This window comes from Lissotriton helveticus, chromosome 2_2, assembly GCF_964261635.1.
Source record: "Lissotriton helveticus chromosome 2_2, aLisHel1.1, whole genome shotgun sequence".
NCBI classification, from domain to species: domain Eukaryota; kingdom Metazoa; phylum Chordata; class Amphibia; order Caudata; family Salamandridae; genus Lissotriton; species Lissotriton helveticus.
The window spans coordinates 121,404,576-121,476,664 of NC_136060.1; positions in this window are offsets into that span (position 1 = coordinate 121,404,576).

The window sequence follows — 72,089 nt, forward strand, 5'->3', positions numbered from 1 at the left end:
CCCTAAACCTCCAAGACTTCCTCTCCACCCTGACCAACTCCATCCCTACCCAGGAAACAGACATCAATCTGATGGACAAAGCACACGCCGAGTGGCTCCGCTCTGCTAGCAACGAACACGCTCCCCTCACCACGTTCTCCCGCGCCCGTCGTATGGACGCCCACAGATGGTTTTCCGCTGACTTAAAAAAGCAGAAACTAGAACTCCGCCAACTAGAGAGGAAGTGGAGACATGGCTACCATGCCATAGACAGAGCATCATACAAGACAGCCCGCAAAAACTATAAGAATTCTATCTTATCTGCCAAAGCAACTTTTTTCTCAGACAAAATCTCCAACGCCAAAAACAAATCAAGGGAAATTTTCAGAGTCGTAAACGATCTATGCAACGACTCCAGAACCTCTCCCTCTCAACCTGCATCACAAATGATGTGCAATCGACTCAACGACTTCTTCAAGGAGAAGATTGACACCATAAAAAACAGCATCCAAACCAACCATGCTGTAGCAGACTACTCGGATATCAGTAGGAATCCTAATACCCTTCAGGATATCCCTCCCATTGACCCACCCAAATTACTGGAATTAATGAACCGAGTAAAATCGGGCTCACCTAATGATCCTTGCCCCCCGCATATACTGAAGGAAGTCTATGCCGCACTCCCTCTGGGCATACTCCCCATTTTGAACACCTCTTTATCACAAGGAATAGTACCTGACTCCTTTAAAAATGCCACTCTGGTTCCTCTAATCAAGAAACCAGGTGCCGATCCATCTAACCTTTCTAACTACCGCCCCATTTCCCTTCTCCCTTACGACGCAAAGCTGCTGGAAGCCTATGTAACCAGTTGCTTATCTAATTTCATCGAAACATCAGATTATCTGGATTCCGCCAGGCACACTCCACCGAAGCGGTGATCCTCGCCGTGCAGAACACTCTAAGGACCAACGCCGACATGGGAATTCATCAAGCCCTCGTACTTCTTGACCTATCGGCCGCGTTCGACACGGTGGACCATACTATTCTATTACACCGTGTCGAACAAGCCGGCCTCAGCGGCGCGGCTCTCGCTTGGATTAAGTCCTTCTTGACGGACAGATCCCAGGCTGTCAAATTGGAGAACTTCACAGCCCCCACACTCCCAACCACTTGTGGTGTCCCACAGGGCTCCTCACTGTCTCCCCTCCTTTTTAACTTATATCTTAAACCCCTACTGCACTCTCTGAAAAATAGAAAAGTCATTATTTACAACTACGCAGACGATCTGCAGCTGGTATTCCCCCTCAACTTCCCTGACTCTGTCGAGGAATTTCAAAAGACCATGCTGCACATCCAGAGCTGGATGGATCAGAATCATCTTAAGCTGAATCCAGGAAAGACTGAGTTGGTACTCCCTAGCAACAGTGCACTTAGTTGGGGCCCCCATTTCTGGCCATCCTCAATGGGCACTCCCCCATCCCCCTCCCAGTCAGCTAAAAGCCTTGGGGTCACTCTCAGCGCCGACCTCTCACTGAAAACTCAGGCCGGTACAGTGATCTCTTCCTGTTTTTTTCAGCTAAGAAAGATAAAAAAAATCGCCCACCTGCTGACCCATTCTGCTCTCATCCAGGTAGTACTCGCACTGGTCCTCTCGCGATTAGATTTCTCTAACTCTATCTACCTGGGCCTCCCCCTCACCATCGCTAAACGCCTGCAGATTGTTCAAAATCAAGCGGCCAGACTAATATTCAAGAGCAATCGCAGGAAGTCAGCCAAACCTTTGTTGGCCTCCCTGCATTGGCTTCCCATCACCCATCGGATCACCTTTAAGACAGGCTGCATAATTTTCAAGGCTCTGCACGGAAAAAGCCCTAGGTTCATCAACCAACTCATAAACAAACATAAGCCGACCCGCGATCTTCGTTCTGCCCACCTGTCCCTCCTCACGGGGCCGTCATTTAAAAAAAAACGACTTGGCGGATCCTGCTTCGCATACCTCGCCCCAAAAACCTGGAACTCACTGCCCTTATCTATACGTAACTGCACCAAGCTGACAGAGTTCAGAAGAGCATTGAAGACCTGGCTATTCATACAAGCGTACGGTTAGAGCACTATTCCATCTGCCCTTTTACTTACCATCTACCATCTGGTTCCTTCAGCGCCATGAAACCCCTGGGTGACCGTGCGCTCAACAAATTCCGTATAAGATAAGATAAGATAAGATACGCAGCTGGTTATCTCCCTATCGCATGCGCCCTGTCTTGCTGCGGATGGCTTCCGATCGTGCATGAAAGAGCTTGCCGATTGGATGGCCATTAATTGTTTGAAACTTAATGGCAGCAAGACAGAGGTGTTGGTGGTATGGAGAGCCCAGTCTGCTTGGTCGTCGGCTTGGTGGCCACCCTGTTTAGGACAGACTCCTACCCCCTGCCAGGAGGCTAAAAACTTAGGAGTATGGTTTGATGCGTGCCTTACTTTTGGGCCCCAGATCAACCGGGTGGTCGGAGTGTGCTTTGGGGTCCTAAAAAACTGAGGAAAGTCTTGGACTTACTGCCGAGGGAAGCCCGTCAAACCCTGGTACATGCTTTGGTGACCAGTAGGCTAGACTACGCGAACCTGCTGTACCTGGGGGCACCGGAGAAAAGCATGGCCCGCCTTCAAGTGCTGCAAAATGCGGCAGCGCGCCTGATCCTTAGACTGCCTAAAAGGGCATCCTCGAGGATGGCCCTGCAGAAATTGCACTGGCTCCCTGTGAGGAGCAGAGTCGAGTACAAGGCACTCTGCACCTGTCACAGGATCTTGAATGGGAGGGCACCTCGTCCACTACAGAGACTGATTGATGCCTATGAACCTGCCCGAGCGCTCAGATCTGCGGGGGGGGATGGTTGAGGATCCCCAAGGTGAAGAAAGTGCGCATGGGAGGGAGATCCTTTAGATATTTAGCGGTAAACTACTGGAACAAACTCCCAGCGGATTTGCGTCTGGAACCTGAAGAAATGAGGTTTCGAGCAAAATTAAAAACCCACCTCTATGTTAGATAAATGCCTGCCTGGCAGCTGTTCTTCCCTGTTTGCCGCCTCTCCCACTTTTCAGCGCGGGGACACGCCGGTGAGCGTAACTCAGCGCTTTATAAATGCCCCTATTATTATTATTATTATTTTTGTTAAAGGCCCTCACCTTCAGATTGGGCCTTTAATGCTGGAGAGGGCTATTAATAGCTGGTATAGTCTGCTACAGTGGGCTATAAGGGTATAGAATACTTGGTTGAAGTAGTTTTTTTAGATGAGTTATAGGTTTAGTACAATGACCAAATTCATCTTGCAAGTCGAAAGGAACAGTGAATAGAGTAGACTGTGGACAGATGAAATCCCAATTTGAATTGTTGTGATTTATTTAATGTAGAGTTTTATGTAATTTATGTTGTTGTATTTTGTAAAGAGGGGGTGAGAAAAAGTATTGGTGGTTGTGTGTGTGAGTACTGCCTTCAATTAACAATGCAGACAATAGTGTTCACAATTCAGATTGAGTCGCTATTGTAGATGATGCTGTCCTGTAAGAGACGAGATTGCTGTAGTTTGCTCTGTCTGCACCACTTATACGCATCATTGCAGGCTCTGCACACGTTTGTTTGCTTCGTGTATTGCAAACTATAGAGCTCAAGTTAATGCCACGTAGCTGTGGGCCCTTGCTGATCGCTCTCTCTGGCCTGTACTGCAAAATTCAGTATTCACTTTTGCAATTGAGTTGGTATTGTAGATGATGCAGTCCCGTAGGAAAAAATCATTGCTCCAATGTGATCTGTCTGCACCACTCATACGCATCATTGCAGGCTTTGCACACTTTTTTTTGCTTTGTGTATTGCAAACTCTAGAGCTCAACTCAATGCCATGTGGCTGTGGGCCCTTGCCGACTTCTCTATGTGGCCTACACTGCAGACAGCAGTGTTCACAATTGAGATTGAGTCTATATTGTAAATGAGGTAGTCCTGTAGGAAAAGACATTGCTCCAGTGCGTGCTGTCTGCACCACTCATACGTATCATTGCAGGCTCTGCACACGTTTTTTCGTTTGCGTATTGCAAACTGTAGAGCTCAAGTCAATGCCACGTGGCTGTGGGCCCTTGCTGAACGCTCTCTCTGGCCAGTACTGCATAATTCAGTAAGTATTCACATTTGCAATTGAGTCGGCATTGTGGATGATGCAGTCCTGTAGGAAAAAACCTTGCTCTGGTGTGCTCTGTCTGCACCACTCATACGCATCATTGCAGGCTTTGCACACTTTTTTTTGCTTTGTGTATTGCAAACTGGAGAGCTCAAGTCAATGCCATGTGGCTGTGGGCCCTTGACGACTTCTCTCTGTGGCCTATACTGCAGACAGCAGTGTTCACAATTGAGATTGAGTCTGTATTGTAGTTGAAGTAGTCCTGTAGGAAAAGACTTTGCTCCAGTGCGTACTGTCTGCACCACTCATATGCATCATTGCAGGCTCTGCACACATTTATTTTGCTTTGTGTATTGGAAACTGGAGAGCTCAAGTCAATGCCATGTGGCTGTGGGCTTTGCTAACTGCACTCTCTGGCCTACACTGCACATAGGCGTGTTCATAATTGAGATCGAGTTGCTATTGTAGATGAGGTAGTCCTGTAGGAAAAGACATTGCTGCTGTGCGTACTGTCTGCACCACTCATACGTATCATTGCAGGCTCTGCAAATATTTTTTGGTTTGCGTATTGCAAACTGTAGAGCTCAAGTCAATGCCACGTGGCTGTGGGCCCTTGCTGAACGCTCTCTCTGGCCTGTACTGCAGAATTCAGTATTCACATTTGGAATTGAGTCGGCATTGTAGATGGTGCAGTCCTGTAGGAAAAAACATTGCTCTAGTGTGCTCTGTCTGCACCACTCATACGCATCATTGCAGGCTTTGCATACTTTTTTTTTGCTTCGCATATTGCAAACTGTAGTGCTGAAGTCAATGCCATGTGGCTGTGGGACCTTGCCGGCTGCTCTCTGTGGCCTACAGTGCAGACAGCAGTGTTCACAATTGAGATTGAGTCCTTATTGTAGATGAGGTAGTCCTGTAGGAAAGACATTGCTCCAGTGCGTACTGTCTGCACCACTCATATGCATCATTGCAGGCTCTGCACACATTTCTTTTGCTTCGCGTATTGGAAACTGTAGAGCTTAAGTCAATGCCATGTGGCTGTGGGGCCTTGCCGACTGCTCTCTCTGGCCTACACTGCAGATAGCAGTGTTCATAATTGAGATTGAGTTGCTATTATAGATGAGGTAGTCCTGTAGGAAAAGACATTGCTGCAGTGCGTACTGTCTGCACCACTCATACACATATTTGCAGGCTCTGCACACGTTTTCTTTGCTTTGCGTATTGCAAACTGTAGAGCTCAAGTCAATGCCACGTGGCTGAGTGCCCTTGCTGAACGCTCTCTCTGGCCTGTACTGCAGACTTCAGTTTTCACATTTGACATTGAGTCGGTATTGTAGACGATGCAGTCCTGTAGGAAAAGACATTGCTCCAGTGCACTCTGTCTGCGGCACTCATATGCATCATTGCAGGCTCTGCATACTTTGTTTTCCTTCGTGTATTGCAAACTGTAGAGCTCAAGTCAATGCCATGTGGCTGTGGGCTCTTGCTGACAGCTCTCTCAGACCTACACTGCAGATAGCAGTCTTCACAATTGAGATTGAGTTGATATTGTAGATGAAGTAGTCTTGTAGGAAAAGACATTGCTCCAGTGCGTACTGTCGGCATCACTTATATGTATAATTGCAGGCTCTGCAGACGTTTCTTTTTGTTTTGCGTATTGCAAACTGTAGAGCTCAAGTCAATGCCACGTCGCTGTGGGCCCTTGCTGAACGCACTTTCTGGCCTATACTGCAGACTTCAGTGTTCACATTTGACATTGAGTCGGTATTGTAGATGATGCTGTCCTGTAGGAAAAGACATTGCTCCAGTGCGCTCTGTGTGCACCACTCATACGCATCATTGCAGGCTCTGCATGCATTTTTTTGCTACGAGTCTTGCAAACTGTAGAGCTCAAGTCAATGCCACGTGGCTGTGGGCACTTTGCTGATCGCTCACTCTGGCCTACACTGCAGATAGCAGTGTTCACAAGTGAGATCGAGTCGTTATTGTAGGTAAGGTAGTCCTGTAGGAAAAAACATTGCTCTAGTGCGCACCGTCTGCACCATGCATATGTATCATTGCAGGCTCCGCACACCCTATTTTGTTGCTTCGCTTACGGCACACTGGGCAGCTCAAGTCACCTTATTTGGTGTAGGTCAGTGCTGACCGCTCTCTGAGGCCAACACTGCAGACAGCAGTGTTCACAATTAAAATTGAGTTGCTATTGCAGATGATGCAGTGTTGATGGCAACAGATATTGCTCCTAGTATGGCCTGTCTACAGCACGCATTATTGCTTGCTGCGCACATGCTGAATGCTTTTGATGTGGCTATGTGAGTGCACTGGAACTGATGGAGAGTTTATGATATAATCGTTTTGTGTATTATTTTAGATCTATTAATTGTGTGTCAGTATACTACAAGTTGTGGTTCTTTTATGATAGAATTATTTCTATATTAGTTCACATGGACTGTCCTTACCATACTGCAGCACAAATTATTGATTCTTTTAATATTGAATCTCTGTGTGTGATGCAATGATTACTGTTGTAGTTGATGCTATCAGCAACTATTCCCTGGGGGCTGTTTTACACTCACCCCACACGCATCCAGCACAGACGTTACTGGATATGTGGCCCTGGTAATAAAAAGGATTCGAGCGCACGTGCCTGTACCCACTTGCACTATCTATCTGTGTACGTTTGTTCATTATCTATGCATGATACTGTCTCTGGGCCATACTATATTACGTTTTTCTGTGGACAGTGTATGCAACCATGTTACCTCTGGTATTGGAGAACATTTTGGTAATGTAACTTTTAGGTGTATGGCTATCATAGGTGGGAGGCTACTTTACAGAGCATGAATATTGATGAAAATGATGGTTGCATGTTGTGTGTAGTGTAAAATATGTGTATATTGCAAAAAGTTTAGAACAAAGCTCTCTAAGCAGAAGAGGTGTGTTTCATAAAATGCAGTACGGATATTGACTACAATGGATGCCGTTTTCAAACTGTTACAATGGAAATGTTATGAACTAATGAAATGGTTTTTTATGGTCACATGGCAATTGCGCAGCTAGTGCGCAATGAGATCTCACCCGATGTGATTTTGAGAAAATATATTTACTATAATATAAGTTTATTACAGTTAGAAATATATAACTGTTTAAAATATTTGTAATAATAGCTTGCTCTCATATACACTTTAAAGTCATTTAGATATAGTTTTGAGATGGAAAAAATGAGGGAATGGCGTATGCGGCGTGATATCGTACGCTTATGATGTAACACAGGGTGTGGCAGTGTGCATTTTCTCGCATTTATTTTTGGAATCTTGTATAGCGCGCGGTTACCCTTAGGCATCCCGGCGCTTGTTCATAACTCAGGGAGATAGCACACAAAGGATGACACAGACAGAAACAAACAAAGAAAGATAGAGCAGGAGCCTATAATGAGATACATCATACCGGAAATAGGTGAGTTTTAAGCAGTTTTCGAAACCGGAGGGTACCTGATTCTGTTCGTAGGTTCAGGGGAAGTTCATTCCAGCACTTAGCAACGTTCACCGAAAATCTTCTCCCCCCCATTCTGGCTCTTTTCACTCTCGGCACTTGTAGCAAAGCTTTATGGTCAGAGCGTAAAGCTCTAGTCGCTTTGTAGGGCATCACCATATTACCCAGAATGGGAGGGCCCTTCCCATGCAGGATTTTATGTGCCGTACAAAGAGATTTGAATGTTATCCTCTCCCTTATCGGGAGCCAATGTAATGCTTTCAGAGCCGGTTTTGCAGATTGTCTCCTGGGGATATTCATCAGCAGCCTGGCTGCTGCATTCTGCGCTTGTTGTAATTTATTAAGCGTGGCTTCCGGTGCGCCCAGGAAGAGTGCATTACCGTAGTCCAACCTAGAGACAATCAGCCCCTGAATAAGAAGTTTCCTGGACAGTGGGGGAAGGAGGGGTAAGATCTTCCGAGCAGATCGGAGTAGTGCAAAACAGACTCCCGCTGTTTTCTTTGCGTGGGTCTTGAACGATAGTTCTTGTTCAAGCCACACGCCCAGGCTTTTGATCTCCTTTTTTGGGCTGGGAGGATCGCCCAAGCAACTCGGCCAGCTGCCCATCGGCAAGGAAGGTCCCGTTTGTCCCAACAGCATCAGCTCTGTCTTAGAGCCGTTCAATTTTAATGCTGAGTTGACCATCCAGGTGTGCACCCTGGACAGACAAGAGTGCAACACCTCTGAGCAATCCACCAATTGGGAAAGGGCTACTACCAACTGGGTATCATCAGCATAGCTGATGATTTTAATGCCCAGCGGGGCCACCACCTCCTCCAGTGGGGCCATGTAGATGTTAAACAATGTGGGGCTCAGGGAGGAGCCCTGAGGCACACCACACTGAAGGGGGATGGAGGCGGATTGTGCATTCCCTTCCCATACTTGATAGGTTCGTTGACACAAAAACGAACTGAGCCACTTTAAGGCCATTCCAGTTAGGCCAGCCTCTGACAGTCATTGGAGCAGCACCTGGTGGTTGACGGTGTCAAAAGCTGCACTAAGGTCCAGGAGGATCACTGCCACTGATCCTCCTGAATCCAAAATGCTCCTAGTCTCTTCAACAACTGCCAGAAGGGCAGTGTCTGTGCCTTGGCCCGGCCTGAAACCCGTTTGGGAAATCCGCAACAGATTATTGGATTCCAGGAATAGTGAGAGTCGTTTATTCACCAGTCTCTCCGCAATCTTACCAACCCCCGGCAGCAGGGAGATCGGTCTAAAATTGGCCAGGTCTGATGGATCGAGACCAGGTTTTTTCAACAGGGCCTTTACGACCGCCTTTTTCCAGCTCACGGGAACTACTCCCTGCGCTAGGGAGGCATTGATAAGATCCGTCACTGGTGTAACGATAGTAGCCGCTATCTGCTTCAAGTATCTCATCGGGACGGGGTCCCTGGGTGAGCCACTTTTTATGGACCCTAGAGCCAAACTGACTTCCTCGATGGACACTGGGCCAAAAACATCCAGCTTTTTCTGTACCTCCCCTCCATATTCGCCTGTATGAACAACCAAAACAGGCTGAGGTAAGGAACTTATGATATTTTCCACTTTCATGTGGAAATAGTTGGCCAATTCCTCACATTTCTTCAGGGGATTCTCATGGCTCAGTGATGGTTCTGGGATTTTCAAGAGGTCTCTAAAAATCTTAAAGGACTCTCGCGAGGAGCTGGCTGCATTGCCAATTCTCTCGTCATAATACTTGGCTTTTGCATCCCGTAGGGCGCCTTTATACCCTCTGATAGCAGCACGGTATTCAATCCGGTGTGCCTCTCCCCAGTCCCTCCTCCAAATCCTCTCTAGCTTTTTACAATCTTTCCTGAGGACTCTTAATGCCTGGGTGTACCAAGGGGCAGAGCCCGCTCTCTTCTCCCTCTTTGGCATTCTCTTTTTTGGGAGAATACCATCCAAGGAGCTAATTAGCCACTTGTTCAAGTTCTCATCGGCGATTACGGGGTCCTCCACCGGGCGCGGGCACGTGGCATTTAAATAAGTAGTCCAGCGCTCCAGTGGTAACCTGGACCAGGCTCTGTCAACCGAAAAAACTTTGGGAATCACCCCCTCCTTTGCTTCGTACTGCCAGTTAAAAGGGACCAAAAAATGATCCGACCATGGTAGAGCCAAAGGGGTCAGGGACTCAGTCCGGTCCATATTAGAGAAGACCGGATCCAATAAATGGCCCTTACAGTGCGTAGCCCCAGAATTGATTAGATTAAAATCCAAAGCTTTCAGGTCGCCCTGCAGGTTACCAGCAAGTGTATCCTCAGGGTCGTCGAAATGCAGGTTAAAATCTCCTAGTAGGAGGAAATTAGTTGTCGATGACGCCAAGGACGTAACTGTTTCCACCAATGAGCAGGGAAAACTACCTGCGCCTCCCGGTGGACGATATACCAAAAGACCTGACATGGAGGACGTGGCTGATATACATAGTGAGAAGTAACCGCTCTCACACTCACGTACCCCCCCATCCTGGGCTCTACAGACCAGTGTGTCCCTGTAGATTATCCCAATACCACCTCCTCTCCCCACCGGTCTATCTAGATGATAAATAAGATAGCCAGGGGGGAGTGCCTGCACCATATCTGGGCCAGAAGTGGATGTGATCCAGGTTTCAGTTAAAAACAAGACATCCAAGCCATGTTCAAGTATAAGGCAATTAATTTCAATTGAGTGGCTGGGCAGGGATCTACAATTCAGCAAAGCTGAATGTAGAACCTTGTTTCTCCCAACTCCCTGCTCCTTCATACTGTACTTACATGCTACATAAGGAGACTCACTTATGTGGGTAACCTTACAGGGTTTATCCACCGGGCGTAGTGATAGCAAGTCATGTCTAGTATATGTGATCCTGACCCTGCGACGCAGAGCCAGCGTGTCTGGCCCTACGCCCGTCTGGGCCCGGACGGGCACAGACGGGCTGAACTCTGGCGTAACTCCGGCGGACTGACGGCGGACCCGCTGCGCGTGCCCGCTGCGCGTTAGCATGGCCGCCCTTTGTAGGAGGTCTAGCGTCCTTGTGACGACTAGACCGTGCAAGGGGAGGCGTCCCACTCACCCCCAAGATGGCCACCAAAGTCGACCTCACGAGGACCACGAAGGAAGAGCAAGGACCCGCCAAGGGCGGTGGTTATTACCATTTAAAGTGCAAGTAGATGGATTTTAAAATCAGGGGATACAGTAAAACACAAATAGATATAAAATTGACCAAAAACGGGCGCTTTTAAAATTAGTCGCGATTCTCGCTTAAGAATTGCACAAATGTGCTGCACACTTCATTCGCAGCAGCGCGTCCTCTCTGCAGCCACTGCCCCCTCCAAATGAACAAGAACGATTGCCTAATTTGCCCACCTTTTGAAGGAGGTCTAGCGTCCTTGTGACGACTAGACCGTGCAAGGGGAGGCATCCCACTCACCCCCAAGATGGCCGCCAAAGTCGACCTCACGAGGACCACGAAGGAAGAGCAAGGACCCGCCAAGGGCGGTGGTTATTACCATTTAAAGTGCAAGTAGATGGATTTTAAAATCAGGGGATACAGTAAAACACAAAAATAGAAATAAAATTGACCAAAAACGGGCGCTTTTAAAATTAGTCGCGATTCTCGCTTAAGAATTGCACAAACGTACATGACGTAACACGCCGCTTGATAGTGTGTACCGGTCGCATCCCACTGTAGCAGCTGGCGCGACCTCATACGTACATGCTTTTGGACAAAGTGTCACAAACCTGTGTGATATGAAATGTGCATAATTTAAATGAGGTGGATAGGATTTGCGTGCTGATCGAGCTTGGTAGACTACCGGTACGGGACTGTAGTTTTCTTTTTTGGGGCAAATATAAAACATTACATAATTTTTTAAGTTAAAAAAAGGATAATAGAGTTGCAAAATACTAAAAAACAATTAGAAAAAATATAGGTTTTATAAATATTAAAATATGAAATTAACATTTAAAAAACCTTTGAAATTCACTGAAAACCCATAGGTTTTACAGACGTTATAGTTAGGAATTGGCATTTAAAAACTTTAGAAATTCACTGAAAAAACCATAGGTTTCAGGGACGTTATAGTTAGTTGGACATTTGACTCATATAAAACCAGAGAAATTCGCCAGTTATAGTTAGTTGAGCTAACTATAACTTGCACGCCCGCAATGCACTGCTGATAACGTCACATATTACATCACTCATGACATGGTCAGTGACATCACTGATGACATCACTGATGACATCTCAAATGACATCTCTGATGACATCATCCATGTGATAATCTGATGCACATACTGATGCCCAAATATAAACTATGATCCACACACTCTAAAATACAGACTACTATTTTTGAAACCATACACACAAGAATACTAGAATCTACATAGCACCTACTATTTCCTAGGTCTATACACACATCCAGTGTCTTACACATAGTTATTCATCAATACATTACTATATTATATACTGATACACCTATACATACAGTCACACTCTACCACTCATACATAGAGTTCGTCACACACCTAGTCAGTCATGCAAAGAATGAATTACATACTCAGTTACTCATGTGTACAGTTATATACACCAACTGAGTTATTTATACACACACCACATCACTTATTTATGCAGATACTAAGGCATACTTATTGTCTTATACAATCACTGATACAAGCAGACAGTGATTTATACACCCACTCTTCAAATAGCTTACTCTCATGTATACTCATTTCTATACTCCAACACTGACATATACTGCCTTAAAACATATGTATTTACTCACACATATACCACTGAGACATTCCTTCACTCACGAACACACCCACACACACTAAGTCATCATATAGCCCTTTACAGGTGCACTTTTCAATCCATACAACTAGTGAATCAACCACTCAGACATCTATGCACAGAGTGACACACCCCACACCGACCCACACAGACACTCAGGCACTCATTCTGATACTCAGACAAGAAATCAATAACCCATATAGAGACCTATGTGGCTACTCACCAACCCCTGTAGCCGCTTACACACCAACTGAGAGACTAATACAGACTTTCACACAGTTAAGTCACTAACCCATGCGTTCAGTAAGACACGTTCAATCACTCACTTATACAGTCAGTCACACAACTACTACATAATCCCTTCAGGCAGTTGTAAATCCACTCATTCTTCAATACACCTTGGTATAGATATATATGCAAAATATTTAAACTTTACCGAAATACACATTTACTGGATGATGTAATCAGTGATGTCATTTGAGATGTTATCAGTGATGTCATCAGTGATGTCATTTGAGATTTCATCAGTGATGTCATCATTGATGTCACTGACCATGTCATCAGTGATGTAATATGTGACATCATCAACAGGTCATTGCGGGCGAGCGAGTTATAGTTAGCTCAACTAATTATAACTGGCGAATTTCCCTGGTTTTATGAGTTAAATGTCCAACTAACTATAACGTCCCTGAAACCTATGGTTTTTTCAGTGAATTTCTAAGGTTTTTTAACTGCTAATTTCTAACTATAACGTCTGTAAAACCTATGTTTTTTTCAGTGAATACATATATGTTTGCCTGCCTGCGTGACAGCAGGCAGCGAAACTGATGAAAAGTCTGCTTCAAGCAGGCGGGAGCATTTTTAATGCTCCAACCCTGCTGGGAGCCTACTTACTGTTTGTTCTCGCTTGGCAGGAGCTTTAAATTGCTCCTGCCAATAGAGAAACAACAGAGGTTAACCTGCCCACAATAGTGTCGGTAAGGAAACCGCTATGTCTCAAGGGGGGCATCTTGGGGTAGAGTAAGACCCAGCCCTGGGGGGTGGAGGTTCCCATACTTTGAAAGTGCATGGCCTGGTCCTGGGGAGGTGGTGGTCCCTAAAGGCGAATATGGCCTGGGAGAGAGACCTCATGACCCATCTCCCATTTTAGCATTCTGCCTGGCCCCGGGTAGGGGGCCTCATACCCTCCTACGCCTCATAGTACATCATCGGGTCTCAAGGGGTGGCGGTCCCTAGGGCTGAAATCAGCCTCAGGAGGGGTGGCACGTGCGCCCCATCTCCATATTATTCTAATGAATCAACCCCTCCATGTCCTTGTCTATCGGGGGTAAAGATAAACAAGAATGTGAATCTGGGCTTTCTTTTTGGAAAAAAATACAGGAGAATTGCACATCTCTGTGATTTCACAGCAACCTTTTGTTCTTTCTTTTTTTAAAACACATTTTGGGCCCCCAGATGTGTCCCTGTGGAACACTACCACCAGGCCTAAGGGTCTGCACAACATCTGCTTACTATTAAAACTAGCCCAGGGGAAGTGATGATCCCAAGGGCATTTTTAAGCCCTTGAAGGAGGTCCCATGGGCCTCTCAATTGTTTTATTAAACCCTGCATGCCCCCAGAGACCTGGCCTACCCTGGGGCTACAATCAAAACAAGCGTGGGAGCCCGCGCTTGTTTTTCTTTTGTATTCATGGCGATATTAGTGAATATTTAGACAAAATCACTGTGAATTAAAAATAAAATGTTTTTACCAAGGTCGAGGCTCAGGGTATTCTTACCCGGCTCCATTTTCTTTTTTGTTTTTGTTTTTTTGTGGGACTTGGCCAAACCTGAATGTATTTCCCTACATGAGTTTGTTAGTATTCGTGAATTAGCAGCGATCGCAGATATACAGATTGGGATTTACTTAAATTTCTCAACAACTACTGAACAAATTCACACTGGATAGCTAAAAGCACGACCTGTGAACCAATATCTACCTTCCTGCAAAATTTCGTCCAACAGTTCGGGCTGCAGTTTTGTCTAAAGCTCATATGGGAGCTAACATGGGAAATGCACTGTTTTTACCCCCCACCCCCCCCCACACTTTTTTTCTCGGCACCCTTTTTTTCTCGGCCCAGACTTGACAAATCCCCTCAAAACTTTCTGTGCGCAACAAAAATCACTTTGACACTTTTTCTGGATAATTTTATTAAGATTCTTCAAATTGAGCATGATGTCCTGAAATGTATTTGGAACATTATCACAAATGACAGTGTGGACTGGGCAAATTAATTTGTGATATTCACTGTACATTTTTTCTTGCATTGAGAAGTATCTCTTCTATGCCTATGATGAAGTTTTAATATATTTTCTGTTGGTGGTAGGGCTCGCTACCTTGAGAAAGGTTTATGGAGCCAAAACGTGTCAGTAGCATCTGTGTCTGCTGATTAAAGTGCATTACATTCATGCAAACCCTGGAGTGCCTGTATTCTTTAGTCGCTTGCCGATCCACAGGTTATTTTCTGATGTATCAGTGGGAAATACGGAGCACTCGCATGCAAGGTAGATGTGACTATTTCATCACAAATGAGGAAGAACATATATATATATATATATATGGATGAACAAAAGTGCCCTGTAGCATTTGGGAAAGCACTCGACAGTGCCCTGCCATCCGGATATAAACAGCAGCATGCCTTTCACGTTTCCCCTTCATTCTGTTAGCCGACGCGTTTCGGGGCCAGGGCCCCTTCTTCTTGGGCTACATGAAAGACTCTTGACATCACGTGTTGATTATTTCCGGCAATATTTATTTCCAAACCCCCCAACAGGCGTATACTTCATACAACGTCATGCTGGTGCATTGTGGGGCTAAGAGGCCAACATCGTGAGACATTATTCCCTTTAAGTAAGTTCAAGAGTTCGATCATTAATTGTGCTGTCAAATTAAAACCTTAAGTAGGCAGTGTCCCGATCTAGGCATGTTGAAATTATGAGTGAACACTGTGCCGATTAGCTTCCAAACAGTTTGGTGCCGCGGCCTCGCTCAGCTGTGCCTGCATATCCGTCACAGCAGGCGATGATGCCTCCCCCATGACCAGGCTGCCGTGTGCAAGTATGGATGAACAAAAGTGCCCTGTAGCATTTGGGAAAGCACTCGACAGTGCCCTGCCATCCGGCTATAAACAGCAGCATGCCTTTCACGTTTCCCCTCCATTCTGTTAGCCGACCCGTTTCGGGGTCAGGGCCCCTTCTTCCTGGGCTGCATGAAAGACTCCTGACATCACGTGTTGATTATTTCCGGCATTATTTATTTCCAAACCCCCAACAGGCGTATACTTCATACAACGTCATGCTGGTGCATTGTGGGGCTAAGAGGCCAACATTGTGAGACATTATTCCCTTTAAGTAAGTTCAAGAGTTCAGGTAGCATGTTGCCCAATAAACCACTGGTCACATTTCGAAGAGCACAGAACATGGGGACCGTGTTGGATCGAAGCAGTCCAGAACTGAAACAAAAGGCAATCTGTCTTCAACCAGCACCGGGGTTCCGTAAGTGCTCTAGTTGTAGAGCTTGCCAATTTGGCATCAACAAAACCCACTACAGCACCCCATTTAAATCAGTGGAGACGCCTATTATTGGCAACCACACATGTAAAACCGATCATGCTGTATACGTCCTGACGTGCACCTGCGGCCTTAATTGCATAGGCAGTACCAAGCAGCAGGTGCACGTCAGGATCCTGCAGCATATCAGAGCCATCTTGCATTGTGACCAATCCAATCCAGTGGCTCGTCATTTTCAAAGTACACATAATAAAGATGTCAACTGTTTATCTTATTATGTGGTAGCCTCAGTTCCCCCTCTCAGACGTGGGGGCAATCGAGAGCTTAAACTGAGGCAACTAGAATCATGCTTCATTCTTGAATATGACAGCAAGTGGCCCAACGGGCTCAATAACACTGAAGATTTGTGTAACTTTCTCTAAAACTGTACCTGTCGTTCAATTTATTTCCTGTTACGTAAAGATGTTTGTTTTTCATATTGAACCGTGTGTTCTGTTTATCTCTAACTGTATCTGTTTTCTAAATACTTGGTATTCCGTGGCTAGTCAAGTTCCTTGTTAGCCACGGCAACATTAGTGGCCAACTCTTCACCTCCATTTAGTTACTCATATTTATCACAATTGAGGATTTTAGCACTTTGTATATATGGGTGTCTTTATCACTTTTTTACCATGATAATATTTTTATACCTGGATAAAATGTTTTAAATGATGCTTTTGTATAATGACAAAATTAAGCATTTATGCATTTTTTACACAGGTCACTTTATCATGTACTTGCAATATTTTAAATTAATATTCCCTTTGGCACGCGTGTTTGCACTTCATGCACAGCTAGACACTGATCTAGTCCAGCACTGTTATTTGCACTTTATCTTTACCCTGCCCTGATAATACTTGAAGTTTTTACTATAGACTGGGAACTTTTGCTAAAATTCATGGATTTATCCTGTTATTTTATCTACAAAACTGCATTGAGAAACACTTTACAAAAAAGATTTTTATTAATGAAATTATAAATTGCCATGTTTAATTAATTAACTGGCATTTGTATTACTGTGTTTTAACTCATTCAGCGTATTTGCACGAAGAATAGCTATGAAACTTACAAGATTTTGTTTATGTCTATGGTCACGTGATTGTTTGAAGGGCGATGCTTACGCTATTCACTTGAACATTATAAAAACAAAAAAAGTTGCACTAGTTCCTTGCATGTGAACAAGGGCTCTTGAAGCCCGAAACGCGTATTGCCCTCCTGTTTTATCAGCTGCAATAAAGTAAAGAACCTGTGAATCCAGTGGTCCGTCTCCTACTTTGCCTGCCTCGCCGGTCCTGGGTGGATCAGGAAGTGGCGTTTGTGGAGTTTCGATATATATATATATATACTTCCTGATTTGTGATGAAATAGTCACATCTACCTTGCATGCAAGTGCTCCCTTATATATATCTATATATATAGATATATATATATAGATATATATATATCTATATTACCTACTGGCGGTCGCCAGTAGGTATATATAGTTAGGATTTTTTCCCTATGGGATTTTTGAAAATTCTATGTCTAATAACTTTGGCGTTTGTGGACGGAATTGGCTGAAATTTTCAGGAAAATGGCACATTTTGTTTCTGAGCAGCCCCTGAAAATTGGGCGGGGGTTCGTCCAGGGGGGGTCGAGAAAAAAGGGGGGTCCCAAAACGTGTTTTTAACATTGAGTTTTCCATAGGGCGGTTGGCCTCACTTTTAGCCCGAACGGCTGAATGGATTTGCACGAAACTTGGCAAAATTGTAGGGACTGGTAGCCCGATGTGCCTTTTGTAGGTCTCAATATATGTGCTCCAGTGGATTTTGAGAAATTAACGTTTAAAAAAAGATATATATCTGTAACAGCGGACCGGGCAGCGCCCCGGTTCGCGGACCTTACGCGTACCGGAACTTCGCGTAGCGAAGCTGATTGGCTCTCCGGTGTCTGTCAACATTCTAAACAGTCCGGAGCGGCCGCCATCTTGTCTCTCGGTAGGATTGAGAGACAAGAGGAGGCCAAAACAAAGGGGGAAATAACCATAAGGGGGCATAGTAGATCCTCCCTGACCCCCTAGGTTTAAAGTGGAGGCTTTAAAAGGGCCCCGCGGGGCAAAAAATAAATACATTTTTTTTGTTTTTTTGCGTGGTTAGCGCCCGGTCCGCGAACCGGGAAGCGTTCTGGGCAGCGTACTGCAATGAAAAATGAATGATAGACTTTTCAAATACTGTATGTTAATTGATTGTTGGTTTTGTTGATTATTTTTTAATTTTAATTTTTTCTGTAAACTACTTTCCCACCTTTTTTGATGGTGTGCTTCCCAGGGAGCGCCCCGGTTCGCGAACCTTAAGCGTTACGGGAGTCCACCATTTTGTGTTTCGGTCGAATTAAGATACAAAATGGAGGGCAAATAATGTTCAGAATGGGTAGAAGGGGGCACGGTAGACTTATCTTGACCCCCTAGGTTTTGTGAGGGTGGCTGAGGAGGCTTATATGTGCGAAAAAAAAATATTTTTTTTAAAAATTTCGCGAGGTTAGCTCCCGGTTCGCGTACATGTTTTAATCTTATTTTGAACATTCACTCACATTCTCTAAGAAACTCTTCTTTGTTATTCTTCTACTCTCCTTTTTTTCTTTCACTTCCTTATCTATTTTGTTTTTCACAATTATACCCTCTTCCATCTTTTCTTCCGTAAATAAATCTATTAAACAGTATCTCTGGTTTACTCCCTATAGCTGTCTTTCTTTTAACATCACTCTCTGTTTACTTTCCTTATACTTACTCTTCTTTTTAAAAAAAAAAAAATTTTGGGTTAGCTCCCGGTCCGCGTACCGGGAAGCTAACCGGGAAGCGAACCAAAAGAAATAGAGCTTGCCAGAGTGCTAAACATTCTAGCAATTTTTTTTGAAAGGGAAGGTAGTTCTGAAAAGAACTTTATTTTTTTAATATTTTTGTTGTTTTATATTTTTTTTTATTTTTTGAACATTTTTTGTTTTTTTTTAACGATTTTATATTTTTGTTGTTTTTTTTTGGGGGGGGGAAACAACAAAAAACAGGCATTGAAAAGGGCTCAACAGGAGCAACAAAAAAAATTACTGGGGGCGGTTAGGGCAATTATGATGTTCATAAGCCAGGTTGATAGCATTTATACTCATATTGCCACATGCTATCAACGCACCACAGTGCATACAAGTGTGTTTCATGTGGCCAAAATTCTCTTGTATGTTTGGCACAGTTTCCCGTGCCTCTGCTGGTGTCAATGAAATTGTTGATCTTGATCTGGCCACAGGAGTTGATGTTGGATTTTCCTGCAAATCCCGTATTTCCGCCCGGCTGTAATTGAGTGGATGCTTCCTGGTCATATGCCTATGCATAGTATAGTTCCCATAACTATATTTCTTATCCGTCCCTCTGGATAATTTTTCTTTACAGATGAGGCAGGTGACATACCTCGCATTCACTTTTTTTTGGCCAGGAGGGATTGAATAAAACTGCCAGATGAAACTGGCTTTCTTATGGGAAACCCGGGGCACCTCTTCCAAGAACTGTGGTTCTTCTCCCTCCTCTTCCTCCATTTCTTCCTCTTCCTCCTCTGTGTTGGTCATGACCTGGGGAGGTGGTCCTCTCTTCCCATGAGGAGGTGGAGGTGGTGGTGGGGGTGCACCAGCTGAAGCAACTACTGAAGCCATTTCTGAAGTAGTAGTAATAAAGGTCTTCCTCTCACAATGATGAAAGTCAGAGTGAGGAAAGAAGGAGGGGTTTCCATCATTTGTGAAAAACAATAGTTCTCAACCAATGAAAAGTGTTATTTTTAGGTCACCTGACCTAGCCTTACATGATTATGAAACCAAAAGTGAAATGAACCAATGAAAAGTTTTATTAACAAGTCACATGACCTCTCACGCTCATGTTACGCGCTGCGGAACGCGCCCCGGTTAGCTTCCGGGTCGCTGCGCTTCGCGCCTCGGTCCGCCCCCCGGGGCACTTCCGGGTGCGCTAACGCGGTATGTCACAAGACGCATTACGCGGCAACGCGATACGTCGCGCTTTCGCGACGCGTCGCGGATCACTTCGTTTCGCACCTCGGTCCGCGCCCCGGAGCACTTCCGGGTGCGCTAACGCGGTACGTCATAAGACGCATTACGCGGCAACGCGATACCGTCACGATGTTGATTTCTTACCGGTTCGCGGACCGGGTCGCGGCATCAATTTGAGCTAACGGAAAGCTTTCCGGTTCGCGGACCGGGAGCGAAACAAAAAAAATATTTAAAAAAAATTATTAATAAACATATAAAATATATTTTTGGATTTAAAGAAGAATACATTTTACAGCTATAGATATTAGCTTTTAAAAAACCAATGAAATTCACTGAAAAAACCATAGGTTATAGACCCTATATAGTTAGGAATTAGCATTTACAAAACCTTGAAAATTCACTGAAAAACCCATAGGTTATACACCATATATAGTTAGGAATTAGCATTTAAAAAACCTTATTTTACTCACACAAAACCAATGAAATTCCATATATAGTTAGTTGTACTAACTATATATCGCGCACCCGCAATCCACTGCTGATCATGTCACATATTACATCATTCATGACATGGTCAGTGACATCACTGATGACATCTCAAATGACATCACTGATGACATCACTGATGACATCTCAAATGACATCACTGATGACATCTCATTTGACATTACTGATCACATCACTGATGACATCATTCATGTGATAATACGATGAACCTCTTCAGACTCTAATATAACCTTATATACACTCAGTGTAAACAGACACTCACAGACTGTCACTCATCCATGGAGTTACTTACACACCTAGTCAGTCATGCAAAGAATCAATCACACCTCCATTTTCACAACTATACAGTTATACACACCTTACTTATTCAAACATATACTAAAACATATTTACTCACTTATAAAATCCTGGATACAAGTTCACAATGATCCATACAGCCACTCACACATTCACTGGCTCTTATGCACAGTTATTTATATATGTCAACTCTCACATGTACTGTATTTTACATATGTACTTACTTTGACATGTAGCACTGAGATATCCATTCACTCACCAATACACTCATGCACACAGTCAACCACCCATCCAGCTGTTTCCACATGCACTTTTGAACCCATACATCTATGCACAGAGTCATACACCTCCCAGCCACCCACACACACACTCAGTCTCCCATACAAATGCTTGGGCAACCAATCAATAACCCATATAGTTACTCATATAGCTACTGATCAACACATGCAGCAGTTTACAGAAGAACAGACATAATGATGCACAAATTAAGACAGTTTAGTCACTAACCCATGCACTCAGTGAGACACATTTAACCACTCACTCATACAGTCAGTCATGCACCTACTAAATCCTTCATCCAGACACTTATACATCCACTCATTCTTAAATATGTAAGACATATTTTAACTTTACAGAAAAATACAGTCACTGGATGTTGTCATCAGTGATGTCATCAGTGATGTCATTTGAGATGTCATCAGTGATGTCATTTGAGATGTCATCAGTGATGTCACTGACCATGTCATGAATGATGTAATATGTGACATGATTAGCAGTGGATTGCGGGTGCGCGATATATAGTTAGTACAACTAACTATATATGGAATTGCATTGGTTTTGTGTGAGTAAAATAAGGTTTTTTAAATGCTAATTCCTAACTATATATGGTGTATAACCTATGGTTTTTTCAGTGAATATATATCTATATATATATATATATTCACTGAAAAAACCATAGGTTTTACACCAGTTATAGTTAGGAATTGGCATTTAAAAAACCTATTAAATTCACTGAAAAAACCATAGGTTTCACACCAGTTATAGTTAGCTGGAAGTTTTACTCGCATAAAACCATTAAAATTCCCACGTTATAGTTAGTTGGACTCACTATAACTTGCGCGTGCAATGCACTGCTGATGACGTCACATATTACATCACTCATGACATGGCCAGTGACATCACTCATGACATCACTGATGACACCATCCAGTGAATGTGTGTCTTTCTGAAAAATAAATATTAGTGAGTAATGTTTAAATATTTAAATTTATGTATTAGTGTTTCACTTTGTGTATAAGTGGCTGCATGGGTTGGTGAGTAGCTACATGTGTATGTATATGGGTTATTAGATGTTTTTTTTAGTATCAGTATGAGTGTCTGTATGGTTTAGTGGGGGTATTTCTTAGCACATAGATGCATGAATGACTGACTCTCTCTTTGTATGTGTTTTGAAGATTGCATATGTGCAGGACTGTATGGGTGGATGAGTGTGTATATGTCTGTGTCAGTGGGTGAATGACTGTCTTATTAGTGTCTTTATCAGTAACTACATATGTTTTAATCTAGTATATGTGAATATTGATGTATATAAGTGAGTATATGTGAGAGTGAGGGATTGTAAGAGTTCCTGTTTAAATTAGTATATGTTTCTATAAGTGATTGTTTAAGAGAGTAAGTATGTGTAAGTTTCCTTAGAAGTAAAGTGGTAGTGTGTGTATAGCTGTATATGCAAATAAGTGGATGTTCAATAGTTTATTTGCATGTGTGAGTATGTGTGTGAGTAACTTTTGGATGACTGTCGGTGTGTAACAGGATATAAAGGTGTATCACTATATATGATGAGTGAGTATATGTATGAATGACTACATAGAACTGTTGGTGAATGAGTGGATGTGTATATAGATGGTGGAATTACTGAATTGGTTGTTGTAAGTGGTATGGGTATCTCCATTTTTTTCAATATTTTAGTTTCTATTTTTGAATATTTGTTTCAAGGGTTACATTACAGTGAAAGGAGGTCTGTCACTCTGTCACAAGGATGGTGTCATCAGTGATGTCATGAGTGATGTCACTGACCATGTCATGAGTGATGTAATATGTGACGTCATCAGCAGTGCATTGCACGCGCAAGTTATAGCGAGTCCAACTAACTATAACGTGGGAATTTCAATGGTTTTATGCGAGTAAAACTTCCAGCTAACTATAACTGGTGTGAAACCTATGGTGTTTTTCAGTGAATTTAATAGGTTTTTTAAATGCTAATTCCTAACTATAACTGGTGTAAAACCTATGGTTTTTTCAGTGAATTTCAATGGTTTTTTAATAGCAAATCTCTATAGGTATAAAAAGTAAAAAATGTTATAAACGAATTTTATATTGTATAATTATGTAATTTTTTTTTTTTTGCCCCGGGGCGCTCCCAGGGCGCGTACCGGTGAACGCACGGGTAAGCGCAATGTTACGGCGCGCCCCGGGGCGCGTACCGGTGAGCGTCCCGTTAGCGCTATTCCCGCGAACAAAAACAACATCGTGACGTATCGCGTAGCCGCGTGATGCGTCATATGACGCACAGCGTAAGCGCACCTGGAAGCACGCGAGCGCATACGATCGCGCAACGTCCTGACGCGCTTACGCTACACACCCCCGGGCACGCCCCGGAGCGCGACTTCGGGCACGCCCCGCGGCGCGAAGCGTCAGCGCGTCGGGTCATGTGACCTGAAAATAACACTTTTTATTGGTGCAGAACAGTTTTGGTTTCCAAATGATGAAAGCCCGGGTCATGTGACCTGAAAATAACACTTTTCATTGGTTCAGGACAGTTTTTTTTTCCAAATGATGAAAGACCCCACCTTTTTTCCTTATTCTGACTTTGTCCTTTGACTGAGGAAGACCTGTTTGAACAACTTAGAGAAATATTTTGTACTTTAAAATGGCTACAGTAGCAGCAGCAGCTGGAGCATCTGCACCACCACCACCACCACCAAGAGGACCACCACAACATTACATTGGTGGTCAAGAAGAGGAGGAGGAGGAAGAGGAAGAGGAGGAGGGGAGAAGATGGCTGCATGAAGACAATACCCCTTACCAGCCAAGGCCACACATTGTATGGGAGTTTTTTTCTATCCCAGAGGGCAAGAAAAAAGTCAATGCGGCCAAGGTGACTTGCCTAATCTGTGGCATGGAACTTTTAAGGGGGAACCCTAACAAGAAATATTCTTTTGGTAATAATACCATGATTAGACACATGACCCGCAAGCATCCGAACAACTATTCTGCTGCAGAGATGAGGGAACTGGCCAGTAACCTCCCCCAATCTTCAAGTACCACTTCCAAAAGAAAGAAACCTACTCCATCAGGACCAGGGACAACAGAGACGATGCCTTGCATTCAACCACGATTTGAGGATTTCCGAATTACATGTATTTATTGTGGTAAGCTCATCTCCTATGGTGAAAAGAGCGTAAAGCTTATCGTCCTTGCTGGTGACAACCACAATTGCCCCAAAAAACCCTAATTTTTTCTGTTTTTTGTTTTTTGCTCCAGTTGAGCCATTTTCAATTCCCTTTTTTTTGTTTCTCCCCATAAAAAATACAAAAAATATAAAACTGTTCAGAAAAGCCAAAAAAGTACAAAATGTTCAAAAAAACATTAAAAAAAATAAAAAACAACAAAAAGAAGAAAAAAACAGTTCTTTTTAGAACTACCTTTAATTTATAAAAATAAACCTATATTTTTAAAGAATCTCTGTCAAATTTTAATCCTCAGGGTACGCGCACCAGGGCGCGCACCCAAAAAAAAAAAAAAATTAATGAAGGAGTTAGCATGAGGGAAGAACACAAAGAGAGTAATGTTAAGAGAAAGAGAGCTAGAGGGAGAAACACAGAGGGATTGTTTATTACATAGTAAAAAACAGAGAAGGTATAATAGGGTGAAAGTGAGAAAAGTAAAATGAATAAGGGAGCGAAAGAAGGGAAGAGAGAGGAAGAAGACTAAAGTAGAAATAGTGGGAGAATATGAGTGGGTGTTGAAAGAAAAAGAAAGGACAGTAAAAAATGGGGAATGAAGAGTAGTGACGGAACCGGGATAAATGAACAACGGTGAGGGAGGGTGAGAAAAGAGCAGTGAGTGTAAGTAAAGAGGGGTGAAAGAGGGTGAAAAATTGAATTAGGATAAGACATGGGGAGTGACAAAGAGAAAGGACAGAGAGAGTAAAGGAAACAGTGACTGAATGGGTCTGAGTGAAACAGCAAAGAAAGGTAAGTAATGCAGTGTGTGTGACTTATAGGGAGTCAGTGGGTGTAGGTCAGGGGTGGGTGTGTAAGGTGTGTCTGTCGGTGTGGGTGTGTGGGGTGTTTTGGTGTGGGTGGAGGTGAGGGTGTGTGAGATATGCGTGAGGGGTGTGTGGGTGTGGGGGGTATGTGTGTGGGATGTATGTGTGTGTATGGAATGTGTGTGTGTGTGTGAGGAGTGTGTGTGGGTGTGTGTGTGTGTATGAGGTGTGTGTGTGGTTTGTGTGTGGGCTGTATGTCAGAGGTGTGTGTATGTGTTGGGAGGGGGATGAGATGTGTGTGAAGTAGTGAAGTAAATAATTAAGAAAAAGAGAATGAGTGAAGAAGCAAAGGAAGGGAACAGAGGGTAAGTGAAGTAAAGAATGGGGACTGAAAGAAGTTGAATATGAGAGGGGAAATAGGGAAATGGGAGTAAACATGGAGAATAAGTGAGGGAAGCAGAGTAAAGAAACAGGATTGAGGTTGGTTGAGAAAATATTAGTGAGGTTAAAGCAAAGGGTGATGACAAACTACATTTTTTCAGTCACACTTACCATATAATAAATGTAACTTTAATTAAATTTTTTTACTACACTTTGTATCAGTGAAAGAGAGAAGAAAAAATAAGTTATAATTAGTAAAATATGTATTTTAAATTGAAAGATACAAATGAAGAGGTTAAAAATCATAACAGTGTATTTAGAAATAAAGTAAGAGTGAAGTACACAGAAAGGGAAATAAAGTAAGGTAGAAGGACAAAAAGAGAGAAAAAGAAATAGAAGGAGAGCAAATTACTAAGAGTAAGGCATATATATTCACTGACAGAAAGGAAGAGAAGAACAGAGAAATTAACTGAAGGTAAGAAAGATACTAAAACAATGTGAGTTAGCAAAACTAAATCAGGAAACAGTAGTAAGTAAAAAGATAATGACTGAGACGGAAAAGAGTCTTATTAAGGATGCATTTAGAAGAATGAGGAATAGAAGATAACTGAGAGTAAGTGAAGAACAGTCATAGAGTGAAGGGATGAAGGGAGAGAGGATAATATACAACGATTGAGGGAAATGGAGTGAGGAAGGTAGTAGACAGACACACTAAGAGAAAAACTGAGTGAGGTGGAGTACAATGAGTGAGCAAAGGAAATGAGTAAGGGAGCAAAAAAAGGAAAGAGAGGAGAAGACGACTAAAACAGTGGTACTGAGAGAAAATAATTTGGTGATGAAAGTAAAGAGAAGGACATTGAAAGAAAGGAAATGAGGGATAGTAATGGAACCAGAGTAAAGAAATGGGATGAAGAACGATGAGAGAGGAGCAGTGAAGTTGTTGTAAAAGAAATGATAGAAGGTAGATAAACAAAAGTGAACATAACACAAGGAGAGTGAGGCACTGAGGACATAGAGGTAGTGAACGAAAAATAGAGAGAAGAGGTCAAAAGAAAGGAGCAAACAAAGATAAGCGTGGGAGAGTGGGTGATTTATAGTGATAGAGTGCGACAATACTACTGAAGAGCAAAGGAGGAAAATACGGAAAAGGGAAGTAAAGCAGAGAGACTGAAAGCTGAAAAGTTATGCAAGGGAGAGAGGGGATGCAGACAGTTGAAATGAGAATGAGGGGTTGTGAAAGAAGTGGAGTAAAGGAACGGGGGTTACAGAGAGTGAGAGAAAGACATTATAAGTGAGTAAAAAGAGCTGAAAGAGGATGGAAAAAGGAAAGTGAGTGTCAGACAATGGGAATACAATTTAATTTACACAATCCAAAGTATAGAATAACTTGTACAACATGTTACATAGTTTATTTTTGCTGTTCTCAGAATATATTGAATTTCACTTAAAACAGTGAGTTCAAATTACTCATCATATGACAGCGGGAAAAAAAAACACAATCTAAAAGATTGTGTTTTAAAAAACAACCTTAGATACTGACAAATGACAAATGTACACTAATCTTTGATTCACTTACTTTTCCTTTAGGCCAAATAGTATATAATGAAGGTCCTTTTCTCGTTGGAAAGTACTCTGCTGTTCACTAAAAAATCCATTTCATCGACTTTCTAGAAGAAAAGCTCCAAGAACATCTGAAATATTTTAATTATTTTCATATACTCCTTGTTTTCAGTCATGACTCTTTACTCATTCCTTTACTTTTCCTTTTGGCCAAATAGTGTCAGATGTATGAGTATATTTTCAAATTAATTCTAAGAAACTCTGAAATAACCATTTTTCCGACGTTCTGAAAGAAAGGCTCATACAACATTTTCACAATATTTAAGTATTTGTAAAACCATCTCTGACTCACTCATGTTCATCATTTTGTATAATACTGATATCACTTACTATGAGATCCACTTACAGTACCTATATGACAAGTCAATTTTTTATATTACCTGGATCACTTTTACTCAGAATATATTTTTAAACAGCAAAATAACCTTTATTAACTGGTCCCGTCTTTAAAGAGCAATTACCTTTACTTAAATTTTGGTTCTAAAAACACTAGGTATGAATTTTTTAAGTCAAAAGGCAAACATTGTTTGAAAGTCAAATGAGTGTCATTACACTGGATCCAACCTTTACGACTTTTTAAATAGCATGTGTAATGCCCTGATGTTGTTGAAGGACCGTCATGATAAATAATAGCTACAGTTGCAAACGTTCTTCATGAAATTGATACCTGCGAAGCCACAACATTTTTAATAGAAGTTGAAAATTTACTTCCATCAGGTCTACATCGTTGGAACATTAAAATCACATATTTACCATAAGTTCGTAAAAATAATGTGGACAGCATTGCAGACTTATATTGGGTACACACCATATTATGATCAGCTGCTTTAACTAGAATATCAAAAGGTACTGATTTGCAGTCTGGTAAAGTCAAATATATAAATCTTTCAGTGTCTATTCTAGTACTACTTGATAAACTACAGTTGTCGCAGTCATGCTGCCATTGATAAGAAAGGCTAAAAAGATTTTTTATATCTACACCTTCATCTTCCAAAACATCAAACATATACATTAAAAATTCCTGACAATCCTGCTGAATAATCTGTGAAAATTGATTTTGACCAGAACATATGTCTAGAAGATTTCTAATTTCTGAAACACTTTCTATTTTTGCTCTATCACTGCTACATTTCTCAAACACGGAATTCAATAAACAGCAGAATGTTTGATCCCGATTTTCAACAATCTGTTCTTGTAAATTTTGAAGAAAAAAAACAACATTAAGCACTACATTAGCATAGCAGTTGACACCAGAACTGTTTTCAAACTGAAATCCAACAACATCTTCAACAGAATCCTTTTTCTTTCTGCTTACAATTACAGTTTCATCTACTTTTTGTCTTTTTGCTACTACCTCACTGCAATTATTCTCATTTCTTCTTTTTCGGCCTACCACACGTTTTTCAAACAGAGGATATTGAGGCAAATGTGGAGCATACTCTCTTCTTAACCTATCGTATTCTTTAACACAATCTAGAGCAGAACAAATCTTTGTTTCATCACACTCAATCAAGTACAATCCTGATAAAGTTCTGACTCGTGATAATGCCACATATGCCATACCCTCTTTAAACACAGAACTTCCAATGTTCACCAAAGCACTATCTACACTTAAACCTTAAGATTTATGAATTGTCACCGCATATGCCAAACAAACAGGAAACTGTTTTCGGCGAACATATAAGTCTTTCACAAGCAAAAACCTAGCTGAACAACGACAAATTTGATCTATTTCGTCAATGCCATCAAATTTAATTTTTAAAATTTCAATTCCATCTCTATTTTTGTAATTCACAAAACCAACAACATGACCCATTGCTCCATTTACCCGACCTCTTTCAACATTTAAATTCCTTCTCAAAATAATACGACAATTTAAACACACATTCAGAGTCTTTTCAAAACCAGCAGTTTTAGATATAGTCTTCTCTAATGAATCCAATTTTTATTTCAAATTTTCAGACAAAATAATTGTTGCTCCCATATGCTCTATTTTATCTATAGCTTCCAGTTTCACTATCTCTTCATTTTCTGACTTTAACATTTTGTTGTTGAACATGGAACATTCTTTCAGAGTTGCCATCAAACATATGCCAGATTTCTTCTCGTTAATTTTCTTAAAAATATTCTCTGGAAGAATGTTTTCATTTGGGTACAAATTTGAAATTAATCGTCCATGTAAAGCTTCTTTCCCATACTGACTTACTTTTCCGATTCTTACATCTTGTAGAATATTTTTATAATCTTCATCCTTTGCCTGCCGCATATTTTGGAGTAGTTCTGCATATTTGAAATTTAACCATATATTAACGTTTCCAATGCTTCCTAGGCACTTCTTGGTATCTTCATGCGTGACCATTTTAAACACTGGTTGTTCTTTCACTGGAGTCAACTGCAGTAGATCTCCAAAAACAATGATGTGTTTCCCTCCAAATAACACATCATACTCTGTTCTAAGAATTTCTTGCATTCTCAAATGCACAAAAGCAAGCATTAGATTTGAGACCATGCTTACTTCATCAATGATAAGAAGTTTCATTTTCTTCAGGACTCTCCAAACTTCGGAACACGCATCTCCAGATAGCTTGTGGTATTGCAATTTGTTATCCTGCTCCACTGGCAGCATCAGTAAACGATGTAAAGTAATCCCTTTAATATTATGTGCTGCCAGCCCAGTTGGAGCGGTAACTACACAAGATAGCGGTGATTCAGTCCTTTTCTGCAGATAAGTTGCAATTGCTTTAATCAGAAAACTTTTTCCAGTTCCCGCTTCTCCACTCACGTACAATTGGACAGGCTTAAATGATGTACATGAGTACTCTTTTTTCTCATGAGTGAATCCATGTTCAATCTGTTCTGTGACTTCGTCATATATCTGCTTCTGCTCAAGGTTTAGTTGTTTCACCAAATCTTCTAAGTTAACTACATCATCTTGAGCTTGTTCCATAGCTCTTTCCACCTCTCCATGGCAGTGGCAGCTTCATTTTGGATAATTGGTCCTCCTAGTGGATCCTGACTTAATGAAGTAGAACTCTGACTGTCTTGAGAACTGTCTCTCGCAATCCCTGCAGCAATTGTTGCTTCTTGCTCTATTTCTTCGTTCAACATTTGCAGATAATTTGGAAAAACAAGACATTCTATGGTATCCTTGGTTGCATTAAAGGAATCTTCGTAACAGAGAAAATCTCCAAGTAGTTCCTCTTCTGTACGCCATGGTTTAAAGAGTTGCAAAAGAGCCAAATAGTAAAATTCCCTTTTGTCTGGATTTTCGCAACTCAATTTTCGATGATTAATCAAATGACCTTTTCTCTGTTTCACTAGACATCCTTCACATCCAATGACAGCATATATTCCATTATTGATATCTTCTCTGATGTTTCTCTTATAAATATAGCTTTGAATAACTTCATAGAGACAAGCGTTCTCAAGGTGAGGACTTCTATTTGGATAGTATGCATCCAACATGTTTGTCTTCAAAATATCTGTACTTTCTGGTTCTTTCTCCGCCAAATACTCTATTTCTTGTACAGATTTCAAAACTCGGTTTCGTGTTGCAGCAAGACCTAGACTTATTCAAATGATGGTTCTAGATTTGGCATAGAGACTTGCTGATGACAATCGATCAGAACATTCATATGCTCCAATTTCTCGATGCGACAACATCTTCAGACTGTAACTGTATAATTTCTTGCTTAGACTCTTTTCACGTGAAATGTCCTCCCACATCTCCTTCAGTTCTGTCTTTTCTTTTTTTGTGATGTAAGACGTCACATATCGAGCCACAGCAATAGGGTTGTCAGCAACGAATTGAATATCCATGTTAGCATTCCACATAGACAAAATCACTGGGTTGTAGTCGTTGATGTACTTGGATTCTTCGTTTCTTTTTAAATTGTATGTATTTTTGGGTGATTTCCTCGTCACAGTATGTCATAGAGAAGACATCAAATTATTAACTCTTCCTTTAGAAATCACTGGTCGTGGAAAGCCGAAACGGCATTTTGTGTAGAACTTCTCCTTGTTTCTGAATTTTCGACGACAATACTTCCCACAACGATGCGATTGAAAGCGTAAAACTTGTTGCCTTAAACTGTTTTCCTCTGTAGTTTTCGGAACAGCACATGTTGAATACTCTTCAATGAAACTCATCACTGTTTCATCCGAATCTGTTCCAAATTTGGGTGCATCTTTAATCCACAACAACATATGTATGTGAGGAGCACCTCTCGCTTGATACTCCTTTCTCCAAAAGAAATCCAAAACCTCTCCAAGGGGAGGATTTTTTTTGTTGGTAATAAAAGACATCATAGCTTCAAATCTATGATTAAAATATCTGCATACATTCACTGGATCCAAAGAACACAGTTCTCCAGGTGTTTTGAATTCTATATTTTGTATATTTGCATTTGCCTCTTGTAGAATTTGAAGTAAGTCGTCCCATGCATACACGGCACAGCTAAGAGTGAGGAACCATGTAGCAGTTCCTAAGTTTCTTAGCATACATTTCAATTCCCCATGACGACGGTACCAATACTCGTTTGTACCACGCTGACATGCCATGAGATTGATTAAATGAGATTCCAAAATATTATCTTGCAGATTCACTTTCTCCATAAAGTTCCTCGCCGAAACATTTTGCAGATGTGCTCCACTTTTCAGTATATGGTTTACTGCATAAGAAAGCCCAGACAAGTCACTTTCATACAGTAGATGAAACAAATAGGGAATGCATTGACGAAACCTTGGATCTTCAGCATATAATCTTACAGTTCGATATTCAGATGCAGGAATTTGAAGTGGTCGATCGTCATATCGTCCACCTCGACCTGTTGGAAATAAATGTGGAAAACAACGAGCTTTCAAACTTTCTTCCCATACACTAATGGGACTTCCTTTTGCTGCTTTCATTTGAAACAAGTCAATTGCATTCCCCATCACTTTCTTTGGAATGCAAAGGATGAACAGTATAATGTTCATATATTTCTTCCCTTCTAGACACATCAACTTTTTCAATTTGGCCAGCTGAACAATCACTGTCTTCATCTGCAGCTGTTTCCTCTGCTTCAACACATACATGTTTGTAGTACTCATTGTTTTTGACCAAATACAACGTTACCTTTTTTACTTTCCCAACATCCACAAAATCTTGCCAGATTTTCTTACTCTTTGTCGGAACCCCATTAACTAGAATACCCAGAGGTTCCTCTTCCACTTTCTCTACACCAATTGTATCCATATTTTTCTTGAAATCTAGAGGCAAATAAACAACTCTTCCCTTTAATCCTCTCTGTAAATCTGAAGGAGGCAATTTCCCTATCTTAGGCTCCATGCGAACAATAGCCTGAAAAGGATGGACACATTGAATCAAAATAGACTCATATGTATTTAAATCCATCAATTCAGGAGGAATGTCTACCAACTCCAGATTATTATGAACAGCTCTAGCAGGCATTCTGTTTTGATTTAATTTATCATAACAGTATTTACAAATACGCTGATCAGAACTCAAATCAAAACAATTCTCCACCCACAAATAAGTTGCAAAATCCTTTCACTCATAATTATTTATCTTTTCACTTTTTACGTATAAATCAATGAATCTAGTTTGATGCTTATAATGAGTTCGTCGACAACACACACAAGTAAAATTCGGCCTTTCACTTTATTTCACCTTAAACCTGGTAATGTCCTGGTCAAACTTTTCTGTACTTGAAATCTGTACATTTTCTTCCACATTACCTTGAAATTTCTGTGTTAATTTCTACACTGTCCTCTTTTTCACCAAAATAAGAAATCTCAATTTCTTCACAAATCTTCTTCACATCTAATTCAGTTCATGCAAATGAGCACTGTTTAATTGTTTAAGCTTAAGTGCTGGACTTTTTGCATAATACAACATTCTCACTAATTTCCTCATTTTGGTATGATGCACTGCTAACATCCTAAAATGATGAAAAACACTCTGACAGACTTTTCTAGAAAGACAAGCCAGTGAATGCCCTTGCAAACCTGTGTTTTCTCTCACTCTACAAGGATCTAAGTCTTGCAACAACTTCATTTTCTGTTTTAGACTTTTCTTAGTATATGTACGTAAGAAATTACAAAACAAATCAATTGATTCCTGTCGCACACTACAAATACGACTACACTTCCAAGTGTACACTGGACCCTTAGTACGTCTCCCTAAATCTTCATCAGTTAACACCTCTTCTGGTTCTCTAGGCACAAGTGTCTCTTTTTCAATCGGACAACCGTCTTTCACCTCATATGCTCGACCACTGGTGTCAACTGCATGCACTAAATCATTCTCCTGGAAGTAACTTTCCTCATTAAAAAATGGCTCACAACTTGAACTGTGCATCCATTCTCTTGAAAAAACTTTACAAAAATTTGTCCGATTAACTACTCTTTTCCATCTACTGTTTGATTTGAAAACATCAATTGTCTTGTTAAGTGTCCTAATTCTATTGATTATGAAAATAAAGAATTTCTTCTTAACTTCAAAAGCCTGATCAACAATCTTCTCTACACTTTTCTTTTTCTTACAAAAAGCAGCTCTCTGTTTACCTTTCCTAATGTTTTTAAACAAATTTAAAACCACCCTATTGCGAAACATTAGTTTACGAATGTCTCTAAACTGATTCTGCCTTCTATTCCTATACATAGCACATTATAGACCACTATTACCAAACAACAAAGCAATGACAAAAAGCAAACTGTCTATTCAGGGTTACAGATCAAGTGAGGATTCTCCAGGGGTGCAGAAGAGGTGAGACCTGTATTGAAGAGTGTAGTGGAAGAGAGGTCTGTCCACAGGTACAAAGAAAGTGAGACCTGTGTCTAAGAGTGCAGTAGGAGATAGGCTTCATGAAGTCTAGTCCACTGCACTCTTACACACAGGCTTCACTACCTATGCTTCCCAGGAAAGGCCTCTCTCCCACTACAGTCTTGAACATAGGCCTCATCTCCTCTGTACCTCTTGACATGCCTCACCTCATCTGCACAATCTACTTCCTAATCTGACATAACACAGGTGACATCATTGTTAAAAGTTGAAATATATTTATTTAATCATGCAGACACTATTTATTCCTTCTCAAAAATCTAAAAGTCATTGATTTGCCCCAAAATCGTTTTTTGAATAACATTTTAGACACACAGTGCAGGTCCTATGTACAAGCATTCAGTGTCCATGACTACAGTGGAGAGGACTGACCTCCTCTCACCCTTGGACAAGCCTTACCTCATCTCTGTCCTCTGGACAGGCCTCAATGTATTGAGTATAATTGATGGTAACTGGGTGCAGATGAGGTGACGCATGTCCAAGGGTGTAAATAAGCTGAGGCCTGTCTAAGGATGCAGATTAGTTGAAGTCTATTCAGGGTTGCAGATGAGGTGAGGATTGTCCAGGGGTGCAGAGGAGGTGAGGCCTGTATTGAAGAGTGTAGTGGAAGAGAGGTCTGTCCAGGGGTACAAAGAAAGTGAGGCCTGTGTCTAAGACTGCAGTGGGGGATAGACTTCATGAAGCCTAGTCCACTGCACTCTTAGACACAGGCCTCACCACCTATGCTCCCCAAGAAAGGCCTCTCTCCCACTACAGTCTTGAACACAGACCTCACCTCCTCTGTCTCTCTGGACATGCCTCACCTCAACTGCACAATCTACTTCCTAATCTGAGGTAACACAGGTGACATTATTGTAAAAGGTTGAAATATATTTATTTAAGCATGCAGACACTATTTATTCCTTCTCAAAAATCTAAAAGTCATTGATTTTCACCCACATCGTTTTTTAAATAACATTTTAAACACACAGTGCAGGTCCTATGTACAAGCATTCAGTGTCCATGAGTACAGTGAAGAGGACTTACCTCCTCTGACCCTTGGACAAGCCTTACCTCATCTGTGTCCTCTGGACAGGCGTCAATGTATTATGTATAATTGATAGTAACTGGGTGTAGATGAGGTGACGTATGTCCAAGGGTGTACATAAGCTGAGGCCTGTCTAAGCATGCAGATTAGTTGAAGTCTATTCAGGGTTGCAGATGAGGTGAGGATTGTCTAGGGGTGCAGAAGAGGTATGGCCTGTATTGAAGAGTGTAGTGGAAGAGAGGTCTGTCCACGGGTGCAAAGAAGATGAGACCTGTGTCTAAGAGTGCAGTGGGGGATTGGCTTCATGAAGCCTAGTCCACTGCACTCTTAGACACAGGCCTCACCACCTACGCTCTCCAGGAAAGGCCTCTCTCCCACTACAGTCTTGAACACAGGCCTCACCTCCTCTGTCCCTCTGGACATGCCTCACCTCATCTGCACAATCTACTTCCTAATCTGAGGTACCACAGGTGACATTATTGTGAAAGGATGAAATATATGTATTTAATCATGCAGACTCTATTTATTCCTTCTCAAAAATCTAAAAGTCATTGATTTTCACCAAAATCGTTTTTTAAATAACATTTTAAACACACAGTGCAGGTCCTATGTACAAGCATTCAGTGTCCATGAGTACAGTGGAGAGGACTGACCTCCTCTCACCCTTGGACAAGCCTTACCTCATCTGTGTCCTCTGGACAGGCCTCAATGTAATGAGTATAATTGATGGTAACTGGGTGCAGATGAGGTGACGCATGTCCAAGGGTGTAAATAAGCTGAGGCCTGTCTAAGGATGCAGATTAGTTGAAGTCTATTCAGGGTTGCAGATGAGGTGAGGATTGTCTAGGGGTGCAGAAGAGGGATGGCCTGTATTGAAGAGTGTAGTGGAAGAGGGGTCTGTCCACGGGTGCAAAGAAGATGAGACCTGTGTCTAAGAGTGCAGTGGGGGATAGGCTTCATGAAGCCTAGTCCACTGCACTCTTAGACACAGGCCTCACCACCTACGCTCCCCAGGAAAGGCCTCTCTCCCACTACAGTTTTGAACACAGGCCTCACCTCCTCTGTCACTCTGGACATGCCTCACCTCAACTGCACAATCTACTTCCTAATCTAAGGTAACACAGGTGACATTATTGTGAAAGGTTGAAATATATTTCTTTAATCATGCAGACACTATTTATTCCTTCTCAAAAATGTAAAAGCCATTCATTTTCCCCAAAATCGTTTTTCACATCACATTTAAGAAATACAGCACAGGTCCTATGTACAAGCATTCAATTTCACTACTGAAATTCAACCATTCTCAAAAAACATGACACAACCCAACAGCAAAGAAACTCAATGTGCTTCCTACTCTTTGTTAACACAAGTAACATCATTGTGAAAGGGTCAAATTTATTTCTTTAAGCATGCAGACACTATTTATTCCTTCTCAAAAATGTAAAACCCATTCATTTTCCCCAAAATCGTTTTTGACATCACATTTAAGAAACACAGCACAGGTCCTATGTACAAGCATTCCATGTCAGTACTAAAACTTCACAATTTTACAAAATACAATTCCTCTATGCAAAGAAACTCAATGTGCTTCCTACACTGAGTTAACACAGGTAACATCATTGTGAAAAGGTCAAATGTATTTCGTTCAGCATGCAGACACTATTTATTCCTTCTCAAAAATGTAAAAGCCATTTATTTTCCCCAAAATCGTTTTTGACCTCACATTTAAGAAACACAGCACAGGTCCTATGTACAAGCATTCCATGTCACTACTGAAACTTCACAATTTTACAAAATACAATTCCTCTATGCAAAGAAACTCAATGTGCTTCCTACACTGAGTTAACACAGGTAACATCATTGTGAAAGGGTCACATTTATTTCTTTAACCATGCACACATTATTTATTCCTTCTCAAAAATGTAAAACCCATTCATTTTCCCCAAAATCGTTTTTGACATCACATTTAAGAAACACAGCACAGGTCCTATGTACAAGCATTCCATGTCAGTACTAAAACTTCACAATTTTACAAAATACAACTCCTCTATGCAAAGAAACTCAATGTGCTTCCTACACTGAGTTAACACAGGTAACATCATTGTGAAAATGTCAAATTTATTTCTTTCAGCATGCAGACACTATTTATTCCTTCTCAAAAATGTAAAAGCCATTCATTTTCCCCAAAATCGTTTTTGACCTCACATTTAAGAAACACAGCACAGGTCCTATGTACAAGCATTCCATGTCACTACTAAACTTCACAATTTTACAAAATACAATTCCTCTATGCAAAGATACTCAATGTGCTTCCTACACTGAGTTAACACAGGTAACATCATTGTGAAAGGGTCACATGTATTTCTTTAAGCATGCACACATTATTTATTCCTTTTAAAAAATGTAAAAGCCATTCATTTTCCCCAAAATAGTTTTTGACATCACATTTAAGAAACACAGCACAGGTCCTATGTACAAGCATTCCATGTCACTACTGAAACTTCACAATTTTACAAAATACAATTCCTCTATGCAGTACAAACTTTTTACCAAGCATTATGAAAAAGCATGACACAAACAACATTTAAAAAACACAATATGCTTCCAAATATTCTCCATACAGTATACAACTCTCTATCTATATTAAATAAATCATTACTTACCTTTACAAATGCTTTAGGAGATTGAAAACAGTGTCAGACACACACACCAATATTTCTTTAACAGAGCAAAAGGTATGTACTCCAGGCACTGCAACCATGAATGGCACAGAGAACCTCTAATTCTACACACATATTCCTCATGGTAACCAATCAAAACTCTTCCCTCTCTATTTTCAAACAAACACCCTTCCCCCCTCAGCCCTTTCTACCTGTTACCATAGCAACTCCCTCCTCACTGAGCTCTCAGGGTTAAAAGTTTATTCTACAATGTTGCAAATGAACTCAGCAAGGATGTTTGACCTCTCATACACCAGCTTATCAGGTGCAATCTTTCTTTAAATGACTTTTTCTTAACCATTCAAATGACTTCTTTCACAGAACAGAACCATGCACCCTAACTTTCAGTTTTCAACTATCTGAATCCACCAATCATTGCTTGTAATTCAACAGCACTGAAACTCCACAGTTTTTTTTTTACAAACTCCTACTGTTCCAACTGCCATTTCATTCCCACACTTCATCTGACTGCACCAGAACCTCCTCTTACCATGTATTCTGTCTGGATTATTGGACATAGCTATATCCACTGGGCTCAAAGGTATGCAGCTAGCAGAAATTTTCACAACCTTGATTTACCAAATGTGAACATTAAATGGATTGGCCAGAGAGGATTGAGATGTCATCAATTGATACCATTGGTGAAAACCTTTTTGCATCTGCCACACCCTCACCTCATAATTCTCCACTGTGGTGGAAATGACTTAGGCACTTTGACTGGGGTAGGTCTGGAAATGCTTTTAAAGGACACCTTTGGGCAATTGATGACACTTTTTCCACAAACTGCCTTGGTATATTCCAATATTTGCCAAAGACAGAAATGGAAGTGGTCCAACCAATTTTGTCCACAATTTGAGAAAGCACGGAAACATGTGAATAAATCTGTTTCTGCTTACATGAGAGACTATGGAATGGGTTCAATATACAACCACAACTTGCGTTACAACATGCAAGATATCTACAGAGGAGATGGTGTGCACTTTTCAGATGAGGGAATAGAATATTCCTCCTGAATTTAAGACTGTGCATTGGTACCTACTTGTAGGTACCTAAATTAGCCACACAACCCAAAAGCTCTTTTCAGGGCTACCCTACCTCTGATCACTCCAAATGATTATCTTTTTCTAACTTTTTTCACTATTTTTCACCAAAGTACGCTCCCCGGTACGCTTCCCGGTGCGCGTACCGGGCGCTCAGCCCGCGAAAATTATTATTATTTTTTTTTTTTTGGCCTATATGGGCCTCCTAAGACCCCCTCAGAAAACCTAGTGGGTCAGGGGGTGCCTACCGTGCCCCCTTATACCCATTCCCAATGTTGTTTGTCCTCCATTTTCTGTCTCAAATCTACCAAAACACAAAATGGAGGACTCCCGTTGCGCTGCCGGTACGCGTACCGGGGCGCACACCGGTAAGCGCTCCCAAATTTTTTTAAAAGTTAATTTACATAAAAACCTCTGTAGAGAAGTTCACCAAAAATAGAATAGGCAATACTACATACCAGTCCCTACCATTTTCCCAAATTTGGTAGAATTCCATTGAGCCATTTGGCCTGTAGCCCTGTCTAAATATCCTGAGGTAAATTACATGACAAAAACACATCTGAAGTGTTAGAATTTACAACCAATTAAAATGTTACTTTCATTTTCTACTATTATTTCCTAACATTTGATTGGTTATGTACATGAATATATTTAAAAAAGAGAGGGAAACACAGCCATTTTGACTACTACTTCCTGAAGTACATTTGAAAAGGATTTTCACTGAGAACTTCAACTGCTTTCTCAAAGGTAAGTTGTTATTTTGGAAAGTGAAGTATGTTGTGCACTTTAAGTTAATTTATAAAACATTTTCTGATAGTTATATACTATCCCTCTGTAATATTTATAGATTGAGATAGGCTTCTCTGTTATAGTTATGGATGGAGTTAGGCTTGTCTTGTATAATTATGAATTTACTTAGGCTTTATCACATACACTTTTTTATATTTCTACTTCCAGCCTGATACCATACACTGCCCAAAGTTAACTTCACTGTTAAAAAATCAGAACTACCTGTCTGAACTTAAACCTAACAGTGCCCTAACTCTACTGATATAGTTATTTTTTATGCAATTTACAGCAAGAAAATGGAAGGGGAGCAAGAAAACATCAATGTTTCTTTCGAGATTACATATGGGGAGATTCTTAATGAAGGTTTTGTTGAAGAGGATTTTATGGATCAGTCTTTGGATCAACAATTTATTGAATGTTTACAAGATATTGAAACATGCATTTTTGAGGAGATTCCAGATGATCTAATGCTGGAAGTTTTAGTAAACTATGAAAATTCTAACCAATAAATTTTTATTTAATAATTAAAAATTGTTTGAGACATTATTCATTTTTATATCTAATTCATGAAGTACTACCAAAATGATTATGTTTATATTATAGTATAAAGTGAAACTTACAGTATACTGTGCAATTTTAAAACATCATAAGGGAGCAGGGTAGACTACCCATGATCCCCTAGGTCTTCTCAGGGAGTGCTTAAGGATCTGTTTCTGCTTTCCTGACAGACTATGGTATAGATTCCATATACCACAATAACTTCTGTAACAACATGCAAAATATCTTCAGAGGAGACGGTGTACATTGAATTTAAGACTCTGTATTGGTACCTACATGCTGGTACTTAAATCACCCACACAGCACAACAACTCTATTCAGAGCTACCCTACCTCTAAGCACTTTAAATTATTATTTTACTGTTTCACTGGGTTTTCCCCATGTGTGAGGGGGGAGGTGTGTGTGGGGGATGTGTGGGGTGTGTCTGTGAGGTGTTTGTGTGTGTGTGTGTGTGTGTGGAGGGGGGTGAGGTGTGTGTGTGGGTGTAGGTGTGTGTGTGTGTGGGTGGGGGTGTGGGTGTGTAAGGTGTGTGTGTGGGTGTGGGTGTGTGGGGTGTTTGGGTATAGGTGGAGGTGTGGGTGTGTGAGGTGTGTGTGGGGGGTGTGTGGGTGTGGGGGGTATGTGTGTGGAATGTGTGTGTGTGTGTGATGTGTGGGTGTGTCTGTGAGGTGTTTGTGTGTGGGGGGAGGTGTGTGTGTGGGATGTGTAGGATGTGTCTGTGAGGTGTGTGTGTGTGTGGGGGGGGTGACATGTGTGTGTGAGTGTGGGTGTGTGGGGTGTGTGGGTGTGGGTGTGTGTGTGGATGTGTAAGGTGTTGGTGTGGGTGTGTGGGGTGTTTGGGTGTGGGTGGAGGTGTGGGTGTGTGAGGTGTGTGTGGGGAGTGTGTGGGTGTGGGGGTGTAGCGTTATGTGTGTGGGGTGTGTGTGTGTGTGATGTGTGGGCGTGTGTGTGTGAGGAGTGTGTGTGTGGGTGTGTGTGGGTGTGTGTGTGGGGTGTGTGCGTGTGGGTGTGTGTGGGATGTACTTGTAGGTACCTAAATCAGCCACCGAACCCAAAAGCTCTTTTCAGAGCTACCCTACCTCTGATCACTCAAAATGATTATTGTACACTCATTTTTTTCACAATTTTTTTCCCATGGTACGCTCCCCGGTACGCTCCCCGGTACGCTCCCCGGTGTGCGTACTTGGCCCTCCCCCCGCGAAAATCGAAAATTTGTTTACTTTTTTTTGTCCCGCGGGACCCTTTTATGGCCCCCACATCACACCTAGGGGGTCAGGGGGGGGTCTACCCTGCTCCCTTTTGGTTATTTCCCCCTTTGTTTTTGCCACCTCTTGTGTCTCGATCCTACCGAGACACAAGATGGCGGCCGCTCCGGACTGTTTGGAATGTTGACAGACACCCGAGAGCCAATCAGCTTTCCGCGCGCGAACTCGCGGTGCGTGCCGGGAGCGCTCCCCGGTGCGCGTACCGGGGCGGGGCTATAGATATATATATTTTTTTAAACCCAAATTACTCAAAATCCTCTGGAGCACATATCTTGAGACATAGCAAAGGCACATCGGGCTACCAGTCCCTACAATTTTGCCAAGTTTGGTGAAAATCCATTCAGCCGTTCGAGCTAAAAGTGAGTCCAACCGCCCTATGGAAATTAACATGGGGAAAACACGTTTTGGGACCCCCCTTTTATCTCGGCCCCCGATTGACGAATCCCCCCAAACTTTCAGGGGAGGAGCGGAGAGCCGCGAGGCAAATTTGAGGATAATTTCAGGCAGATCCCTCAACCAGCGCCAAAGTTATTCCCAATAGAATGTTGCGATTTCCCTATGGAAAACAATCCTAACTATAACTACCTACTGGCGACCGCCAGTAGGTAATATATATATATATATATATATATATATATATATATATATATATATATTACGCTCCATGGGGTTGTCCAAGTAGCGGGTAGCACCCGAGCCTGCGTGCGCCTTCCCCAAAGCGTTAGTTGGTATGGGCAGTTGCGTGTTTGAAATAGGCCCGACGCGTTTCGGAAATTTATTTTCCTCATCAGGGGCCAGCAGTAAAGCACCACCCCGGTACCCTGGGGGTCACTTAAGTGAAGCAGCAGTCGTACTTGGAATCGAGGACGGGCCCACTTGTGGAGTCCATACAGGACTTGATTGTGTGCTTCCCGGACCACACTTCCCAGAATGCACAGTCTCATTTGAGCCTCCCATCGGTGGGTGTGTTATATATAAAATGGGGAAGTGGGTCGGCGGTTGCGCACACCGCTTCCGTTAAAGCCCCTGAAGAGAAGCATATGGAGCTTCGAAACGTGTCGGGCAGATCCCGTACAGAGCGGCGTCTACGAGTGGATCCCCGTCCTCACCTATACATAAACCAAGCTGCTGTTCGCGTGCTACTCAAAGGTGGACACCTTCGAGCATTGATATATATATATATATATATACCAGCTGAATTAAATGCTTTTAAAATATACTCTTGGAGTGCAGGCATTCTTTGTTGGCGCTGCTGCGTCAGCATTCTTTGTATATATATATATATATATATATATATATATATATATATATATATATATATATATATTCACTGAAAAAACCATAGGTTATACACCATATATAGTTAGGAATTAGCATTTAAAAACCTTATTTTACTCACACAAAACCATTGAAATTCCATATATAGTTAGTTGTACTAACTATATATCACGCACACGCAATCATGTCACATATTACATCATTCATGACATGGTCAGTGACATCACTGATGACATCACTGATGACATCTCAAATGACATCACTGATGACATCACTGATGACAACATCCAGTGACTGTATTTTTCTGTAAAGTTAAAATATGTCTTACATATTGAAGAATGAGTGGATGTATAAGTGTCTGGATGAAGGATTTAGTAGGTGCATGACTGACTGTATGAGTGAGTGGTTAAATGTGTCTCACTGAGTGCATGGGTTAGTGACTAAACTGTCTTAATTTGTGCATCATTATGTCTGTTGTTCTGTAAACTGCTGCATGTGTTGATCAGTAGCTATATGAGTAACTATATGGGTTATTGATTGGTTGCCCAAGCATTTGTATGGGAGACTGAGAGTGTGTGTGGGTGGCTGGGAGGTGTATGACTCTGTGCATAAATGTATGGGTTCAAAAGTGCATGTGGAAACAGCTGTATGGGTGGTTGACTGTGTGCATGACTGTATTGGTGAGTGAATAGATATCTCAGTGCTACATGTCAAAGTAAGTACATATGTAAAATACAGTACATGTGAGAGTTGACATATATAAATAACTGTGCATAAGAGCCAGTGAATGTGTGAGTGGCTGTATGGATCATTGTGCTCTTGTATCCAGGATTGTATAAGTGAGTAAATATGTTTTAGTATATGTTTGAATAAGTAAGGTGTGTATAACTGTATAGTTGTGAAAATGGAGCTGTGATTGATTCTTTGCATGACTGACTAGGTGTGTAAGTAACTCCATGGATGAGTGACAGTCTGTTTACACTGAGTGTATCTAAGATTATATTAGAGTCTGAAGAGGTTCATCGTATTATCACATGAATGATGTCATCAGTGATGTGATCAGTAATGTCAAATGAGATTTTATCAGTGATGTCATCAGTGATGTCATCAGTGATGTCATTTGAGATGTCATCAGTGATGTCATCAGTGATGTCACTGACCATGTCATGAATGATGTAATATGTGACATGATCAGCAGTGGATTGCGGGTGCGTGATATATAGTTAGTACAACTAACTATATATGGAATTTCAATGGTTTTGTGTGAGTAAAATAAGGTTTTTAAATGCTAATTCCTAACTATATATGGTGTATAACCTATGGTTTTTTCAGTGAATTTTCAAGGTTTTGTAAATGCAAATTCCTAACTATATATGGTCTATAACCTATGGTTTTTTCAGTGAATTTCATTGGTTTTTTAAAAGCTAATATCTATAGCTGTAAAATGTATTCTTCTTTAATATACAAAAATATATTTTATATGTTTATTAATAATTTTTTTAAAATATTTTTTTTGTTTCGCTCCCGGTCCGCGAACCGGGAAGCTTTCCGTTAGCTCAAATTGATGCCGCGACCCGGTCCGCGAACCGGTAAGAAATCAACATAGTGACGGTATCGCGTTGCCGCGTAATGCGTCTTATGACGTACTGCGTTAGCGCACCCGGAAGTGCCCCGGGGCGCGGACCGAGGCGCGAAACGCAGCTCCCCGGAAGCGATCCGCGGCGCGTCGCGAAAGCGCGACGTATCGCGTTGCCGCGAAATGCGTCTTGTGACGTATCGCGTTAGCGCACCCGGAAGTGTCCCGGGGCGCGGACCGAGGCGCGAAGCGGAGCGACCCGGAAGCTAACCGGGGAGCGTTCCGCAGCGCGTAACATGAGCGTGAGAGGTCATGTGACTTGTTAATAAAACTTTTCATTGGTTCATTTCACTTTTGGTTTCATAATGATGGAAGGCTAGGTCAGGTGACCTAAAAATAACACTTTTCATTGGTTGAGAAGTATTGTTTTTCCCAAATGATGAAAACCCCTCCTTCTTTCCTCACTCTGACTTTCATCATTGTGAGAGGAAGACCTATTTTGCTTGTTGGAAAATGGCTTCATTGGTTGCTTCAGCTGGTGCACCCCCACCACCACCTCCACCTCCTCATGGGAAGAGAGGACCACCTCCCCAGGTCATTACCAACACTGAGGAGGAAGATGAAGAAATGGATGAGGAGGGAGAAGAACCACAGTTCTTAGAAGAGTTGCCCCAGGTTTCCAGAAAGAAAGCCAGTTTCATCTGGCAGTTTTAGTCGATCCCTCCTGGCCAAAAAAAAGTCAATGCGAGGTATGTCACCTGCCTCATATGCAAAGAACAATTGTCCAGAGGGACGGACAAAAAATATAGCTATGGAAATCACACAATGCACAGGCACATGACAAGGAAGCATCCACTAAATTACAGCCGGGCGGAAATAAGGGATATGCAGGACAATCCAAGACCAACTCCTGTGGCCAGACCAACAATACCGATTTCTCTAACACCAGAAGAGGCACGGGAAACTGTGCCAAATATTCAAGAAAATTTTGGGCACATGATTCACTTATGTATGCACTGTCGTGCATTATTAGCTTGTGGCAACATGAGCATCAATGCACTCAACCTGGCGTATGAACACCATGATTGCCCTAACCGCCCCCAGTAATTTTTTTTTGCTCCTGTTGAGCCCTTTTCAACGCCTGTTTTTTGTTGTTTCCCCCCCCCAAAAAAAACCAAAAAAAATATAAAATCGTTCAAAAAATACAAAAAAAACAAAAAATAAAAAAAAATAAAAAAAATATATAAAACAACAAAAATATAAAAAAAAAAGTTCTTTTCAGAACTACCTTCCCTTTCAAAAAAAATTGCTAGAATGTTTAGCACTCTGGCAAGCTCTATTTCTTTTGGTTCGCTCCCGGGTTAGCTTCCCGGTACGCGGACCGGGAGCTAACCCCAAAAAATTTTTTTTAAAAAAAAGTGTAAGTATAAGGAAAGTAAACAGAGAGTGATGTTAAAAGAAAGACAGCTATAGGGAGTAAAGAAGAGATACTGTTTAATAGATCTATTTACCGAAGAAAAGACAGAAGAGGGTATAATTGTGAAAAACAAAATAGATAACGAAGTGAAAGAAAAAAAAAGAGAGTATAACATTAACAAAGAAGAGTTTCTTGGAGAATGTGAGTGAATGTTCAAAATAAGATTAAAACATGAGGAATAACAGAGAGAAAAAATAGAAAACAGAAAACAAAAAATAACAGAAAAAGATTAATTGAAACAACAAAGAAATGTAAGTAACATAGAGCCATATCATCAACATAGGCAATAAAAGTTTTGCAGCTTTTATTGGCAGAAATGTGTCGCTAAAGCTGCTTTTGTGGCAGAAAACTGCCGCTAAAACCACTTTTGCACCAGTTTTCTGCCAATAAAAAGAGCAATAATTTTATTGGCTGTGTTCATAATATTCCCCTTAGTGTGCTTCAACTACACAGAGAAAGCATTATGAACAAGTAGTGATAGAGTGATCAGTCAAAGACACTAAGAGTAATAGAGACGGAGGGAGTGAACAAGAGTGAGGAACTATGAGAAGAGAGGGACTGAGAAAAAGAGTGGAAGGAGTTGAGTAAGTAGGTAATAGAGAAAGGAATGAGGGAAGTAGCAAAGGCAGGAAACTGAGGGTTAAAGAAATGAAGCAGTGGAACTAATAGTAGTTAAATGTGATAGAAATGTAACGAAAAGAGTACAAAATATTTACCTTATAATTGTCGTTAAATTACTCACTTTTTGTTTTTATACTTTCAATCTGTGAAAGAGAGAACAAACATTTGAAAAATATTAAAACATGTATTTAAAAATTAGAAAAGACAAGGGAAAAGATTGAAGGACAAACAGTTTTTCAACAACTTTGACACTTACAGAAGCTTCTGCTTCTCCAGGCCCCCTACACAGTCCTAAAGATATACATTTTAAACTAACAGTATCTTGATGCAGATGAAGTGAGGCCTATCTTAAAACATGGTGCATCTTTTGCATTGCTGTTGTTTCAGAAAAGTGTCGCAAGACACTAAAATTTTAAATAATTGCTTCAGGATGCCAATAAGATGTCTACTATCCAGAGGTTTGTTTGAGGTGAGGCCTACTCAGGGTTGCAGATGAGATTTACACTTGTTGAAGAGTACAGAGGAGATAATACATGTGAAGGTCTACCAATGAAGTGAGTCATGTCCACTGCACTCTTCAACAAAGTCCAAACCTCCTATGTTTCCCTGGACAGACCTAAACTTGATCTGCACAATGTGATTCGTAATGATAGGAAACACAGGTGATGTAATTGAAATACATGCAATTTATTTTGCTCATTTCACAATCACATCACTTGTGTTTCCTTTGCTTAGGTGTCTCATTGTGCAGATGTAGTCTAGCATATGAAAGAATACGCAGAAGTGCAGCACTGCATGCAACAACTTTGACACTTACAGAAGCCTCACCTTCTCCATGCCTCCTACACAGTTCTACATATACATCATAAATGCAAACAGTACAGAATTAATTATACATGTTAAATGGTTTATTTTTGCTGTTCTCAGAATGTATCAAAATTCACTAAAAACAGTGACTTGAAGGTATTCATCATATAACAGCGGGGAAAAAAAAACACAATCAAAATGATTGTGTTTAAAAAACCCATACAACATAAGAAATCAAAATTCAGAACTCCTTAAAGTTAACTTACTTTCCATGACGTCCAAGGATGTCCTATGAACAGCTTACACTCTTTTGTGCTGTTATTACTTTCAGCCCGCCACTTTCTGAAAGAAAATCTCCATCGTTTTTAAAAACACGTTACATGCAATAAATGACTTCTTGCTCTCTACCACAAGTTTCCACAAGGCCAAATCTGGTCAGAGCCATTTATAACTCTTGGATTTCTTGTAAGCCAATCCCGTCATTTGGCATTTCCGCAACTTTCAGAATTAAAATGTTGAAGATCATTTTCACAATCCTGGAATAGTAATATCTTCCCCTTCTTGCTCAGTCATGTTCTACATTTCCTATGACACTGATACTGCTTACTATGAAGCAGACTTACACTACCTCTATGACTACTACAATTATTTAATTCTCTACATCACTTTTAATCACAAAGCAATGTAAAACAGTAGACAGCATTGCAGACTTACATTCCCTCTACTCCATGTTTTGATTGGCTGCTTCAATTAGCTAATAAAAAGAAACAGTTTTTCTGAACTCATTCAAAGTGCACGTATTTCTCCATGACGTCCAGTCCTATGGTTAGAAGTTATGTCTCTGAACTACACTTATCCTCAAGGCCAAATTGTGTAGGAGCCATTAGAACTTCTTGAAATTCCACAGAGCACATCCCGAGATTATTTCCCTAAAATTTTGGTTTTAAAAACACCAGGTAAGAGTTTTTAAGGTCATACGGCAATTTTTTTTTGAAAATGAAAACAGAATCATTGCAGAATGACCAGCCATTTCTAGACTTTAAATAAGCTGTGTAATGTCCTGATGTTATTGAAGGGCCGTCATGATATATAATTGCTGCAGTTACAAAAGTCCTTCCTGATATTGACAACTGCGAAGCTACAAAATTTTTAATTAAAGTTGTCAATTTTGTTCCATCAGGCCTACATCGTTGGAACATTAAAATGACATACTGGCCATATGTTCGTATAAATAATGTGGACATCATTTCAGATTTACATTGGCTACACTCCATGTTGTGATCAGCTGCTTTTACTAGCTTATTAAAGGAGACTGATTTACTGTCTGGCAAAGTTAAATATATAAATCTTTCTGAGTCTACACTAGTAGTACTTGATACCATACAGTTCTCGCAGTCATGCTGCCATTGATAAGAAAGCCCAAACAGCTGATCTACATCTACACCTTCAGCATGTAATACATCAAGCATATACATTAAAAACTCCTGACAATCTTGCTGAATATTTTGAGAGAATTGTGTTTGGCCTGAACATCTGTCTAACAGATTTCGAATTTCAGACACACTTTCTATGTTTCTTCTATCAGTGCTACATTTCTCTAACACAGAATTTAACAAACTGCAAAATCTTTGATCAGAATTGACCACAATCTCTTCTTTGACATTTTCTAGAGAAAACAAAACATTAACCACTACATTAGCATAGCAGTTGACACCAGAACTGTTTTCAAATTGAAAACCAACAACATCTTCAACAGAATCCTTTTTGTTCCTGCTTGTAATTTTAGGTTCATTGACTTTTCGTCTTTTTGCTACAACCTCCCCAGTATTGGTCACATTTCTTCGTTTCCGGCCTACCACACGTTTCTCAAACAAAGGATACTGAGGCAAATGTGGCGCATACTCTCTTCTTAACCTATTGTATTCCTTAACACAATCTAGATCAGCACAAATGTTTGTGACATCACACTCAATCAAGTACAATCCCGATAAAGTTCTAACTCGTGACAATGCCACATATGCCATACCCTCCTTGAACACAGAACTGCCAATATTCACCAATGCACTGTCTACACTTAAACCTTGCGATTTATGGATTGTCACCGCATATGCCAAGCAAACAGGAAACTGCTTACGGCGAACATATAAGTCTTTTACAAGCAAAAATCTAGCAGAACAACGAGCAATTAGCTGTACTTCCTCAATGCCATCAAATTTAATTTTTAAAAATTCAATTCCATCTCTATTTCTGTATTTCACAAAATCAACAACATTACCCATTGATCCATTTACCAGACCTCTTTCAACATGTAAATTCCTTCTTAAAATTATACGGCAGTTCAAGCACACATTCAGAGTCTTTTCAAAACCTGCAGTTTTAGATATACTCTTCTCTAATGAATCCAATTTTGTTTTCAGATTCTCAGACAAAATAATTGTTGATCCCATATGCTCTACTCTGTCAATAGCTTCCACTTTCACAATCTCTTGCTTTTCTAAATGCAACATTTTGTAGTTAAATTTGGCACATTCTGCAAGAGTTGGCATCAAACATATTCCAGATTTCTTCTCAGTAATTTTCTGAAAAATATTCTCAGGCACAACATCTTGTTCTGGATATAAATTTGACAGTAATCGTGCATGTAAAGCTTCTTTCCCATGCTCGGTCACTTTTCCAATTCTAACATCTTGTAGAATAGTCTTGTAAACTTCATCCTTCGCCTGACGCATATTTTCATGCAGTTCAGCATAATTGAAGTTTAACCATATATTGACGTTGCCAATGCTGCCTAGGCACTTCCTGGTATCTTCATGCGTGAGCATTTTGAACACAGGTTGCCCTTTCACTGGTGTCAGCTGCAGAAGATCTCCAAAAACAATGATGTGTTTGCCACCAAATAACACATCATACTCTGTTTTGAGAACTTCTTGCATTCTCAAATGCACAAAGGCAAGCATGACATTGGAAACCATGCTTACTTCGTCAATGATAAGAAGTTTCATTTTTCTTAAGATTCTTGAAACTTCAAAACAAGCATCTCCAGATAGCTTGTGATATTGTAATTTGTTGTCATGCTCCACTGGCAGCATCAGTAAACGATGTAAAGTAATCCCTTTAATATTATGTGCTGACAGTCCAGTTGGAGCAGTGACAACACAAGACAGCGATGACTCTGTCCTTTCCTGCAAATAGCATGAAATTGCTTTAATGAGGAAACTTTTTCCAGTTCCCGCTTCTCCACTCACGTACAGTCGGACAGGCTTCAACGACGTACATGAGCACTCTTTCTTATCATGACTTAATCCATGATCAATTTGCATGGTAACTTCGTCATATATTTTCCTCTGCTCAACGTTGAGTTGTCTTTCCAACTCTTCTAAGTTAACCGCATCCTCCTGAGCATGTGCCATGGCTCTTTCCACTTCATTCATAGCAGTGGCAGCTTCATTTTCGATAACAGGTCCTCCTAGTGGATCCTGACTCAATGAAGCAGAACTCTGACTGTCCTGAGAACTGTCTCTGGCAATCTCGGCTGCAATCGTTGCTTCCTGCTCAATTTCCGCATTCAACATTTCTACATATTTGGGAAAAGCAGGACATTCTATGGTCTCCTTGGCGGCATTGAAAGAGTCTTCGTAACAGAGAAAATCTCCAAGCAGTTCCTCTTCTGCACGCCAAGGCTTGAAAAGTTGCAAAAGTGCTAAATAGAAAAACTCCTTTTTTTCAGGAGATTCGCCACTCAATTTTCGATGGTTTACCAAGTGGCATTTTCTTTGCTTGACCAGACATCCCTCACTTCCTATTACAGCATACACTCCTTTCTCAGTATCTTCTTTGATGTTCCTCTTGAATATGTAATTTTGAAGAACCTCATACAGACAAACATTCTCAAGGTGAATGCTTCGATTTGGATAATATGTATCCAACATGTTGGTCTTCAAAATGTCGGTACTGTTTGGCTCCTTTTCCGCCAAATACTCAATTTCCCGGACAGGTTTGAGAACTCGATTACGCGTTGCAGCAAGACCAAGACTCGCCCAAACGATACTCCTGGACTTGGCATAGAGACTTGCTGAAGACAACCGGTCAGAACATTCGTACGCTCCGATTTCTCGATGCGACAACATCTTCAGACGGAAACTGTACAACTTCTTGCTGAGGCTCTTTTCATGGGAAATGTCCTCCCACATATCCTTCAATTCTGTCTTCTCTTTTTTGGTGATGTAAGACGTCACATACCGAGCCACAGCCATACAATTATCAGCCACAAACTGTATATCCATGTTAGCATTCCACATGGACAAAATCACCGGGTTGTAGTCATTGATGTACTTGGACTCTTCGTTCCTCTTCAAATTGTATGTGTTTTTAGGTGATTTCTTCATGACATTGTGTCGCAGCGAAGACATCAAACTGTTTACTCTTCCTTTAGAAATCACCGGTCGTGGAAAGCCGAAACGACATTTGGTGTAGAACTTGTCCTTGTTTCGGAATTTACGACGGCAGTACTTTCCACATCGATGGCTTTGGAAACGCAGAACTTTTTCTCTTAGGCTTTTCTTCTCCTTTGCGTTTGGAACAGCACACGTAGAATACTGTTGGATGAAACTCATCACTGAGTCTTCTGGATCCGTTCCAAATTTAGGTGCATCCTTGATCCACAGCAACATATGTATATGAGGAGCACCTCTTGCTTGGTACTCCTTTCTCCAGAAGAAATCCAACACCTCTCCAAGAGGTGGATTCTTCTTATTCATGATGAAAGACATCATAGCTTCAAATCTATGATTGAAGTACCTACATACATTGACTGGATCCAAAGAGCACAGTTCTCCGGGTGTCTTGAATTCGATGTTATCTACGTTAGCATTTGCCTCTCGTAGAAATTCAAGTAAGTCTTCCCAGCCATACTCGGCACAGCTCAGAGTGAGGAACCATGTGGGAGTACCTAAGTTCCTCAGCATACATTTTAAATCACCATGACGACGGTACCAGTACTCATTAGTACCACGCTGACACGCCATGAGATTAATCAGGTGAGAATCCAAAATACTGTCTTGGACATTGACTTTATCCATAAAGTCACTTGCGGAGATGTTTTGCATGTGTATACCACTTTTCAAGATGTGGTTCACTGCATATGACAGTCCAGACAGATCGCTTTCAAACAGGAGATGAAACAAATAAGGAATGCATTGTCGAAACCTAGCATCTCCTGCATACAATCGCAAAGTCCGGTATTCAGAAGCAGGAATTTGATGAGGTCGCTCATCATATCTTCCTCCCTGACCTGTTGGAAAAAGCTGTGGGAAACACCGAGCTTCCAAACTTTCCTCCCAAACACTAATGGGACTCCCTTTGGCTTGTTTCATTTGAAACAACTCAATAGCATTCCCCATGACTTCCTTGGAATGCAAAGGATGAACACTATAATGTTCATATATTTCTTCACTAGTAGAGGGTTCTACTTTCTCAATTTGACCAGCACACAAATCGCTATCCTCTTCCTCACTTACTTCCTCTTCTGCAACATATACATTCTTATAGTATTTATTATTTTTTTTCAAATACAATGTTGCCTTTTTAACTTTCCTAACATCTACTAAATCTTGCCATATTTTCTTATTCTTTGTCGGAACCCCATTAACTAAGATAACCAGAGGTTCCTCTTCCACTTTTTCTACTCCAATTGTGTTAATGTTTTTCTTCAAATCTAGAGGTAAATAAACAACTCTTCCCTTTAATCCTCTCTGTAAATCTGATGGAGGCAATTTCCCTGTCTTTGGCTCCATTCTTACAATAGCCTGAAAGGGATGGATACTTTGAATCAAAATAGATTCATAAGTATTTAAATCCTTCAATTCAGAAGGAATCTCAACCAATTCCAGATTATTATGAACTGCTCTAGCAGGCATCTGGTTTTGATTTAATTTGCAACAACAATAAGTACACACACGTTGATCCAATCCCAAATCAAAACAATTTTCTACCATCAAGTATGTTGCGAAATCCTTCCATTCACTATTATTTTCCCTTTCACTTTTTGCATATAAATCCACTAACTTAGTCTGATTCTTATAATAAGTGCGTCGACAACACACACAAGTGAAATTTGGCCTCTCACTTGATTTCACCTCAAACGTGGCAATTTCCCTCTGGAAATTATCTGTACTGGAAACCTGTACACTATCTTCCACATTACCCTCTTCTTCTTGGTCAATTTCAACATTCTCCTCTTTACTTCCAAAGTAACAAAACTCAATTTCTTCACAAATATTCTTCACATCTACTTCAGAACCATGCAAAAGAGCAGCGCATAATTGTTTAAGCATAATTGCTGGACTCTTAGCATAATACATCATTCTAACTAATTTCCTCACTTTATTATGATGCACTGCTAGCATCCTGAAATGATGAAAAACACTCTGGCATACTCTCCTGGAAAGACAAGCCAGTGAATGACCATGCAAACCTGTCACTTCTCTCACTCTGCAAGGATCTAATTCTTGCAACAACCTTATTTTCTGCTTCAAACTTTTCTTATTAAATGACCGTACAAAATCACAAAGCAAATTGATGGAATCCTGTCGCACACTACAAATACTACTACACTTCCAGGTGTAGACAGGACCCTTAGCACGTCTTCCTAAAACCTCATTACCTAACACCTCTTCTGTCTCTGTTGTCACAAGTTTTTCTTTTTCAACTGGACAACCATCTTTCACTTCATAAGCACGACCACTGGTGTCAACTGCATGCACCAAATCATTATCCTGGAAATAACTCTCCTCATTAAAAAATGCCTCACAGCTTGAACTATGCATCCATTCTCCAGAAAAAACTTCACAAAAATTACTACGATTAACTATTCTCTTCCATCTACTATTTCTTTTGAAATCATAAATTGCCTTGTTTAGCTTCCTAATTCTATTGATTATCAAAATAAATAACTTACGTTTAATTTCAAATGCCTGATCAATAACTTTCTCAACTTTTTTTTTTCTCTTATAAAAAACCAGTTTCTGTTGACCTTTCTTAATATTTTTTAACAAATTGCCAATTATCCTGTTGCGGAACATTCGTTTACGAATCTCCCTAAACTGTTGTTTCCTTCTACTATCATGCACAGAGTTATCTCTTGCTCTAGCAGTAACATTTTTGATTGGCCTTTCCTTTCCATTTGAATTCCTTCTCGTTTTATGGACTGAAACATTTTCTGTAGTAATATTTTTTTTACTACACATATTTCTTATGAAATATTTTGTGCTCTTACCCGGTGCTTTCTTCGTGACTTGACAAATCTTTTTGTTAGAGGACTGCTGCTTATTTTCTTTCACCTGCTGTCTTTGACGTTTTGCAGCCTTTCTCTGTCTTTCTATTGTTGGCATGGTGAAATCTTGAAATGATCTGCAGTTGAATCTGTGGTAAAATATAATAAAAAATGTTATTAACCATTATTACCAAACAGTAAATCAATAACAGTGATCAAAAACTTAACACACTACTTGACATTTTAATTAGAAGATTTTTTAGTCGTTGGCAAATTTACAATACAGAAATAGCAGAAAAGAAATGACATTTATATTTATGTTACCTGTGCTATTTTATATGTGAATCTGATCTAATTTTATGAGCATATTTTAATATTTTATTGAAGACACTACACATAACCTGTTTTTGAAGGTGTCTTTATTTTTAAATTAAACGGTTTACATTTTTACTTTTTATTAATTATAAATTTTAAAAATAAATGTTTATATTTCCATAGGCTCAAGCAGGTCAGCTTCCCACCCTATGTCATATAATTCGGACAAATCTGCATCCTCATCACGCTCTTCTTCATCCTCAGGATTTAAATCATCCAAAGGATCAACATCCACTGATGTTTCAATTACAAGTTCAATGATGAGGTCAAAATCAACTGATTGCAGATTGTCGCTCATGTTGATGTTGTCTTTATCTTTAAAGAAAGATAACAACAATGAGATGTTGCAGAGTAAGAGACAAATCTCAGAGATTATAATAGTAAAATTGTTTAACAAGAGTAATATTTTGCAGCTATTATTTAGCCATGTCCAGCAATGCTGAGCAGGTGAAGACTATGTCTAAATTTTCAGTGAACAGGACTCATCTCTTCTTAACCTTGGATAAGCCTCACCGACTCTGTGTGTCCTGCACATACTTAAATGTAAAGGGGCAGATTTATGTTAAATGGCACATCCCCAGGCATGCACCAGTTAACGTGCACCACTACTCTGCCACCCATGTTGTGCCGTATTTACAATTAGATAGGAGAAAGCTTCGTCAAAACCCTGCGCCTGCTTTAAGCAGGCATAGGTCTTGACGCAACATTGTGGAGATGGGGCACCCCTGAGCCTTGCTTGAGCTGCATCGCACTTGCGATACAACTCCAGCAATCACTACCTTTACAGCACAGATACGTCACGCATCTGTGCCATTTTTGCCCCATGATGCCCCGCATTGTAAATGCAGCACACCATGGGTGGCGGAACAGCGGCGCAGGATGACTGACACATCCCTGGTGATGCACCAGTCATCATAAATCTATCCCTAAGCTTCTTATCTTGTTGGAGATGAACCGCCATATGTATCATCAAAGTTTTTTCCATTTCCTAAATAGCGAACTTTAAGGAATAAATAGCGATTCATTACCATTCCTAGTTTGCGATGACCTATTTGCTAATTACAAATTACCCATTCATTTCCATGCAGCAGGAGGCCCATAGGAATGAAGCTGCAATTTGCGATTAGCAATTTGCTCATCGCAAATTAGGAATTTTTTCAAGGGTGCAGGGGTGTCTCAAGAACACCCTGCTGCACCCCCTGAAAAAGTAATTTGGGGGCATATGGCGCACATACATGCCCTAAGGGCATGTATGGGCGTCATATGGGACCTTTTGTTTTTTGGAAAAAAAGCTTTTTGAAAAGAATTCACAAATTACCACCAACTAGAAGTTAGTGGTAGTTTCCAAATCCTTAATGTCATTTTTTTACATATTTTTTGTTTGATACATTGCATTTAAGTAATCACAAAATTTGCAAATCCTTCAGTGCAATTGCAAAATAAGGAATAGCAAATTTTGCTACTCCTTATTTTGCATCAAACTTGTTTGATACATACCATTTGTCTAATTAACATTCGCAAAGGCCGAAATTCGTAGAATTTTGATCTTTGCGAATGCTAATTAGCTTGATACATATGGCCCCAAGTGAGGCCTGTCTTGCGACATGGTGCATCTTTTGCATCACTGCTGCATCGGTTTCATGTGGTAAGTTTTTTTTACACCATGACATATCTGCCTAAATGCATCAATTTGTAATTTTGTCGCCTCATAGCAAATCTTTTGCACCGCTGCTGCATCATAAAAGTGACGCACAGTGGCACAAAAGAAGCATACACCTATCATAAATCTGTCCCTAGCATTTTAAATGATTAATCCAGGATGACGATAAGGTGTGGCCTATCCAGAGGTTTGTTTAAGGTGAGGCCTACTCAGGATTGCAGATTAAAGTTACGCTTGATGAAGAATACAGAGGAGATAATACATGTAAAGGCCTACCAATGAAGTAAGTAATGTGCACTTTATTGCGCCAGTCATCATAAATGTATCCCTAAGCTTCTTATCTTGTTACAGATGAACCACCATATGTACCATCAAACTATTTTGCATTTCCTAAATAGCAAATTTTAAGGAATAAATAGCAATTCTTTACCATTCCTAATTTGCAATGAGCAAATTGCTAATTGCAAATTAGCACCGCCGCTGCATCATAAAAGTGACGCACAGTGGCACAAAAGAGGCATACACCTATCATAAATCTGTCCCTAGCATTTTAAATGATTAATCCAGGATGACAATAAGGTGTGGCCTATCCAAAGGTTTGTTTAAGGTGAGGCCTACTCAGGATTGCAGATTAAAGTTACGCTTGATGAAGAATACAGAGGAGATAATACACGTAAAGGCCTACCAATGAAGTAAGTAATGTCCACTTTATTGCGCCAGTCATCATAAATGTATCCCTAAGCTTCTTATCTTGTTACAGATGAACCACCATATGTACCATCAAACTATTTTGCATTTCCTAAATAGCAAATTTTAAGGAATAAATAGCAATTCTTTACCATTCCTAATTTGCAATGAGCAAATTGCTAATTGCAAATTACCCATTCATTTCCATGGGCTAGGAGGCTCATAGGAATGAAGGTTGCAATTTGCGATTAGCAATTAGCTCATCACAAAATAGGAATTTTTTCAAGCGTGCAGGGGTATCTCAAGAACACCCTGCTGCACCCCTGAAAAAGAAATTTGGGGGCATATGGCACACATACATGCCCTAAGGGCATGTATGGGCGTCATATGGGACCTTTTGTTTTTTGGAAAAAAATGCTTTTTGAAAAGAATTCGCAAATTACCACAAACTAGAAGTTGGTGGTAGTTTCCAAATCCTTAATATCATTTTTTACATATTTTTTGTTTGATACATTGCATTTAAGGAATCGCAAAATTTGCAAATCCTTCAGTGCAATCGCAAAATAAGGAATAGCAAATTTTGAATTAAGGACATTTTAAGTCATTTCCACATGTGCAGTGTTTTCAAATTATGATTTGAAAATCGTTTTTGGGGGAAAAGTAATGGTTTGCAAATTTATGACAAGGACATAATGGTGTATGCTTCTCTATAAGGCATTTCAGTGTCTCTGATGTCATTTTTCCCATATTACATTATAAGACCTTTCCCCATGGAGCACATTCCTTGTAAATATGCTCCCACCTGTGCATGGCGAATTTAGATTTTGACTGTTTGAGTCACATAGCCATGTTAAAAGTGACCCAAAAAAATTGCAAACGCTTTCAAAAAACACATTCATGTGTCTTAAGGACATTTTAAGTCATTTCCCCATGGACAGTGTTTTCTAAGTGGCGCAAAAGAGGCATACACCTATCATAAATCTGTCCCTAGCATTTTAAATGATTAATTCAGGACGACAATAAGATGTGGCCTATCCAGAGGTTTGTTTAAGGTGAGGCCTACTCAGGATTGCAGATTAAAGTTACGCTTGATGAAGAATACAGAGGACATAATACATGTAAAGCTCTACCAATGAAGTAAGTGATGTCCACTTCATTGCGCCAGTCATCATAAATGTATCCCTAAGCTTCATATCTTGTTAGACATCAACCGCCATATGTATCATATAACTATTTTGCATTTCCAAAATAGCGAATTTTAAGGAATAAATAGCGATTCTTTACCATTCCAAATTTGCGATAATCAAATTGCTAATTGCAAATTACCCATTCATTTCCATGGGCTAGGAGGCTCATATAAATGAAGGTGCAATTTGCGATTAACAATTTGCTCATCGCAAATTAGGAATTTTTCCAAAGGTGCAGGGGTGTCTCAATAACACCCTGCTGCACCCTTGAAAAAGAAATTTGGGGGCATATGGCGCACATAAATTTTAACAACATTCCTTTACCTCAAAAACGATTTTCAAATCATAATTTCAAAACACTGCACATGGGAAAATTACTTAAAATGTCCTTAAGACACATAAAAGCGTTTTTTGATTGCCTTTGCAGCATGTTTGTATCACTTTTAACATGGCTATGTAACACAAACATTCAAAATCTAAATTTGCCATGCACAGGTGGGAGCATATTTACAAGCAATTTGCGCCACAGAGAAAGGTCTTACATTAAAATGGGAAAAATAACATCAGGGACAGTCAATTGCCTTATAAAGAAGCATACACCATTATGTCCTTGTCATAAATTTAAAAACAATTCCTTTTCCCCAAAAACGATTTTCAAATCATAATTTCAAAACACTGCACATGGGAAAATGACTTAAAATGTCCTTAAGACACATGAAAGCATTTTTTGATTGCCTTTCCAGCATGGTTGGGTCACTTTTAACATGGCTATGTAACACAAACATTTAAAATCTAAATTTACCATGCACAGGTGGGAGCATATTTACAAGCAATTTGCGCCACAGAGAAAGGTCTTACATTAAAATGGGAAAAATAACATCAGGGACAGTCAATTGCCTTATAAAGAAGCATACACCATTATGTCCTTGTCATAAATTTAAAAACAATTCCTTTTCCCCAAAAACGATTTTCAAATCATAATTTCAAAACACTGCACATGGGAAAATTACTTAAAATGTCCTTAAGACACATAAAAGCGTTTTTTGATTGCCTTTGCAGCATGTTTGTATCACTTTTAACATGGCTATGTAACACAAACATTCAAAATCTAAATTTTCCATGCACAGGTGGGAGCATATTTACAAGCAATTTGCGCCACATAATTCATAATTTTCTCCTTAAAGCACACTATTCTCTATCTAAATTAAAGAAATATTTTCTCACCTTAGCAAATACTTTGAGTTTGAAAACAGTCTCAGAAACACACCAATTTGTCTTCAGCAGAGCAAAAGGTATGCACTCCAGAGTCTGCAGCTATCAAAAGCACAGAAATGCTGTAATTCTTCACACATATCTCTCATGTCACCCAATCAAAACTCTTCCCTCACTTTTTTTCAAATGAAAACCCTTCCCCCCTCTGCCCTTTCTGCCTTTTCTGCATGGCAACCACCTCTTGGAAGACCTCTGTTGTTTGCAAGTTCACACAACAATGTTGCAATTGAACTCTGAACTCTCAGTGCACCTGCATATCCAGTGCATTCTTTCATTTAATGATTTTTTATTGACCACTCAAAATACATCTTTCAAAGAACACATCCGTGCACCCTAACTTTCTGTTTTCAGCAATCAAAATCCACCAATCACTGTTACTGCTTCATGAACACAGAAACTCCACCGTTTTTTTTCATTTTACACTCTCATTTTTTCAACTGCCATTTCATTGCCACACTTCATCTGACTGCAGGAGAACCTTCTCTCACCATGTTTTCTGTCTGGATTGTTGGACATAGTTATATTCACTGGGCTCAAAGGTACGTTGAAAACAGGAATTTACCTAACCTCAATTTACAAGATGTGGAAATTAAGTGGTTTGGCCACAGAGGATTAAAATGTCACCAATTGATACCATTGGTGAAAACCTTTATGCATTTGCCCAAACCTGACCTGTTAATTGTGCACTGTGGAGGTAATGACTTGGGCACTTTGACTGGTGAAGGTCTGGAAATGCTTTTAAAGGACACCTTTGAGCAATTAATGGCACTTTTTCCTCAGACTGCCTTGGTATATTCAAATATATGCCAAAGACAGAAATGGAGGTGGTCAAACCAATTTTGTCCACAAATTGAGAAGTCGAGGAAGCATGTAAACAAATCTGTTTCAGCTTACATGAGAGACCATGGAATGGGCTCCCTGTACAACAATAACTTGCGTTACTACATGCAAGATATCTACAGAGGAGATGGAGTTCACTTCTCAGATGAGGGCAACGAATTTTCACTCTGAATTTAAGAATGTGCATTGGTACCTACTTATAAGTACCTAAATGTACCATAAACCCAAAAGCTCTTCTCAGAGCTACCCTACATCTAATCACTCACAATTATTATTTTACTCTAACATTTTTCACTAATTTTCAACAAAGTACGCTCCCTGGGGCGCTACCCGGTACGCGAACCGGGAGCTAACCTCGCGAAATTTTTAAAAAAAATGGTTTTTTTTCGCACATATAAGCCTCCTCAGCCACCCTCACAAAACCTAGGGGGTCAAGATAACTCTACCGTGCCCCCTTCTACCCATTCTGAACATTATTTGCCCTCCATCTTGTATCTTAATTCGACCGAAACACAAAATGGTGGACTCCCGGAACGCTTAAGGTCCGCGAACCGAGGCGCTCAACGGTTCGCGTACCGGGTCGCTCCCTGGGAAGCGCACCATCAAAAAAGGTGGGAAAGTAGTTCACAGAAAAGCCACTGGAGACAATTTCACCAAATATAGATTAGCTCATACTACATACCAATCCCTACCATTTTCACAAATTTGATTGGAATTCCATTGAGCCATTTAGCCTGTAGACCTCTCTAAATACCCTGAGGTAAATTACTTCACAAAACACATCTGAAGTGTTGGAATTGACAACCAATGAAAATGTTACTTTCATTTTCTACTTTTTTTACCTGACATTTCATTGGTTATATACCTCAATATATATAAAGGAAGAGAAGAAAACACAGCCATTTTGACTACTACTTCTTGGTGTACATTTCAATAGTATTTTCACTAATTCCTTCAACTTCTTTCTAAAGGTAAGTTTTTATTTTTAAAACTGAAGTATATTGTGCACTATAAGTTAATATGGTAAACTTTTTCTGATAGTTATATACTATCCCTCTGTAGTAGTTATAGATTTAGATAGACTTCTCTGTTATAGTTATGGATGGAGTTAGGCTTCTCTTGTATAATTATGAATTTACTTACGTTAAATCACATACACTTTTTTATATTCCTACTTCCACTCTGATACTATACACTGCCCAAAGATAAATTCACTGATAAAAACTGCCTATCTAAAATTAATCCCAACAGTGCCCTATCTCTACTAATATATATTTTTTTAATCTAAATTTCAGGCAAAATGGAAGGCGAACAGAAAGTTGAATTTCAAATTGTCCTGCAAGAGAGCAGCCAAGAAATCATTGATGAAAATGATATTGAATTTTTCGATGAAACTTGGGACAATGAACTACTGCAATGTGTACAAGCAGTAGATAACCTCCTTGCAAATGAGGACATTTTACACCCTCAGAGACTACAATGTATATTCCATGATAATTATGAAATTTCTGACAATGAAATGTTAGAAAGTTTAATAAATTATGAAACACAATCACAATAAAAAAAAAAATGCTTAAAAAATAAAGAAAATAAAAAATAATCAACAAAACCAACAATCAATTAACATACAGCATTTGAAAAGTCTATCATTCATTTTTCATTGTAGTACACTGCCCAGAACGCTTCCCGGTTCGCGGACCGGGCGCTACCCACACAAAAAAACAAAAAAAAAATTATTATTTTTTTGCCCCCCGGGGCCCTTTTAAAGCCTCCACATTAAACCTAGGGGGTCAGGGAGGATCTACTATGCCCCCTTATGGTTATTTCCCCCTTTGTTTTGGCCTCCTCTTGTCTCTCAATCCTACCGAGAGACAAGATGGTGGCCGCTCCGGACTGTTTGGAATGTTGACAGACGCCGGAGAGCCAATCAGCTTCGCTACGCGAAGTTCTGGTACGCGCCCCGGTCCGCGAACCGGGGAGCTGCCCGGTCCGCTGTTACAGATATATATCTTTTTTTAAACGTTAATTTCTCAAAATCCACTGGAGCACATATATTGAGACCTACAAAAGGCACATCGGGCTACCAGTCCCTACAATTTTGCCAAGTTTCGTGCAAATCCATTCAGCCGTTCGGGCTAAAAGTGAGGCCAACCGCCCTATGGAAAACTCAATGTTAAAAACACGTTTTGGGACCCCCCTTTTTTCTCGGCCCCCCCTGGACGAACCCCCCCAAATTTTCAGGGGCTGCTCAGAAACAAAATGTTCCATTTTCCAGAAAATTTCAGCCAATTCCGTCCACAAAGCCAAAGTTATTAGACATAGAATTTTCAAAAATCCCATAGGGAAAAAATCCTAACTATATATACCTACTGGCGACCGCCAGTAGGTAATATATATATATATATATATTTATATATGCGAGGAAAGTCTACGACACATAACCAGCTCCTCTCCAGTCGGGGTCGGTGCTAGTTCCGGGTGTCGGATCCTGGCTGAATTTGCACAAAATATCCCGTTCTCCACACTCAACAGGAATAAAAGACTTGCACTCCAGGGTCAAATGTGATTAAGTTAAGTTTACTGGCAACGCGTTTCGATCAGACGATCTTCTTCACAAATACATATATATGTATGTAGCCAGTGGCACAAAAATATACATTTAGATATATACATATATGTATGTAGAATGTGGCCAAATGTTTAGCGTTTGAACTCGAAGATGGGGAACCAGGTTTGAGTCTTGGCAGGGACACTCAACATCCTGGCATTCTGGGCAAATCACTTAATCTCCCTGTATCTAACCAAAATGAATGTGTCCGTCTGTAACGTAACTGGTGCTCTGATACCTTTGGAACGAGTTCAAACTATATAAAACTCCCCCAAAAAACTAATTCAATTCAATTCAAGAAGTCTTTATTCGATTGATGCATCATAAAAGACATAAGTTACAATATACATCAATAAAATTTTATATAAACTAGATAAAAACATCTAAAACCATATTAAATCACTTATACAAGCTTCTTGTAAATGAATACAAAATTAGCATTAACATAAAGATTACCAGAGAACATAAAATATAGTGAACTACTCATAGACAGGTAGGCTAAAAAAAACATTATTGAATCCCTAGTTGATTGTTTTTAATGAACCTGATTCTAAGAATCCAAGCCCACCCCAAAAATTTTGCTACACCCACAACAATTATTGGGGACAGATTAGTTTTTAGAATTCTGCTTGCTTCAACAGCCGAACGAGTACCTAGGCTTCTGCAGACCGGACTTAACCACTTGGCTCTAGGAGTAATATACAAGGGACAGACAAACAAAAAATGGTTTAAACTTTCACCCTGACCAAGGCAGTTCGGACAGTGCCCGGTCCCACCAGACCCCCACTTTTTAGTGAAGTCCCTTAATGGCAACGAACCACATCTGAACTGGTGGAATAGTTTACGATCCAGGGGCTTTGCTATAATGTCCCAATATTTTTCAAACTTGGGAACGTCTTTAAAGACGATAAATAGACTAGTAAGATTGCTGGAGCACAAACGCAAATGTCTATTGTGAACCACCCAGTCCCAATAGTACAATTTTAAAACTTTTTTAGAGGGAAAGATTGCAGATTCGGGATCTGACCACAGATCACCATACCCCAGGGCAATTAGGGTTGATCTTAAATCCTTAAACCAGCCTATGTTTAAAGAACCAGGCAGATCTTTGACCTCCATGCAGGCCCTAGCATAAAAATGGAGTTCCGGCGTTGTCCACAGACGTCGCCAGTATGCCAATGGACGAAATCTCGCTTGGTCCTCCACTGGTTGGCACCCGAGGTCATACAAAAGCGGGATCCGCGGAGTTGACTGAGGCAGACCCGTTGCCACCCCGAGGAATTTATTTTGGGCTGTTCTCAAGGGATCCAATTTGCTAAAGCCCCATAATTCCGCCCCGTATAGGAGTGAGGGTAGAACGTTTGAACCATAAATCTTAACTAGTGGTGAAATTGGCCGGGTAAAAGAGCCTTTGTGCTCTTTGATCAAAGCACCACCTATCTGTAGGTGCTTTAAAGCCATAAGCTCAACCTGGTGGGACCAACTTAGGGTCTCGCTAAATGTAACTCCCAAATAAGTGAAAAACTTGGTTTGTTCCAGTGATCTGATTGTGTCCTCTTAGGACCATAAATGTAGTCTTGGTCACATTCACCTCAAGCTCATGTTCGCTGCAGAAAAACTCAAACCTCGACAGGGCCTGTTGAAGACCCTGTCTGGTTTTTGAAATCAGGAGAGTGTCGTCAGCGAACATGAGCAAGGGGATTTTCATTCCAGCTAAAGTCGGGGCGTCTGTGGGATAATTATCAAAATAATTAGTAACCTTGTTAATGTATAGGGAAAAAAGGGTAGGGGCTAAAACACACCCTTGTCTAACGCCTTTGGCCACAGGGAACCTATCCGTCACCTCCCCAGGTTTTCCCCAGCGGACTTGGGCATAGGTGTGTGAATGTAAATTCACCAGAAGGCGTACAATGGGGGCTGGCATACCCAGTTCTAATAAACCCTTCCACAACCCAGCCCTTGGAACGAGGTCAAAAACAGACCTCAAGTCCACAAAGGCTGCGTAGAGATTACCCTTGCCCAAGAGAACCGTCTTCCAGTAAAGAAGCATAAAACGGAAGGCCTGGTCTAGGGTACTCACATGAGACCTAAAACCAGCTTGAAGGGGGGTTAGAATATTGTACTCGTCAATCCATTCCTGGATCCTGGCAAGAACAAGACGGGCTGTGATTTTTTGCACCGCGTCTATAAGGCTGATCGGCCGGAAGTTAGATGGGACCGACCGATCACCTTTCTTGTATATAGGCAGGATTTCAGCACCTGCCCAGGACTCGGGAACCCTAGCACCTGTGGCCAAGGCATTAACCAGCTGGACTAAGTATGGTACCCAAAGATCATGATCTTGTAGGAATAAATCTGCTGGAATGCAGTCAGGACCAGGTGCCTTTCCCCTTGGAATAGATTTCAAGACTAATTCAACATCTCTAACCGTAAACTCTAAAGGATCAACCGACAGTGGCCAGCAAATATTATCCTGCGCGCTACTGAGGCACCTAAATTGTTCCTCAAAGTAGCGAACCCATTGTTGTTGATCCACCGTGGCTGGGCTTGGACGGTCATCCTGCGGCAAACCCCATTTAAGAAGATGCCAAAACCGTTGCATGTTCCTGGAGCTACATGCTTCTGTAAGTGTTGACCACCGTTCTTCGTCCCAGTTGGCCTTGGCAGAACATTTAGCAACATTAAATGCCTTCCTACACAACCTGATTAAAATAGGGTTCTTAAGTTTTAAAGCTTTAAACAATTCTACATGGGTCCGTCGACACTCATCGTTAAACCAGTTGGAGGTTTTTATATTCCCCCTTTTACCCCTTTTAGAAATGGACTTTATAAACAGTTTTTTTAAAGACGTAAACAAACTGTTATGTGTGTCAGTAATAATTGTGTTAATCACCTCCTGTGAATCACATTTGGAGATTTCAGCCAGGGAATTAGATACCAAAGATCTGATCTATTTACGTGCTTCAGCATCGACAGAGATCTTTGGCCAACGTACCCTCCTCATGTCATTGGTGAGTACAACTTCATCCTGGACTAGATTGGACAAGCATTTAACTGGCCCTGAGAAACTGAAATCCCTTAATTCCACCACCAATGGATCATGATCACTTTCTGGGCGTGACTTTACTTCCATATCCACTACCACAGACCACAGTTTAACATCCACTAATACATAATCAATGCGGCTGCTATGTCTGCCATTACTAAAGGTGTGTTTACCCAACCTATCAGAGCGCACTCTACCATTTAAGGCACGTAGACCCTGATCCAGACACAAACCCTTAATGAAAATAGCCGCCTGGGACCATTTTTTAATTGGGGCTAAGTCCAGTTGTGGGATCCCCCAAGCCAAATCATCAGGCTCAGTTAAAAGGCCATCATCCAAACTCAATGGTTCAAAACAGGTGTTTAAGTCGCCCATTACAACCAAATGACCGACTACTGGAGCATCACTTAAGAAGTCATCCAGATGGAGGAGGGTTGAGGAGACCCTACCACCCTGGATACCCCTAGCATATATATTAATCAACATAATGTTCAACCCACTGGTAGATTTGATGCTCGCCATTAGTATGTCAGGGCTATCAATAAAAACCTCCTCGGCAGTCACACCCTCATACTGACAAACCCAAACTGACAAGCCACCCATAGCTCGACCTCTTTGACCTCTAGTAGCTGGTTTACTAAAGTTCAGGTAGCCAGAGAGGAATATTGGTAAGAGTGCCCAGGTTTCCTGAAAGGACCAGACGTCACCTTGACGTATAAAGTTGATCCAATCAGGAATGCACATGTGCGACTCCAGACCCGCTATGTTCCAACTACCCAGGATGGTACCATTTCTGACTGCTGGAGCACCAGTACAGACTTTGGCAGTGGGAAGAGCTTCGTCACAAAAAGGAGTGACTTCTTCTTGCAGAGGGGCGACTCCAACTGTAGAACCAATATCCCTCCTTATGTCATCAGTATAAGTACAGGGGAGCCCACCTTGGATACCTGGCACCGTTATGACGCTCTCAACAGATAAATCAACAAATAACACTGTTTCAGGTACCAAATCCATATCGCCAGTCCCGCACAGATAGGCAGAGCCCCCCTTAGCACTTTGGGCTAATTGGCCCTTTGGAGATTTAACATAACAAAGTGAGTTATCTAGGGCATCTACAATACCCGCACAATCTGTATTACCCTCTTTAACCCTGGATAGGATAGCTGGTCAATCATTATACTCCAGCCCCGATAAGGGCTCATAAAAGTTCCTCAACTGGATATTCCAATACTCATTGGGCTGGGTATATTTACTTTGTTTGTTTAGGGCGGGATAAAAACTTTGGGGCTGGCTAAAATGTGAAGAAACTGATGTAGAGGGAAAACCAAAAAACTGGGGCTTAGGGTTAACCCAGTTCGGGGTAAGTGAAGAGCTATTATAGGTAGATTGTGCATAGGATCGAAAGAGGGTCTCCGGGTTTATAGGTGGACCATAAAAACTGGGAGTAAAATTGGTCCATTTAAGGGGCTGGTGTTCTCTTTTGGAGCGAATTTGGCCAGGTGGTTTAAACAAGGTCTCGGGGTAAAAATAGCTAAGATTCCGTGTGGAAATCCCTCCCTCATTGTTACCCACATACCAATCGGTAAGGTGGGGAACGACTCTATGATCCCTAAAATTAAAGATAATGGTATCGCCCTCTATATCCTTTGGGCGAAGACCCACCCAGTTGCATCTTCTAACTGAAATAATATCCCCGTTTAGATGGGCAGGAAGGGGTCTATTGGTTTTCAGCCAGAAGATGACTTTATTTTTTAGATTAGCGTTATTTTCCCGGTTCCCATTGGAGATTGGGGGCACACCCGTCAGGATGATGACAAAATTGGCTGAATCAGGGGGGAGTTCTACAATATTCCTACGATTTAAAGGTTGTCTGTAAGCGGGATTGACAGATTTAACAGTCCCTTGTTTTGCCGGTGGCATTGTTCCATCAGAAGATGGCTTGTTCAAGACCACCATAGGCTTCTCTTTAACAGAATTGATTACACGAGAGTGTTTGGATGCCAAATCCAGGGCTTTAGGTTGTGTATTGCCTTCAATATTATTATTATTTGTATTTTTATTTTTAGAATGATTGCTAGTAGCAATAGTGGAGACACTGGGCTTAGAGGGTGGAATAGGCTGCCTATCAGAGCTCGTAGGGTGGCATATAGCATCGGGAGCCAGAAGGCAATCCACTTTTGCACCCAGTATCCTTACACGCTCCAATAGAGGTAACATATATGATTTTAGGAGTTTCTCAAAAATATCAAAACACTCCTTATTAAACCCAGTAGCAACATCCTCGCATAAAGTCGGATTATGGGGAGTACCTATGGGGGCCTCAACCACGGGAAGCACCATAAAGTCGTTAATGGGGTTAACTATAAAGGGAGAAGGGATTTGTTGACTAGTACCTTTTCTTTTAACACCACCCTTTTTCCTTTTTTCCTAGGTGGGGAGCACACAGCCCTTTTAGTTTTAGTGGACTTAGAACCGGTGTCACTATTGATATGTGACAGAATGTTCTTACTAGGACCAGCACTGTCAAAAGAGCGATTAGTAAGGGTTGAGTGCAGATTGGGAGCCATAGTCTGAGCCGCAGTCTGAGCGACTGGAGTATTAAGATCTATGAGGCTAATAGAAGCAGAAGCAGAAGAAGGGCTATTTATGAGGGCCTCACTATTGACAATGGAACGTGCAGGGGAGGTATTTAAAGCCCGAAATATACTTGGAATTTGGTCCATACTAACCAAATCCGATTCACTGGCCGTCTCCCCTTGAGCAGCCATTTCCTGCGTGTTATTTGGATCTGGTTGGGTGGTCAGAGGTAATTTCTTAAGATGTTCAATAGAGCGACGACGCTCAGCGCGTCTCTCAGCTAAAAGGAGCTCCTTATCTATCTCCTTGTGTGCCTTCTCGAAATATTTGTCAAGAGGCCCAAATATTGAACCACCCACACCAGAGGGGAGTGAGCTAGACATCTCAACGGCTGGACAGAAAATACAGTAGACAAACAATAAGTGACAGAGACCTGGCCCAGCCCGGCCTCCTTCAGCCCCTGACGGCCACAGAAGGTCCCGCCCTTGTCCCGGGCTTCTCCCGGGACGCTCCCGTGCTGCGGGAAAAGCACTTGTCTTAAATACGTGGGCTGTTAAAGTGGAGGTGGGGCGTGGTGAGCAGGGAGAGCGGCCAGGTGACGGGAGGCGCGGGTTACCGGGGCTTCTGGGATACGAAGTCCGGTCCCAAACGCTCGCAGCCCTGCGTGTCCACAGTTCGCCCACAAACACAGTCCAAGGCTCCCAGGTGGCAGGAGAGGCGCAGTTGTGAAAGAAAAGGCTAAGTAAGCCCACAGCAACAACCAACACGATCAGATGAATGTCCCAGTGCAATCAACAATCAGAGTCCTTTTCAAGGTGGAGGTGGGGCGCTGCGAGCAGGGAGAGCGGGCAGGTGACGGGAGGCGCGGGTTACCGGGGCTTCTGGGATACGAAGTCCGGTCCCAACGCTCGCAGCCCTGCGTGTCCACAGTTCGCCCACAAACACAGTCCAAGGCTCCCAGGTGGCAGGAGAGGCGCAGCGGGACCCGCGGAGCGGGTACCGCAAGTTGTGAAAGAAAAGGCTAAGTAAGCCCACAGCAACAACCAACACGATCAGATGAATGTCCCAGTGCAATCAACAATCAGAGTCCTTTTCAAGGTGGAGGTGGGGCGTGGCGAGCAGGGAGAGCGGCCAGGTGACGGGAGGCGCAGGTTACCGGGGCTTCAGGGATACGAAGTCCGGTCCCAAACGCTCGCAGCCCTGCGTGTCCACAGTTCGCCCACAAACACAGTCCAAGGCTCCCAGGTGGCAGGAGAGGCGCAGTTGTGAAAGAAAAGGCTAAGTAAGCCCACAGCAACAACCAACACGATCAGATGAATGTCTGATATAATATATAATACAAAATATATATATTTTAATCCATTTCTTAACTCCAGAAAGTGTTGGCTAGGAAACCAGAGGCGAAACTGACGATCAAGGTAACTAAGTGAGAGATGAGGCAGTCCTCGCCAGTAAAAAGTTATAGTGCCAACCTAGTTTCCATAGGAAGAAGTCATTTTCACGTGCCTATATATTTTGCGCCTCTTGATGAATCTCCATGAAATTTTACAAAAATATTTGCCAGGTACTTGAGATAGAGTTTATGGTACAAACAGATCATAAGTCACTTAAATGGCTGACATCTATGAAGGGAGCAAACCCTTCATCTCCACCTTCAAAGGTCGGCATATTAATATCACTTTTTACTAAGCATGGGCGGATTTTGCGGATTCGCAATCCGCGAATTTGCGGATTTGCGTATTTGCGGATTGCGAAAATCTGCGAAATCCGCGAATTCTCGCGGATTTGTGTATTTTTTGGGGGTGTGTGTGTTCGCACGGGTTTCTGCAAGTTCGCGAGGGTTTTGTACAATTTCGCAAATTGCGAACTTTCTTGTCGGGTCGCCAGTTTTGCGAACTTGTTGTTTCTACGTGCCCAGCCTGTTTGCAAGGCTTTCTTCATCACTGCCACCCTCTGTCACCACTGGCACTCTCTTTGGTCACCCATGCCACCCTCTGGCTCACCCATGTCACCCTCTGTGTCATCACAGCACCCTCTGGTTCACCAGTGTACATTATTGGGGCAAAGCAAAGCACTGCCATCCTCTGTCAACACTGGCACTCTGGTTCACCCATGCCACCCTCTGGCTGGCACACCCATGCCACCCTCGGTGTCATCACAACACCCTCTGATTGACCAGTGAGTGCACACCTGCTAAGTGCTTTAAGTTTTGCAAACAACAACACCTGCCCTGCCCCAACTGACATTAATGAATGCTGGCACCTGCTTGTCTGCTCCCTTTCCTTTTTGTTGCAAATGCAATGTAATTTTTTTTTAACAGGATGCAATGGCATACTTGTAACTATTCTGTGACTGTCAGAGCAGGGTCACACAATAGTTGCAAGTAGGCAACCGGATTCTGGAGGGCCCCTTCAGGAAGCACTACAGGTAAATGGTTACAAATAATGAGCTCGAACTTTTGCACCTGCTCGTTGGTTTTGCTTTTGCAAAACTCGTTTTTCGGTAATTTCGCCCTATTCGCGAGGCGCGGCATAGTGCGAACTCGCCCGTGGAAGCCGCGAACTCGTGCGAGTTACCCCAATGTTGAGTAAGGGCGCCGCCATTTTGTTTGCGTGACGGATTTCCGTTTCCGCCCGCTATGTGTAATCTCGCGCAATGCGCGCCTTGCGAATGCAAGTTCGCACGAGTTCGCGAGAGAAATCGTGTGCGAACTTACTTACGCGCACGTGATCGGGCCGCCATCTTGTTTTTCATTCATTCCTATGTGTCTGGGTATGGTGTTTCTATCCTCTGTATATCTCTGCCATCCTTTGCTTGTTTTAATATTTTTTTGATCTATTTAACTTATTTTCTATCCCTCTATTTTTCTAGATCTATATTTTTGTGTTTTAGGCTACTTTTGTTTACTTTTCAACTACTTTTTTAAACTTTTATTTCCTTCTTCCCTACTCTTATTCTTTTTCATTTTGTCTCTTCTTTACTGCTAACACCTGCCCAGAACATGGTCAAGACAGCTGTCAAGCTGCCCAAGACGGGCACCGCAGCCCGTGCCCGGCTCCCGTGTGGTCGCTTGAGGGCGGAAATGGTGGTGCCCCGGGAGATCTTCAGCCCTGAGGAGGTGGGCGCACTTGTTTTTTATGTGCAGCGCCGTCTCCCCAGGACCATCGCGGCAGGCGGCAGGATCGCTGCTGGTTACACCAACAGCCAGGAGCGACGGAAGCGGTGGGGGCAGGTGTGCCGGGCCCTTTTTAAGATCACGGGGGTCCAGCGCACCTACAATCAAGTCACCCACCGCTGGACCGATATCCTGGACCGAGAGCGTGACCTGCTAGACGTGCTGGGAGTGGAGGTCCCCGGGCTTGGTGAGTAGTAGTAGCAATTTTTTCATCACTCACTACTCTGTTTTTTCTCCTGCTCTGTGTGACTGTGTTATATTGCAAATGTT